Consider the following 70,169-nt stretch of genomic DNA (forward strand, 5'->3'; position numbering starts at 1 on the left):
GTGCCCTGGCAGCAAGGAAGGCCAACAGCACCATGGTTTGCATGCACAGGAGCATGACCAGTAGATCAAAGGAAGCGAACATCCTCCTTTACTCATCACTTGTTAGACCTCCATCTAGATGCTGTGTCTACACTTGGCCCCCCAATACAGGAGAATACTGACAAACTTGAGCAAGTTGAGTGGAGGACCCCCAGAGTGCTCAGGGGCTGGAGCCCCTCCCCTGTGAGGACAGCATGAGGGAGCTGGACTTGCCCAGCCTGGAGAAGAGAGGGCTTGGGGAGGACTTGAGAGTAACCTCTCAATACCTACGGGGAGGTCACGAGGCAGATGGAACCGTGCTCTTCTCAGTGCTGCACGGTGTGAGGGTGAGAGACAACACGCATAAGCTGAAACAAAAGATATTCTGACTGGATAGGACAAGAAACTTTTTAAAAGGAGGATAGACAGACAGAAGCAACTGAGAGAAGTGTTGCAGTCTCTGTTCCTGGAGCTTTTCAAGACTCAGCAGGATAAACACCTGAGTGACCTGATCTGACCTCATAGCTCACCCAGCCTTGACCTAGAGGTTAGGCCTGAGACCTCCTGAGGTCCCTTCCAACATGAATTTTCCTGTGATCTTATCATCCTAAGTCTCAGTTCATTTTTCCAACTCAGTTTCCCTCTTCAAGAGACTGACTGAAATACTGCAGCAGATTGACAGAGGACAGCATGGTCGTTGATACTAAGATAGTTTGCAGCACCTCAGCACTGAGTCAGTTAATCTTATCCAATGGAAGGAGAAGAGACCTTCTGCTTTAGCAGAGATGAGAAAGGAAGTTCAGTGGCTGGGAAATCAGAGGCAGTAAACTGGGATACTAGCAGAGGTCTGAAATTGCTGGACATGGCAAGAGTTGCACTATCTCAGCTTATTAGCGGGTCATATCTCTATAGGTTGCATTTGTCTCATGTCATCTCGACCGCCTATAAACACACATACAGACACATTCTTTTCATCAGTCTTTATTAGATGACTTAGAGAAATATACATATACGTATTTGCTAATGGACTCTTCCCTTCCTTTCCGTTTTAACTTCACAGAACACATACTCCTTGAGGGATTCCAGGCACTCAGCACATATCTTCCCCCATTGTCTCCTTGGTAGTTTACAAGTGCACCACACATAGTCCTAAGACCCTGGCACAGCAATGTTCTGAGCTCTGGAGATGGCCAAAGCTTTTCTGAGCACTCTTCTCAGGGCCTCCCTGACCTCCCGGTTCCGCAGACTGTAAATGAGGAGATTGACAAGGGGCGTGAGGACGGTGTAGAAAAAGGAGAACACTTTGTTGAGCTGCCTTAGCTGTGGGGTTCTGGGCAGCATGTAGACAATGATGAGGGTGCCATAGAAAACAGTGATGACAGTGAGGTGAGAGGAGCAGGTGGAGAAGGCCTTCTGCCTGCCCACACTGGATGGGATATTCCGAATGACAGCTATGATGCATGCATAGGAGGCCACTGTGAACAGGAATGGGAAGACTATATCCAGGAGAGAGAGTGTGAAAGCTAACAGTCTGACCACACTGGTGTCACTGCAGGCGAGCTCCAGCAATAGGATAAAATCACAGAAGAAATGATCAATTTCTTTGGGACCACAGAACTTTAAATGAGATAGAAAAGAAGTGACTACTGTAGAGATAAGGAATCCTACTAGCCAAGATGCTGCTGCCAGCTTTAGTGAGACCTTCCAGGTCATGAGGCTTGCATAGAGCAGGGGCTGGCATATGGCCAAGTACCGATCGTAGGACATGACTGCCAGCAGGTAGCACTCACTAACTGCAAAAGAGCAAAAGAAATGTAGTTGTGCAATGCCGCCCCGAGCAGAGATGGTCCCGTCCCCAGTCAGGAAGCTGGCCAGTAGCCGAGGCAGGATGGTGGAGCTGTAGCAGGTCTCCAGGGAGGAGAGATTGCCCAGAAAGAAGTACATGGATGTGTGCAGATGCTGGTCTGTCACCACCAGCACAATGATGAGGATGTTCCCAACTACAGTCACCAAGTAGATCATGAGCAAGAGGAGGAAGAGTGGTGTCTGGAGTGAGGGGACATTCCCCATTCCCAGCAGGAGGAACTCCCATGATGATGTTCCATTGTCCCTTTCCACTTTTTCCATATGGCACTGTTTGTCTTCTGCTCTTTCCAGCAAGGGGATCTATGAGAAAGCAGAGGCATTCTGCATTTATTTTTAAGAAGAGTTGGGAAGAACACTGCTGACACCAAAAAAACTAAACCCATATTCTTTTGCTCCCTTCACATTCGCTTCATGGTTTCCCTTCCACTGTGAAAGGAGATTAAGGAGTCCTTCCACAGTGATGAGGATATTCCCAACCATGTCACCAAACAGATGATGAGTGAGAGAAAGATGAAAGGTGTCTGGTATGTGGGGACATTCCTTGTTTCCAGCAGGATGAACTCCATCACTGATGCCTGATTGTCCCATTCCCCTTTCTCCAGGCAGTATTGTTTATCTGCCGTTTTCCCACATACAAAAAAGAAAGAACGCGCTTCTGTCTACATGGTTGAAAGGATTTGTGAATATCACTCTTCTCTTCACATTGGATCTGTGGGTGCACAGAGAAATGATTCCTTCCAGATGGCCCCTCTGCCTATCCCAGAGAGCCCCTTCTGACCACAGAGGCAAACAGCCCCATGGAGGTGCCTCTTTCTCTCTATGCAGTAAGACCACATTGTGCATTTGCTCACATGGAAACAGCCTTGTACCATACGCTCAACCATAGTCTGAGGAAGTACCAGTTTAGTCATGAAGAAGACAGATCCTTCTGCTCTTGGGAAAGAGAAAACACACATTGCACTCACTGAGAAAGCCCTTTGAAAAGCCTTGTTGTGTGAGGCATGCCACAGCAGAGACCTTGCTCCCTCCAAAGGGAAGAGTGGGCACTGCACAGGGTGAGCAGTCTCATCTCTCTGAAACAGTCACTTTAGGAGGAAAGGATTTTCCTCCTCCTTGCTCCAACTCCCCAACTGTCTGGTTACTTCTACTGACAAATCTGGGTGAGGAGTTACTGCCTTATATGACCAATGGACATTGTTCATGAGGATGCTTAAAACCACATTGTATTTATCACTGTAGAGGAAAAAGCGACAAAGATGTGAAAAAAATGAGCCCAAAGACATTGTGAAAAATCTTGAGTGAAGCAGGAAACGTGAGAGAGTATTTGTGCAGGGATGAAGGGAGAAGGGCAGGGAGGATCACAAGCTTGACATCTTTGCCTCCACAGTGATGGTTCCTGAGGGCTGTGGGGCTGCCTCCTGGCACATCCCAGCCCAAAAGCTGGACCTCAGCATGGCCAGTTGTGCTCATAGGGCTCCCTGCTCAGTGCTGCTAGGCACCAGGAAGGGGGTCCCCAGGGTGCTGGGATGAGGGGAGAAAGGTGCAGGGTCAGGGGTAGGTGTAATATCAGGACACGCCTGAGTGCACAGCTGGGGAAAGTCCATGCCTGAGACACACAGCCCTCTGCCTGGTGCCCTTCCAGGGGTTCTCACAGAAATAACTATAGAGAAAATCATGTCTCTGCCATTCCCTTCCTCTCTCTTTAGACCTTTCAGTGAGTTTGGAAATGGGCAAGCAGATGCCTGGACTGTCAAGAGAACTCTGGGGATGGATGAGCTTCCCACACTCTCACCCATCTCCTAGGCTTTCCCTGAGGCTGTAATGATGGATACTAGTAAGAGAGGTTTCCAGAATCAGCACAAAATGACTAAGGTCCCTGGCCCTCCCCACTGCCTAAGTGAGAGTCAAATGTGAGAAAGCTGAGGGACACAGATCAAATCCTGTAAGACTATGAGAAAGGGAGAGGAAAAGCCCTTAACAGTTGGTGAAGGGAAAGACAAGCAGTTGTAGCCCTGAACAGCCTACCCAGACTTTATCTCCATCCCATCCAAGGTGGATGAGTGCCCCAGGGTCGGATCCAGCACACCAGCAGCCCAGCTGTAAGTCAGCACCCTCAACCCCTCCCAGGATCTCTGCTCTATGGTGCCAAGGACTCGGCAGGGTCTCAGGAAGGAGGGAGCTGCGGGGAAGACATGCAGGAAAGGACAAGAGTGAGACTCTGGTCTCACTCACAAACTTTAACTGTTAAAACCCAGCAGTAACAGAAACAACACCGTGACCTGCCTCAGGATATCCAGTGCCAGCCTGCAGTCCTCAGAATGAAGGGGTGACCTCTGCACTGATGGTGCCTGGAAATGAAGATCGAGGTTGGGATTTCACCCTCTGCATCTCCCCCACCAGGTCTTTGCCTTCCCTGGACTCTGCAAACCACTGCCCAGGGCTCAGGCTTTGCCCTGATTGTTCCATCTTCTCCCAGCAGCTCCTGCAGCGAGTCCCCAGCAGGACCTAAATGCGTCTGCTCTCCAATGTGTCCAGGGGTTGATAGCACTAATCAGTCTCTGAAGACTGATCCTCAGGGGTTCTCCCCAGGGACTGCAGAGAGTGAGCAATGCATAAGTGGCTCTCAAGGGAGAATGAAACTCCAGACTCTGGAAACTTTTTATAAAGAACTCTGGCAAGGCCTGTCCTTACCCATAACTCCTGATCATTTCAATTCTCATTCATGCTGCTTTGAAAAGGAAACTGATGCCAGACACTCACCAGGACTATGCCAAATTCATGAAGCAAAGTCATCAGAGGTCCTATGAATGGGATTCTCCTCACTTCCCTCCAGACAACTGTCTGTCCACTGACTCGCTCACATTCAGAGAGCCCTGATGGCTTGGTCTGGTCCCTGCAGCCTCCTACAATGATCCATGGGGAGGAAGAAGAGGCTGACCCCCCCACCCCCAGCACTTCTTCCAGCCATGGAGACTTGCCCTGGGGAATAAGATGTTTCCCCTTGAGTGCCAGGCTCTGTCCCATGAGGGGAGATGTTCCTTAAACCTTTCCCTGAAGCCCAGGGGCCTGGCGCATTGGGGGCTGAAGGGAGTAGAGTTACTGGTATGTCCTCCTGGTGTCTGTTCATCTCTTTTACCTTGTAGGTGCCCAGGGTCTCCTTTGCCCCTGTTGTGCTACAAGTAGCTGCCACCGGGCATGATTCCTCTTGGCGCTGCTGGATGTGCATGTCATGAGATGGAGTCTCCTCAGCCTCTTCACTATCTGGAAACACAGGAGAGGGCATCTCAGTGGACACAGACATGGCTGCTGTAGCTTCTAAGGGCAAGATATCTGAATTTGCGGGAAAGGACTGATTTTTTATGACAGTCACTGCCATTTCAGTGTAAGTGCCAACACAGAGGTGTGCATGTTGGAGCTTGATGCGAGTGCTCCTCAGCCCCTCGGGAGTGCTGTTGTGTGGGAGGCCTTTCCCTGTGCACAGGAAGGCAGTGCAGCTCAGCTCTTGTGTTGTGTTTCTGGCCTCCCTTTGCTTTTTGGAAAAGCTGAAAGTCATCTCGAAACTCCATGTCACATCTCCACACTTGCTCAGTCTTTCTCCAATGTCCAGGATCATCAGAAAGAGCCGCAGACACAAATATTACAAGATCAAAAGGACAGTTCATGTTGGGAAGAACACATGGAAGTTTCTACTTCCACCTCCTGATCAAAGTAGGGACATGTTGACAATACTCCACATTGCTCAGAGGTTTATCCATTGGGTTTTGAAAACTTGCAAGGATGGAGATCTCGCATCCTGCACATTCAGACAACCTGTTTTAATGCTTGGCTATCCTGATGGCAAAAGGTATTTTCCTTCTGTGCAATCTGAACCACTCTTTGTTCAACTTCTCCCCTCTCTTTTCCACCCACAGAGTACTTCTCTCATTTGAAGTTGTGCCCCTGAAGAAAGGGCTGAGACCCCAGGGTACAAGGCCAGGGCTCCCAGCATCACAGAAGGGATGTCACAGGCTGCTGAATGGGCAACCCAAAAAAGTAAAAAAAAAGAAAAAAGAAAAAGAAAAAGAAAAAAAATCCTTTCTTTTTCAGTGACTTGGAAAGTCCTACCTCTGACAGTATTCAAGGAACATGAAGTCTCCCTTCTGCAAGAGTCACCCCGGGACTGTAAAGAGATGAGAAGGAGCAGGAAGGCTGGTTGTGGAGACATCCTCAGTATCCAGCAGCTGCAGAGCTGGGAGATGCTCCCCTCACCAATTTTTGAGTCAGCCAAAATGCAGGTTGTGAGGCACAGCACTGCCTTACAGGCTCTGCAGCAGAGCCAGGACAGCAGCACTGCAGTGTGTAGGCATGTCCTGAGAAGTCCAGGGTCAGAACTGTGGGAGACCCAGGGAGTCAGGGTTGTACAGCCCCCTCAGGAGGGCCTGGGTGTGCATAGTGGGATGCAAGGTGCCAGGTTTGTACAGCCTCCAAGAGAGCTATGGTCTCAGGGTTAGTAGAGTGCCAGGGACTGTACCCAGGGGAGAAGCGCTGCCTTGAAGTCATGCTGAGAAGTCCAAGGATCAGGTGAGCCCCATACTCAGCCAGAAGGAAAGGTGGGCAAAATTCATGGAAAATGGGAAAACTTCCCAAGGTTTACTACCTGGCCTCATCCAGGGCTTTGGAGACTGTCAAAGACCAGCCTCCCAGATAAAGTTCTCTGGATGATGCATCTTAAGGGCACATTTGTTTGTTTGGGGGGCATACCATCTCTAACTTAAGTACTGCACACCAAGAAACCTTGCTGAGGACTTTTAAAAACAAAGCACCTGCTTTGGTGCCTCTAGGAGGAAGGCTACATCCTCTCCCATATTATCCTACATCCTATTTCTATAAAAAGAGTGACCCATTGTAGTTACCAGTTTTGAGGCCCACCAAAGCATCTCAGCCCATGGCCAGGCTCTGTGCTGTTTCATCCCACATTGATCCTGTATTTGAGAAGTCCCAACCAGTAATTCATCCCCAAACCTCAGCTACCCACACAGCTCTACCCAGTGCAGGGACCTGTCAGTGCAGGGGGTGCCCATGTGACCTCTCCAGTGCCCCATTTGAAATATTTCACAGTTTTGTCACTGTCCAGAGATGTTCCTGAAGGATTTATGAACAAGTTCACCCCAAATAACTGGGGTGAGGGGAGGTGACTACTTTCCAGGGTGTGAGTGGAAGGATCTATTCTTGCTCTGGCTATACCATCTGCATAGTGATGACCTAGTGAGCCCCCAGATGACATGAGCTGAGGTCACAGCAAGATATACTGCATTACAAGGAGGTCTCCCTGGTACCATGGCAGAGCTCTCACTTCCCTAAAGTACCTGGACACCTCTAGGCATTCCTCACACACTTTCCACCAGTGCCTTTAGGAGCTGCTCCACGTCAAGGAGTGGGGATGGGAGACAGCGGGGCCTCACTGGGAAGATTCACTCACAGGCAGAGGCACAGGGACCTCTTGAAGATGAGTTTTGGGTGATGAGACTGGAAGAGCTTACTTTTTCACTGGATGAAAAGATGAGCTGGGGGCAAGGGGGCAAGCAAGATGGAGGGCTTCTGGGCCAAGACCATTAGCCCAGACTGCATTTCCTTGCTCCCAGTACTCCTGGGGCTGTTCACCAAGTGTAAGAGCATTGGGAGCCCCTTCCTGAGGTGTCACACAAAGACTGAAAATTTCTAAAGTGGTTGTGGGTCCTGGGCTGTGAGGATGGCTGGACAGGGTGGTGACTCCCACAAGAGCCTTGCCCAAGGGTCCTGTCTGGCTCCAGGGACAGTGTGGCAGCCAGAACTGCTGGGTCATGCGGCTGAGGCAGCCCTGAGCCCCAGCTCTATCCACTAATGTCAGGGAGCAATCCAGGATCAGCTTTCCCTGGGCACAGGTCTCCCTTTGGGATCTGATTCTGGCAGGAAAGGAGACCTCGGTATAGGAGGCTGGGGTCTCCCACAACTCCCATGAGGCTCTCAACAGCGTGCTAGAAATGCTCATATAGGAAATGGATGCATCATCTTGCAATAAACCCAAGGGGTCTATTGATTTAGAAGAATCTCTGTTCCTTCCTCCTGGGTCCTCTTCTGCTTCCAACTTGGCAGAGTATGTTTTGGGTTCAGAGATGCTGTACTCAGATGGCCACAGCCGATTTTCCTGCAAAAAGGGGACAAACCTCTGCACTCAAAAGACAGACTCTTTGGGGGAACAGCTTGGAAACTGGTGGGGGTGTCATCCCCACTCCACAAGTCCCTGCTGACCTCAGGTATTTTTCTTTGAGCTATGGTGGCCAGTGCAGGGGGGAGTCCACCTCCCTCAACCCCATGCCAGCCCCACATCTCTGCTGCCGCACACCAGTAGGCCCCGAGCTGCTCTCCTTTGGCTGCCCCATGCTCTTGAGGCTCCTCAGCCCTGCGGAGCAAAGCAAAAGCTCTCATGAAGAAAAGTAAGCGACCAGAAACAGAAAAAAAAGAAGGCTTGGTTCACACCTCACAGCAAGCAGAAATATGCCCAGGGCCCAGCTTGGCCCCGCAGAGAGCAGCCCCTGCCTGGTCATGGCCCAGCCCTGCCAGGTACAGTGTGAGGGCTGCTGTGGGGAAGGGGCCAGGTCAGGAGGGAGAGGACACGGCCCTGCCCTGGGGGCAGCAGCATGGCCCCGCTCCCGGCACGGCCCCAGGGCGCAGGGCAGCGAGGAGCCCCGCGAAGCCCCTGCGGCAGAGCCGAGCCCTGCTGGGCAGTGGCCGGACCCCGGGGCCCCACACTGCTCAGGCACCCGGTGCTGGGCTGCCCCAAGGCCCTGTCGCGCCCCACGCTGCCAATCACAAGATGGCGCCATCCCACGGGGGGAGGGGAGGGGAGGGGCGGGGCTGCAGTGCCCCTGGGCTGCAAAGGCAGGGGGCGGGGCTGGATCTGACTGACGGCTCTGCCAGCCAATCAGAGCACAGCCTGTGGCTCAGCCCTGTGGGAGGAGCCGGATGCCTGCGCTGTGGGGTGGCTTCTCCCTCTGCCTGGGCTGTGAGGCCCTGCTGCCCTCAGCCCCATGGTCGCTGCTCCCATGCGATGCTCCTGTCAGGAAATGCTCCCCAGAATCACTTGCAGGCCTTTCCCCAGCTCCTGTGACAGGCACATGGCTGTGGTGGTGACTGTGATCTCTTCCTGAGGCCCTGATGGGCCACCGTCAGCCTCACGGCTGTAAGCGCAGACCTGGAGTCTGACTTGGGGCTTCTTCCTCAGGATAGGCTTGCACCCCTCCAGCAGTCTCTGAGGGAGTCCAGCCAGAATTTTTATGCTGCTAAATGAATTAAGAATAGGTGTGAGCAGTGAGATTGGTAATCTCTGATTTCCAGTGCCTGTGTGCTGCAGAAAACTCTGCCCCATCCAAACTCCAGGGGGCTTCTGAGAATTTTCTCCAAGATCCGGACTATATCTCTGTTCCTTGATTCCTGGAGGTGGGAAGTGAGCAGGGCCCCAGGGCTGTGCCTGGCTGCTCAGGGGAAGACCCTGTTGCAAGGCCCCGGAGGACTAGAAACAAATGGAAAGGCTGGAGAGTTGGCCTGGGTGTGTTGTGGGACTCTTGAGGGGTCCCTAGCTGCTGCCATGGCTGGTTTTGAGCCCTGTGTGTCCTTGATGTATAGCTGCACGTTGGCAGGCAACCCTCTGTGAGGTGAGGAGCAGGCATATGGTGTATCAGAGTGGTGGGGTACCTTGTGGTGGGCACAGACAATACCCCGGTGTCTTGGTGCTCATCACAGGAGGAGGTGTCTGGAGAGAGCAGTGTTGTGTGTAGGGAGTGCTGCCAAGCTGGGGAGATGAGGAGCAATTTGAGGTGTTAGGGGACTGGGCTCACAGGGCCCAGGCTGCCCTGATGGTGTGAGCCAGGTATGCAGGCAGCCTACTGCCTTCTGTGCAATGAGGTTTAGGCCTTGGGTTTCCTCAGCTCTTGCCAGGACGTGCAGGCAGGTGCTGCCTAAAGGCCAGGGAGTGTTTCTACTGGCTCTGAGGTGTGAACCAAGCCTGCTTTATTCCTTCCTGATCCTTGTTTGCTTTTCTTCATGAGAGCTTTCACTTGCAGCAGTGTTTGCTGAAGGATAGGGGACCATGAGCATTTTTTGTTGCTGGCTGGATGTTAGTTGCTGGAACTGCTTCTGAGGAGTGAAGGCTTTGTGGTGAGATGGTCTTTGTACATGGGTAATTATGTTCCTAGGAGATGAATTGAAAGGTGCTGCTTCCTTCCTGTTCCCTATCTCCCTAGACAAGGAGTCCATTTGAGCAGGCAAGCCAAAGAAGAGTGCCCTGTAAGGCCTGCACAGCCCTGGCTTCACTTCCTCCCAGTTGCAGTACCTGTGAATTCTCCCACAATCCTGCTGTAGTGTGCCCTGTTTGTGCTGCATCAGAGACACAAGAGAGCAGCCCACGTGCAGGCAGGAGTGTGCTAGGAGTGGTGTCGTTAGGTGCTGCCACTGCTGACATGGGCAAGGCACTGTTTTCCCCCTGAGCCTTGAGTGGATGTGAGGAGCCTCACTTAGCTCTAGATGCATTGCTGCAAGTAGCTGGAGCCAAGGGAGTGGTGGTGATCACAGCTATCCTCATTTATGTCCATCATTTGGGCAGGCATTGTAGACACTCTGTACTTGAATTCAAGTCCTTTGGTGTTTTCTTCCTGAGCGCTTTTAGAATTGCTCCTCCTTTTTTGAGGGGAAAGTCCCAAAGCTTTTGCTTGCTTTTTCCATGTGTCATGTGCACTGCTAAAACTTGCTGGCTTGGCTTAAGGCTTTGCTTGGGAAAGAAATCCCAGCCTTTGGTTAGACAGGGGAATGCAAATACTTGAGGGGAATGGAAGTTTTTGTCCATTTTCCTTGTTGGAAACATGCTTATGTAAGGGTGATGCACTGGCCTTGTGTATGTTGGTCTCTGTGGCACCATGTGTTCATTTGTTAGACCCTGAGCAAGCTCGGTGAGAGGGCAAGTGGTGCCAAATATTTTCAGCCTCCTCCAATGAAGCCCCAAAGAGCCTGTCAGTAGGGAGGCCCCATGTGAGGCAAAAGCGAGAGGGAAGAGCTGGCCTACTGAGCCCCTGTGAGAGCGCTGCATGTCTGCCTCATTGAGGTGGGAAGTCAACAGGCGCAGAGCTCTGCCTGGCTGTTGAGAGGAAGTGCCTGCTGCAAGTCCTTGGAGGACTAGCAGCAAATGGAATGTGAGAGCATTGACATTATCTGTTACCAGTTTGGGGGTCCCTGGTGGATCATTTGGCTTCTGCTAGTTGTGGTCCTGTCCCTTGTAGGTCCCTGCTGCAGAGGTGTGTGTTGGATACCAACCTTCTGTGAGGCATGTGGAGGAGGGGCAGGATGGGACAGTGTGGTGGGTGCCCTGTGGTGGGGACAGGGGCCCCAGTGTGTTAGTGCTGCATGTGGGAGGAGGTGTCTGGAGAGAGCAGTGCTATGGGAGCCCTGCAGGCAGAGAGAAGGGAGCACTGCAAAGTGAGGACCTGACTTCACTCCCAGGGTCCAGTGTGCTATCACAGTGTCCTTCTCAGGGATGTGGTGTGGGGACTGTTGGTGCCCATGTTCCCTCCATGGAGCATCCCTGTACGACCTAGGGATGCTCATGGTTTTCTGGTTCCTTAATGATTTTCTGTTGAATGTGGACCATAACTGCATCTTCCCACCCCAAGCAGTAAGTCATTCCAGTCCTTCAGAGAGAGATGGGGAATTACTCAAAGAATGCAGAGCTATTTCTCCTCTTTATGCCTGCCTAGACCCTTTGGGACAATGGAGATACCATCTCACAGGAAGTCAGACCTCTCAGGGTGTTGGGTGGCTCTAACTTGCTCAGCAGTGGGGTTGGCAGCTCCATACCCACTGTTCCTGTAGGAATACAGTCTCAGACTAACACATGTACAGACCCTGCAATTGCAGGGACCTGTGGAGGTAGAGGTCCAACACTGGGCTCAGGGGGCCAGAGGGTAAGAATACTCCATTCCTTGTCCCATCAAGTTCTGGATATCTCCAAGGATGGAGATCTGTGGGCCCCTGTGCCAGCGTTTGCCCCCCCCCACCACTACCCCCGCTTTGTGAAAGAGATTTTTAATATCGAAGCAGCATTTTCTGTGCTCCAAGATGTGCCTATTGCCTCTCATGCTGTTTCCGTGTACCTCCAAGCAGTCTGGTTCCCTCTTCCCTGTGCTCTCCATAAACTATCTGTACACAGCAGCTAGATCCCCCTTCATAGAATCAGTAAGGTTGGAAGGGACCTCTGGAGATCATCTAGTCTAACCCCCCTGCTCAAGCAAGGTCACCTAGAGTATGTTAGACAGGGTTGCATCCAGGTGGGCCTTGACTATCTCCAGAGAAGGAGACTCCAAACCTCTCTGGGCAACCTGTTCCAGTGCTCTTTCACTCTCACAGTGAAGAAATCCCCCCGTTAAGTTCAGGCAGAACTTCCTGTGGTTCAATTTCTGCCCATTGCCTCTTGTCCTGTCACATGGGACAACTGAAGAGGGTTTGTCCCCTCCCCTTGACAGCTGGAAGTAGCCTTGTCCCCTTGATAGCTGGAAGTAGCCTCACGATCACAGGCCCTGGTTCTCATGGGAGACTTCAACCACCCTGACATCTGATGGAAGGACTACACAGCAAGGCACAAAGAGTCCAGGAGGCTCCTGCAATGCATTGATGATAACTTCTTGTCACAAATGGTGGAGGAGCCTACAAGGAAGGGTGTCCTGCTGGACCTTGTCCTTACCAACAAAGAAGGACTGGTTAGAGGTGTGAAGGTTGGGGGCAGCCTTGGCTGCAGTGACCATGAGATGGTAGAGTTCAGGATCCTGCAGGAAAGAACAAAGGCAACAAGCAGGATTGCAACCCTGGACTTCAGGAGAGCAGACTTCGGGCTCTTCAGAGACCTGCTTGGAAGAATCTCATGGATTAAGACCCTAGAAGGAAGGGGGGTCCAGGAGAGCTGGCTAGTATTCAAACATTACTTCCTCCAAGCTCCAGAACGGTGCATCCCTATGAGTAAGAAGTGCAGCAAAGGGGGCAGGAGACCTGCATGGGTGAGCAAGGAGCTCTTGGTCAAATTCAGACAGAAGAACGAAGTACACAGAATGTAGAAGAGGGGACAGGCTACTTGGGAGAATTACAGGAATGCTGTCAGAGTATGTAGAGATGTGGCGAGAAAGGCTAAGGCCCAGCTGGAGTTGAGTCTTACAAGGGATGTTAAGGACAACAGGGAGGACTTCCTCAAATATATCAGTAGCAAGAAGAGGACTAGGGAAAATGTGGGCCCACTACTGAATGGGGTGAGGGCCCTGGTGACAAAGGCTACAGAGAAGGCAGAATTACTGAATGCCTTCTTGGCTTCAGCCTTCACTGCTAAGGGCAGCCCTCAAGAATCCTGCAGCCTGGATGTGAGGGAGAAATTCCAGAGAAGAGAAGACTTTCCTTTGATTGAGGGGAAGAGGTAGAGACCTTCTGGGCATGCTAGACATCCACAAATCCATGGGTCCTGATGGGATGCACCCATGGTTCTGAGGAAGCTGGCAGATGTTGTTACTAGGCCACTCTTCATCATCTTTGAAAGGTCCTGGAGAACTGGAGATGTGCCTGAGGACTGGAAGAATGCCAATGTCACTCCAGTCTTCAAGAAGGGCAAGAAGGAGGTCCCAGGCAACTAGAGGACCGTCAGCCTCACCTCCATCCCTGGAAAGCTGATGGAACAGCTCATTCTGGATGTCATCTCCAAGCATATGGAGGAAAAGAAGGTGATCAGGAGTAGTTGTCATGGATTCACCAAGGGGAAATTGTGCTTAACCAATCTGATAACCTTCTATGATGGAATGACTGACTGGGTAGATGAGGGGAGAGCAGTGGAAGTTGTGTACCTTGACTTCAGCAAGGCTTTTGACATTGTCTCCCATAACATCCTCCTAGATAAGGTCAGGAAATGTGGGTTAGACGAGTGGACAGTGAGGTGGATTGAGAAGTGGCTGAAAGGCAGAGCTCAGAGGGTTGTCATCAGTGGTGTGGAGTATAGCTGAAGGCCTGTGGCTAGTGGCATCCCCAAGGGCTCAGTGCTGTCCTATGCTGTTCAACTTCTTCATCAGTGACCTGAATGAAGGGACAGAGTGCCTCCTCAGCAAGTTTGCCGATGATACCAAGCTGAGAGGAGTAGCTGATACAGCAGAGGGCTGTGCTGCCATTCAGAGAGACCTGGACAGGCTGGAGAGCTGCGCAGAAAGGAACCTCCTGAGGTTCAACAAGGGCAAGAGCAGAATTCTGCAGCTAGGGAGGAATAACCCTAGGCACCAGTAGAGGCTGGGGGCTGACCTTCTGGAGAGCAGCTCTGCAGAGGAAGACCTGGGAGTGCTGGTGGATGACACACTAACCATGAGCCAGCAATGTGCCTTGGTGGCCAAGGTGACCAATGGTCTCCTGGGGTGTATTAGGAAAAGTGTTGCCAGCAGGTCGAGGGAGGTGATCCTGCTCCTCTGCATAGCCTCATCTCTAGTACTGTGTCCAGTTCTGGGCTCCTCATTACAAGAGAGACATAGAGCTACTGGAGAGAGTCCAGCATAGGGCTATGAAGATGTAGATCCCCCTTGGCCTTCTCTTGCCTGGGCTGGACAAACCCAGCTCTCCCAGCTCCTCCTTATCTGCCCCATGCTTCAGACCCTGACCATTTTAATGTCCCTGGGCTGGACTGCCTGCTGTGTGAGTGCCTTTCAGGAACTGGGGTGCTCAGACAGGAACCGGTATCCAAAAAGGAGTCTCAGTTGCATCAAAAAACAGGACTCAGGTCTCTTCAAGGGCCCAGCTGTCTATGTTCTGATGATTTCTGGTCAATACAGAGGGGAGACATTTGCTCCGGGCTGCTGTGGCCATGTAAGGCCAGCAGAACTGATATTAACCCTCCAATTCTTTCTTTCTGGGTTGCTCCACTCATGTAGGCTCCCAGTGCAGTTCTAGTGCCTGCATGGATGGAGGGAGGATGCCAGGGTGTGTCCCTGTAGCTTCCAACATCGTGACTGTCTGTGAAAAGAGCTGTGAGGGAGTGAGGCTGTTGTCCCAAAATCTGAGTTCTATTACCCGGTGTGCAAGCAACCAATAGACACACAGGGTCGAGATATTTGTTTATTTCATTTCTGCGCAGAGATGGGGGCTAGGTGGTAAATCCACAAAGCTAGCACACCTTCTCCCCCTCTCAGTCTTGATTTATACACACTTTTCAGGGAGTATTTTATACAAATCTTTCTATTGGTTACAATTTCATTACCTCAGGTAATTGCTCTGCGCTTGCGCTTTCACATTCTTGTTAATTAGCATAGGAAGCAAAGAAGAGGCAGTAACACCATTATCATGTCATTTCCATCTCATTATTCATTTAGAGGTGTGAAATTTAATATGTTAATAAGCCTTAATGAACCTAAGGTCACTTGTGGGTTATTCTGCTGTTTTTGTCTTACCTACCTCTCGCAATCTTCAAAGCGCTGTGGTTTCATCAAGGTTATTTAGCCAGAGCTGGTTATCCTTTGCAGTACTGTTTTTCTCTCCCCCTTGTCCTTGAGTCTTGTTAACTATTTGCAAGGTTTTTTCTCACAGTATTTCTCTAAGAAGGTGATGCTACATAATGCTACTGGCTTCCACAGGTGACAGGGTGTGAGTTTACCTCCTGATACCTGTTCTCCTTCCGCTTCCTCATGCCACAAATACTATTACTCCCAGCTTGCTCAGCAAATGCTATTGTGGCCCTTCCTTTTGTAGAGGGCCTACAAGATGGCCTATAAAATGAGTAGAAGATGCTTATCATAAACTGCAGTGTCTTTTGAATACCTGTATCTAAGTGCATGAAAGCCTCCTGTGCTTGAACTGAAGACGTCTCACAGTGCTTGGGCTTCTCACTCCACAAGGAATGAAGATGTGCCCAGTGCCAGGCAGCTGGTGGCACCAAGCCATCAGCCAGTGGACCAAAAACCCAGGTGCAGAGCCAGGTCTCCTGCTCCAGAGCCTGTGCTCCCAGGGCAGCTGGCATTTCAGCAGATCTCCAGTCTGGGGCTGTCTCCTTGCTGGAGCCTCGTTTCAAAGCCTCTGCACCATATCTTTGTTCACAGAGCCTGCATGTCCAACTGATGAAAGGAAAGGGATAGAGGTTTCTTTGGGCTCAGGAGACCTGCAGGAATCTCAAGCGTTTCTGAGTTGTGTCTGTAACTTCTACATAACAAAAGAAATCTCCTAACCCTTGTCCCCAGGTGGAGGTTCATGGCATGATGGAGTCCTGGGATGAGGCATCAGCTTGCTGTGCCCACAGGGAGCAGCATCCTTCCCTCCAAAAGCAGTAGCATTGCCCAAGGAGCCAGTTGTGGCCCTGGACTTGTGCTCAGGTTTTTCCACACACCCTGTGAGCCCAGAGTGCCTTGGCCACCTTCTGGTGTCACCACAGGAGCTTCCCTGTGTGTCAGGGCTGAGGAGCCAGGGGAAGGCAGCAAGCAGAGCAGTGCCTGGGGAGTGTGCAAGTGGCGAGTGTCCTGCATCCTGAGGGGAAAGACTCTGAAGATTTGTCATGCCTGTGGCTTTGGTGTGGTGAATCCAAAGAGCCGTGCAGACAGGCAGACTCATGGCTGTTTCTCATGAGATGACTCATAGCTATCTCCAGAGAAGAAGATTCCACAACCTCTCTGGGCAACCTGTTCCAGTGCTCTGTCACTCGCACAGTGAAGAAATTCATCCTCATATTCAGGTGGAACTTCCTGTGGTTCAGTTTTTGCCCATTGCCTCTAGTCCTGTCACATGGGACAACTGAAAAGAGTTTGTCCCCATCCCCTTGACACCCTCCCTTCAGGTACTTATACACATTGATAAGATCTCCCCTCAGTCTTCTCTTCTGCAGGCTAAATAGGCCCAGCCCTCGCAGCCTTTCCTCATAGGGCAGATACTCCAGCTCTCTGATCATCTTCGTAGCCCTATGCTGGACTCTCTCCAGGCTAGCAGCAGGCACATGGCTTCGAGGCTGAATGTGAGGGCAATGGTGCCTTGGTATGTGATAGGCTAACTGCAAGGACATTGCTGCCATTGATGCTTGTTAGGTCAATGGTGATTCAGTAGCTGATAGGGCAACTGCAGGGATATGGCTTCAGGGATTAATATGAGGCCCCTTTTCAATCCATAGGTGGTAGACCAGCGTCAGGCATGTTTTTGCTGATTGTCTTGGTTTCTTCCCTTTTCCTACCTGTGATCCTTCCCCAAACACTCCATAGTAAGTCTTGCACAATCCCAGCATCCCAGAATGACTCTCATACACCCATAGGCAGTAACTCCCCTCCTCAGTCTGCAAGGCCCTCCTGGGAGGCTCTCCCATTGGGTGTGTGAGACTCATCTGGGTGAGTCTCACACACAAATATGTTGGCCCTGGCTCTGAATGAATGTTTGTCCCCGGTAATTTTTGATCATTTCTCTGAAAACAGGGTGATTCATGTCCTAGAAATGCCAGTTCTTCATCTTTCTGTCTCATGGGAGTGTGAAGAGTTAGGTCAGATTAAAATGCTATGTGGGTTACATGTGTAATCCCACCTGACCATGACAAATGTCCTGAGGACATTAACTCCGTAGTGCATTTCCTTGCTCTGATCATAACTGATCGGGGCCATAGCATCCGTAAGTCTAACTTACTAAGACCTTTTTCAGCCTCTGTATGCCTCCTCTCGCCCCTGTGAAAGGATGTGTCAAACACTCAAGAGCCAAGATCTAAAATTAATTAAAGTGATGGAAGTGCAAGCCAGGCAGACAATAGCACTATTTCAAAGTTTAAAGAACAACAGACATTTTGAGCAATAATTGTACGCTGAGATTAAAGACATCATGGAGGATTTTATTGTACATCATCTGAAGGATGCCTAGGGACTCTGTACATCTGGAAGGTGTTTTGGATAGACTCTAGTGTGCTGCCATCACAGTATAGTGATCCTCCAGAGGAGGAGGTTAGTGTCACATCATGCCACATCTCTGATTGAGGTCTAGGCTCACTTTGTCATCATCAGAGAGACTACAGGAGAATCTGGAAGATGGTCCATCTCCTTCTGAGGGAGACACAGAAATAAGCCCAGTGAATCAGTCTGGCTCCTTTTACTGCCAGTGGTCAACAAGTCAGTTTAGAAAAGATGTGACCTTAGATCCTTGTTCCACCTTGTTTGCCACTTCTTATCTATTACAAAGTCTTGGTTGGCCCTCTCCAAAGCTATGCTTGTACTTTCTTCATGGCTCATCAATTAATGCCTGGGGAATGCTAGTGTTGGCATTATCTCTGTTACTCCTTGTCTATCATGTTTGTGTCTATGTATTTTGTTTTTTTTTTTCTTTTTTAAGTGCTTTCTTTACTTATCATCCCTTTTGCAATGGAAAGGTCTGTGACCAGTTAATCTTCATGAAGCAGATGCTCTCACATTGTGCATATCCTTACCTCAGCCAGACAAGCGTACTGACCAGCAGCTTGTTGACATGGAACTGCTCCCTTTCTTTGCCTCTCCCTTCCATTTCCCCATTCTTCCTCTTCTTGATTCCCCTGAATCTCCTCCTTTCCCTGTTTTTGGCCTTCTGCCTGGACATTCCAACATAAGCTTTCTACACTCCCATAATTCTCATAAAACATCCCAGACCAAATTCTCCAATATCCCCAGAAGAGTCTTCCCTTTCCCATGAGACCCTGGATAATTATGTGTCCTTGTGATCAGTTAATGGAGTAGTAGTACTTGATCCTCTGCAGGTCTGTACTGGGAAGGTTTGCTCAGTGCCCATCCACCAGTGACCTGAGAGCTCTGGTATCTGTTATCTGCTGTACCAAGGTACTCTAGAGGGCCGGCTGCTGTTCATAGGAACCTCAATACAGTACAGATCTGGGCTGACAAGAGCTTCCTAAATTCAGGTAAGGAGAGGACAGAGTCTTGAGGGGTGGCATAATCCCAGTAGCCCTACATAAAATGTGAGCACAGGCCTGACTGGTGAGAGATCAGCTTTGCAGAAGAGGACCTGTGGCTCTTGGTGATAAAGCTGAAGAGGATTCAGGAGTGTTTCCTGCTGGCAAACACCATCAAGAAGGATGTGACTCCAAAGGTCCCATACCAAAGATAGATAAAGGAGTTGAGATGTTTGGGGAACCTGGCCGCCAAGCCCACCACTGTCCTAGGCTCTGGAGGACTGGGAAAAGCTTTGCAATGGGAACAAGGGCTGGGGAGTGAAGCCTGATCCTCCAACAGTGAAGGAGCTAGGAGGCAGGATGACAGTGCCATCTCCCTACAAAAGGTGATGGGCGGGAAGCAGAGCTTCAGCTGGAGACAGAGAAGAACAGCTGGAGTGGGGTTTTGCTGTTCCCTCAGTGGACAGAGAAGGGGAGTGTGTGGGAGAGGGAGACCCAGATGTTCCTTGCATCATATAATCAGGCCTAGCTAGTTGCCCTTGCTTTTCCATCCATTGAAGATTCTTTGTGCAACCTTACCTGAGTAGGGGCCCAAATCTGAAGTTCTCCTCACACCTTTAAATTGCTGTCAGGCAAGAGTTTCTGTGTGGATACAATCACATTTATACTGACAACATTCTCTGTGGCATGCTTAGGTTGCAGCTTCCCTGGCCAATGTTTTCCAGACTATAGTGAGGTGACAGGTCCGAGGTAGAGATGAGGAGTTAGGTCAGCAGGATGAGGACAGGGTCAGGTCAGGACCTGTGAGGTATAAGACCAGGCACAGCCATGTCCACAGCATAACTCAGGCCAGGTCCAAGGAGAAGGGCAGCAGGATGAGGTCCTGCAATGAGGCCTGGTCACTCTCTGTCTCCCCTGTTCTCCTACCTGGCAGATCTTCCTTCCTGTCTACCTGCAGCCCCTCCATGCCTACCCCACTGTGCAGCACAACATGAGAGCCCTGGCCCTGCAGCCCCTCTGGTGGTTTCTGCTGCCCTGTGGACAGAGCTGCCTGCCATGAGCTGGGGCACAGAGGAATGAGGTTCTCCTTCTCATTTCCTATTCCTGTGAATACTGCCCTGCTTTTCTGCTGGGACATCTCTGCTCCCCAGAGAACCTTTCCCCTGGTCAGTACATCCCTGCAGTGCCCCAGGGTGGCGGAGGCTGGTGGACCAGCACTGGTCACTGAGACAGGAGCTCTGAATCCTGCCCTCAAGCCCTAACACATCACTCTGAGCTGGTCCCCCATATCCTATGGGGTTCACAAGGAGAATGCCAGACCCCTTAGCAGTGCGTTCCCATGAGTGTATTTTTGATTCTGTGTTCTGAAGAAAAGCCAGACTGCAGGTACACCACAGAGGAGATCCCCTTTTATTATGGAAATTTTACTGTGGAAGCCAGGTATGCCATGAGGGTCCTCAGGGCCTGCTCCTATCTGAGCTCACAGAAATGTACATGGAAGCATCATGTTACAAGAGGACTTAGGCCATTTACACACATAAGAACACAGCAGAATAGTGTGGAAATGCAAAAAGCCCTGAAAAGAAAAAGTCCTGCTGCTTTTGGTGGATGTTTCTCCAAGAAAGTTGTAACCCCCCTGCAAGGATTGCAGCAAGGAAATGTCTGCTGTTGCAGTGGAGCAGTCCAATGGAGCAGAAGATATGTTTCACTGACTTCCTGTAGAACCTCCTCCTCTCCACTCCTGCTCTGCTTTGAGTATCGGAGCTCTGTAGTGGAAAGGGACGAGCCCATGGTGACACATGGCTCCCATCCTCACAGGAGAGCGGTGTAAGATCGCATTCTAACTGTGGCCAGGGGAGCTGAGCTCTCTTAATGGACACAAGACCCATGATCTCACCCTGCCTGTACACATCTGAGCCTGACTCTGTGCCCCTTGAGATCCCTTGGTGTCAGTGCCAAAAGAGACACTGCAAAGGGAAACTCCCCTCATTGCACTGGGGGCATGCAAGGGAGCTCAGGCTTGCAAGCTGTGAAGCTCCTCCATCTCTGCTGATGAAGGAGGAAGCCTGGCTTTGTGCTTCAACACAGTGTCTTGGTCCAGTTCAAATTAGACATTTCTGGGGAGATGGAGCATGAACTGAATTTTTTCTTTATTTTTTAACATGGATGCAGAAGAGACAAGAAAGAAATGCACAACACATAATAGCCTTGATTTCAGCTAACTTAGTGAGTGAATGCATGTGAGATAATTATTGGTGCTGACCTTGTACCCATCGGATCATTTTCTTCAGTGCATCCTTGAGCTCCCTGTTCTTCAAGCTGTAGATGAGGGGGTTCAGAGTTGGAGGGACCACTGCGTACAGAACAGCCAGCACAAGATCCAGAGCTGGTGATGAGATCGAAGGGGGCTTCAAGTAAACAAACAGGCCAGAGCTGATGAACAAGGAGACCACAGCCAAGTGCGGAAGGCACATGGAAAAGGCTTTGTGCCGGCCCTGCTCAGAGGGGATCCTCAGCACAGCACTGAAGATCTGCACGTAGGACAGCACAATGAAAACAAAACACCCTAAGGCTAAACACAGACTAACCACAAGAAGCCCAGCTTCCCTGAGGTAGGAATCTGAGCAGGAGAGCTTGAGGATGTGGGGAATCTCACAGAAGAACTGGTCCACTGTGTTGCCTTGGCAGAGAGGTAATGAAAATGTGTTGACAGTGTGCAGGAGAGCATTGAGAAAACCACTGGCCCAGGCAGCTGCTGCCATTTTGACAGGGGTTCTGCTGCACATGAGGGTCCCGTAGAGCAGGGGTCTGCAGATGGCAATGTAGCGGTCATAGGCCATGACTGTGAGGAGAGAATACTCTGCTGAAAACAAGAAAAAGAAGAAAAAGACCTGAGCAGCACATCCTGAGTAGGAAATGGCCCTGGTGTCCCACAGAGAGTTGGTCATGGATGTTGGGACAGTGGTGGAGATGGAGCCAAGGTCGAGGAGGGAGAGGTTGAGGAGGAAGAAGTACATGGGGGTGTGGAGGTGGCGGTCACAGGCTATGGCAGTGATGATGAGACCGTTGCCCAAGAGGGCAGCCAGGTAGATGCTGAGGAAGAACAAGAAGTGCAAGAGCTGCAGCTCCCGTGTGTTTGCAAATGCCAGGAGGAGGAACTCATTCAGGGAGCTGCTGTTGGACATTGGCTCCCACTGGGCACGGGGGTCTGGCCAAGGAGGGACAGAAGTTAGGAGAGACAGGGAGAAGTTAGGAGAGACTTTTAAAGGAAAATACATAAATTAACAAAATACTTCATTTCTTATTAAAAATCCCTCATTGTTCTTTATTGGGATGCCCTTTGTGCAGTTCCCTTGCTGGAGCTCTGATTTGTGCTGGTTGACTGTGTCATGAGGAGCTTGGGCTTCCTCCCTTGGGCTCCAGAAGAGTCTGTCCTGCTCTACAGGTAGGGGTACAAGGGCACAGAGGTGACTCGCTCTGACACTCACAGTTTCTGTCCAGTGAAATCCACTCATCTTGTGGAAGGGCGTTTTGGCATATTTGCTCCCAATTCTATAGACTAAGTGTTACAGAACTGAGTTTTGGGAGTTTTTTTAATAATATTTATTTACTCTGAGATGCCCCTGTCACCCCTTGGGAGTGCTCTTTAAGAGCAGAAATCCTTGGCATTTCTACTGTGAGTCCCCAGAGGAAAGCATCCAGTGGCACTTGGTACAGAGTAGGGCATCTTGTCTGTCTGTTAGTCTCATTCCCAGCCCTCCTGTGCTCCTGCCCATTTGAGCTGGAGGGTGATGTTAGTCTAAAAAGCAACCAGCCCCTGCTGAGAGCAGAGGAGTCCTGTTTCAAAGTGCAGGTATCCAGACTTCCCTCCCTTTCTCCAGGCACCTGAGGGAGCTCTCCATACTCCCCTTCTAGCCAAGGATGCACTGGACTCTTTTCAGATGTCCGTACAGCCTCCCACCACCATCTCCATACTCCCAGTATTTCTGAACCTTCTTCATTTGTCTCTCAGATATCACAGCAGTGCTATGAGACAGCACTGCCTTTCTGGAGGACAGCTCATAGCCTGGCAGGACACCACGGGGAAACAGTCAAAGGACTGTTAGTACTGGAGATGAGCTCTCCTTAAGGGAGAGTTAGCAGGCAGCTGGGGCAACTTCATTTCCATGCAGAACCCTCTGTTCCTGACTTGCAGCATCAATGTTTGAACTGCAGATGAAAACTCCCAACCCCAGAAAGCAGAAAAGCAAGAAGAGGAGCAGCATGGAGGGGAAACAAGGAGCAAAAGCATGGTTGTCAGGGGAGAAGCTCTTCTGAGTGGGAGAAGAGACATTGGAGGTTTGTTCAAAGGAAAGTGTATCAGAGGGACCGAATATGACTTGCCCAAGTCCATCCTCCTGTGATGATTCTGTTTGCAGTTCCCTCCCATTCTCTGCCCATCTCCGCTGCCTGCGGCTGTTCCTGCTGCTTGGAGCTTCCTATGTCCCAACATATTTTCCCTGTCAGTGCACACAGACACAGACCCTGTCTCACCCTGTGTGTGCTCAGTTCTGCCCTACAGAAACCACCCAGGACTGGGCACTGTCCAAGGACATCTCTGTGCAAGCAGGTCCTAAGGAGTAGGTCACAAAAGCCCTGATAAGTCCATAGAGGTACAGCTGGTGCTGATGCAGTGGAGATGAAGGGGTTTGATGATCTTTCTCACAGACCTGTTGATCTCTGAGATTGAAGACTTGTGAATCCCAGTTCCTTGCCAAAAGAGCAAACACTTTCCCTTTTTCTTCCTGTCAAAATTAGGAAACTGAAAGCCATGGAAGGAAACCTCCTTCTCTTTTCTGTAGCCTTTTCTTTTCCTTCCTCTGCAGTGCAGGGACACTGCTGTGAATCACAGCACTGGGCACATCTGGGTGCATATCCCAGCTTCACAGCCCTGCAGCCATCCTTGGGAGAAAGTAGCAGTGTGCCCTGTGCTGTGGCAGTGTGGCAGGGGATGTCTGCTCTGAAGCATCTTGCCCTCCTCTACAAAGCACAGTGATCCTTAAAAAAATCTATGAGTCATGGGATGCAATAGTTTTAGAAGACACCTCCAGGAGCCTCAGCAGCATTGCCCTGCAGCCAGAGACTTACTGTGTCAAGGGCTGTGAAGATTTCCCCCATAATGAGCTCTCCTCTGTCCTCACTCTCCACATAGCCATTCACTTCTCTCTGTCATGTCTCATCTCATGTCAGCAGCAGCAGGCAGTGCCCACAGCCCTGCTGCTCTTTGCAGAGGATCTAATGCTGCACAGAGCTGTGCTGCCAGGTTGCCATGAGCTCCCTCCATCCTCGGAGCCTGGCCTGACTCAGGAGCAGAGGTCCAGCTGAAGGCATGACTTCCTCTGTCCCTTGTGCTCCCTCCCCCTGGGAAATGTTCACGGAGATAAAGCAAAATAATCACCTTTGGTCCCTCTCTAAACAACACAGAGAGACCAGTTACATCTTTCTCAGTTGTTACATCAGAGGATGGTTATCTACAAGAGGTGGAAATGTCACACCCCAGATATCCATATTCCCATGTCTTAAGTAGGCAGGACACCTAGAAGCAAACAAGAAGGGAACCCTTTGACATGAGCATTGCCATGCTTCAGATTCTCATTCAGATGACACAGTCTGGGCATTTCATGCCCATTTAGAAGGCCCTGGGCTGGAGTAGAATCCAGCTCCCTACTGTAAAGTCCATAAACACATAGGAGGTGGGATTCCCCTTGCCCAAGCTGAAGCAGTACACAACAGAGATGTCTGCATGAGTGCATGTTGCCTAAGCTCTATTATAATCACTGGAGATGGAGGGTGGGAGTCAGCTGCTCACATGCAAACACCTGGTGACACTGGAAGAGTCAGAGGTGGTCCCAGGCATGTGCCACTGTCTGTTTGCTCTGGTGGAGCAATTGTGAGACCCACTTCCTTATGGAGCCTCAGCTAGGGGCCATGAGGGGAATTTCCTTGACCATCTCAAATGACAGTAGATGACTTCTACAACTAGTGTTCCACTCACTCTGAAGCTCAGACACATGATGATCCCAATGTTACAAACACAACAGCTCACGTAATTCAGTGCAGACACCTGATTTAATGACATAGAAATAGGCTGGCAGGACCATGTCGGATGCCTGGGGTGCTCAGCAAAACTACATGTCTCTAGTAGTTACAGTATGAGACCTACAGGAGAATTATGCTCCTTGGGAGATTTTGCTGGCAAGTGGCCCAGGGCATCTTGGGTTTCCCACCTGTGCTCAAACAACTGAATCCCACAACTGCCTTTAGGTACAGTCTCTACTGTCTACATCGAAGCGCGCTCCTCAAATGGGAGGCACATCACACCAAGGTCTCCACTTGAGTCTCTGTACTTTCAGATCAGGGCTCAGGGACTTATACAGTGGCACCTTGTCCTGCCTGGAGATTGGTTCAAGTCTGTCACAGGCACCAAGGTGCCATAGAGTCAGCTCAGGCAGCCAATCCCTCCCCGGCCAGTACTGTGCAGCCCAGCTCTGTTTCTCCCTGGCCTTGGGCACTGTAGGGTCTCTTAGTGGGAACATACTTTCACCATTACATTGCCACCTGCTATCCATGCCATGATGTCACCCCCTGCAATCAAAGCCTTTCCATACATATGGTCCTTGGTGACATGTTTCCTGGGACAAATCTTCAGTCAGCTCTGTACAGATGCTCTGTAGCCCAGATATAGACAAGCATATGCAGCCTGGGGTGCAGCCAGGAGCAAATGGAGCTGCAGACGGTGTCACAGGAGTGCCACATGGTTAGAATCCCTGAGATGTGGTGGGATGAACTGCATGACTGGAGTCCCTCACAGGCAGGGTGCAAGTTCTTCAGGAGAGTCCACCAGGGAAGATGAGAGGGATGCCCTATGTGAGATGGGATAGCTTGGATGTACAGAGCTCTTCCATGGGATGGACAAGGGAGGCATCTCTGAAGGGTAGAAGAGCCCAGAAAGGCTGACAGTAATTAAGTACCTATGAAGCACAAGAATGCTCCATATGATCACTTTTTAAAGTCAGTGGACATCTCTGGAGTCAAGCTTGGCTAAAGAGGGAGCTCACACCTGATTTCCAGGGCAAAGGCTAAACACACTGCTCTCCCAGAGACCTTCCTGGAACCTCACGCCAGGAGCAGGAGGGGATGCCAGGCCTTGGCAATGTCCAAAAATAGCCTCCAAACAGAATCACTGAATCACAGAGTGGCTGAGGTTGGAAGGGATCTCTGGAGATCACCTAGTCCAACCTCCCTGCTCAAGCAGGGTCACCTAAAGCATGTTAGATAGGGTTGCATCCAGGCAGGTTTTGACTATCTCCAGAGAAGGAGACTTCACAACCTCTCTGGGCAATCTGTTCCACTGCTCTGTCACTCTCACAGTGAAGAAAATCCTCCTCACATTCAAGTGGAACTACCTGTGGTTCAGTTTATGCCCATTGCCTCTTGTCCTGTCACATGGGACAACTGAAAAGAGTTTGTCCCCGTCCCCTTGACACCCTCTCTTCAGGTACTTATAGGCATTGATAATATCCCCCCTCAGTCTTCTCTTCCTCAGGGTAAACAGGGCCAGCTCTCGCAGCCGTTTCTCACAGGCAGGTGCTCCAGCCCCCTGATGATCTTTGTAGCCCTACGCTGGACTCTCTGCAGTAGCTCCATGTCTCTCTTGTACTGGGGAGCCCAGAACTGGACACAGTACTCGAGATGTGGCCTCCCCAGGGCGGAGTAGAGTGGCAGGATCACCTCCCTAGACCTGCTGGCAACACTCTTCCCAATATACCTCAGGAGACCATTGGCCTTCCTGGCCACAAGGGTACGTTGCTGGCTCATGATCAGTGAGTCATCCACCAGCACTCCGAGGTCTTTCTCTGCAGAGCTGCTCTCCAGCAGATCAGCCTCCAGCTTGTACTGGTGCCTGGAATCATTCCTCCCTAGGTGCAAGACTCTGCACTTGACCTTGTTGAACCTCAGGAGGTTCCTCTACACCCAGCTCTCCAGCCTGTCCAGGTCTCTCTGAATGGCAGCACAGCCCTCTGGTGTATCAACCACTCCTCTCAGCTTGATGTCATCAGCAAACATGCTGAGGAGGCACTTCATTGCCTCATCCAGGTCATTGATGAAGAAGTTGAACAGGATGGGGCCCAGTACTGATCTCTTGGGAACTCCACTAGACATGGGCCTCCAACTGGACTCTGTTCCACAGATGACAACCCAAATGAGGCATTGGAGAGGTCAGTTCTGTGCCCCTGCTCTGACAGATCTCAGCACTGGGCAGACCTGTTCAGGAATGTGGTATGTGGGGGCTGTTTTTTTTTTTTTTTTTGGGGGGGGGGGTGGGTACATTTTGCAAAATCATTTGGGATGGAACAGCACAGAGCCTGGCCTTGAGCTGAGATGCTTTGGTGAGCCTCAAAACTGGTTTCTACTGTGGGCTGCTCTTTTTGTAGAAGTAGAATGTAGGACAATATGGGACAGGACCTAGCCTTCCCCCTTGAGGTACCAAAGCAGGCTCTTTGTTATTACAAGTCTGCAGCAAGGTTTCTCAGTCTACAGTGCTTAAGATATTGCTGATATTCCAGAAAGGAGTAGAGGTGCCCTTAACAGCAGTCATCTGGAGGGCATTATCTGGGACCCTGGTCCCTCCCCTGCTCGATACCCAGCATACACTCCAGGTAGCAAATGTGGAGTTTTCCCCTTTCTCGTTATTTTTGCCCAGCTTTCCTTCTCACTGAGCCTGGGGAAAGCCATTTCACATCTCTGGGGCCTCTGTTGCTCCTTGGGCTTTCCAGCATCACCTTGGGCAGTGCTACACCTTTGGGTACAGCTCCCCAGCACCCTGGCTCTCCTCGAGGGCTGTACAATCCTGTCCAGCCTGGATCTCCCATAGTTTTGACCCTGGGCTTCTCAGGTGCCACAAAGCAGAGATGCATTTCACTTGTAAGAGAGATGCAGCAATAAGTTTTACTGATATAAGACAGTGATTTAACCAACTTTAATGGTAAATAAGACAGGTTTTACAGGATTCAATATTTATTGTAGAGAGGAGAGGGACAGACGAAATCATCAAGAAAACCCTTGGTTCAGAGTGGAACCCCTTTGCTTTCCAAACTCCTCTGCAGAGCAATCTGGGTGTGACCGGACCCAGTGTTAGTCTCAGACTTGGTCAGTGGTTTATATCCAAAGGATTACAAGCACAATCAGAGATACAACTGAGCAAAGTTTGCAAAGTTTCAGCATGCTATTAGCCACTTAACAAGGATCTGTCATGGATAAGGAACCTCTTGACCTCGAGAAGTAACCTTGAGAGGCGTCCCAACTCAAAGGGAGAGTCACCACTCTGCAGCCAGCTGCCATGCAGGAGAGTTCAATGGGCTCTAGGTTGCAGCACTATTTATGGGCATGGAGTTTGACTCATGTTCAAATAATATTTTGTGTATAGATGTGCAGTTTTAGCTGACCTCATGCTGAGTAGAAGAAAGTATGCCCCTTTTTGCTGATCTTATGCCCATTTCTGGCCTCAGCAGTTGCAACCATTAACACCTGACAAAACTTGGGCTTTGCTTGTATGGACTAAGTGTAGAGACTACATAGGCAAAAAAGTAATCATTCTGGGGTGTAGTAACTGGTATGTAATGGGTGTTTTGTTGAAGTACAGCTAATGTAAGGCCAAGAGGTGAATCAGGGAGGCCACTCAGGAGCTCACTTGACCATGGGGGAAGGCAGAGGGAGGTACAGGCAGCAACAAGCACATGCTCAGGTGGTGAGGTTGCTGGTGTCTGTGAGAGGTAAGATCACTAGTTTCACATCAATTCTTCATCAGCAGTTGAAGGGCCTAGAGGAAGTTCTAGTGAGGTCATTTCTGTCTTAGAGGCTTCCAGGCCAGTGACAGAGACCTGGCTGTGCAGGTTACAGTGAGGTCTCGTTTTTCTGATTCCCAGATAGACCAGCAGCAGGCAGTTGGGGGGTGGGCGTTGAGTGTGAGAACTCTTTTGTGAGAGTCCCTGTTTGGGCAGCAGTGGTTCATGGCTGGGGAAGTTATTTTGAGGAAGCTTCTGCCTCTGAAGGCCATAGGCCAGCAACAGGTATGTGGTGAGGGGTATGTGCACTTGTGGGGTCACCTCTCTCTGAGCAGCTGACAGGTCAGGAGAAGAGGCATGGCTGGGATGGTGGTGGTGAGGTGACTCCTGGGTTTGTTGTGTGAGCCCAGAGGAGGGATTGACCCCTGCAGATCTCTACAGCAATCAAAAAGGCAACCAGTTAATCAAGCAGAAGTGGATGTTCCACATCGTCTGACACAAATGCTGTTCCACTCAGTCATCCTCAGTTAGTACTGCTACATTTAGAATTTGGATGATGTTCTCTGGTGAACATGGACATGAGGTTTGATTTTCCACTTGTTGCTAAGTAGAAGCTTGTAGCCTACTACCAGTCAGCTAGGGAGTCCAGCTAGACTTTTCAGGCTGCTAAATTAATCTAGTCCTGGTATAGGCAGTGGTGTTAGTAATCTCTTATTCCCAGTGTATGTATGCTTTAGCAATTCTCCCTGTCAAAAGAGCAGGGAGCTTGTGAGATGTTCCTGCAAAGTCTGAATGCTCTGACTGTCTTTCATGTGTCCACCTGCTTTCATGACACTGAGGATGGAGGCAGGATGCCAGGGTGTGTTCCTGTATCTGTCATAATCTTTGCCAACATTGTGAGCCTCCTGTGAAAGCAGCTGCAAGTGAATGAGATCAGTTGTATGGAGTCAAAGAATTCTATAAATGTGCCTGGCTTCCATGGATGACTTGGGGTGTGGGTTCACTTCCTGGTACCTCTGCTGTGATGCATATTCTGCATCCCAGAAAAGTTGTCACTGGCAGCCTGCTCGGAAAATATTGTTGCTTCCCTTCCTTTTCCTAGAAGGTTGTGATGCCCTATAGGACGAGTGGAAAAGCCTTATAATAAATGGCAGCATCTGTTGAGTGCCTCTGTGTGAGTGCCCCAAGCCTCTGTAGCTTGAATCGAGGAAATCCCAGAACTCTTGGGTTCCTGGCTTGTACTGCAGAGCCTGTGCAGCCTGAAGAGCTGGCCTTTCAGCAGACCTCTAGCCTGGGGCTGTCTCCTTGCTTGGCCCTCATCTCAAAGTCTCTGCACCCTTTTTCCCTTCATGGGGGCTCCATGTCCAAGTAAGGAAAGGAAAGGAACTTTGGGGCTCAGGAGGTGCTCAGAACTCTCAAATATTTCTACATTGTGTCTGTAACTTTTTTATTACTAAGCATAATCCCCATCCCTCCATCCCTAGGTGGAGGTTCCTGAGGGGATGGAGGTGGAAAGTAGCAGCCTGCTCGGCCTGAAGACAGCAGGATGCTGCCCTCTGAGAAGAGCCGCATTGCCCAAGGACCCAGCTCTGTGCCTGATCTTGTGCTGATCATTTGCACATGCCTTGTGAGCTGGGGTGCCTTGGCCACCTTTGGTGTTAGTGCAAGAGCTTCCCTATGTTTAGGCTCCCCTTCCTTCTGGGTTTTAGAGCCAAATGAAGGTTGCAAGCAGAGCCATGCCACAGGAGTGTGCAAGTGGCAAGTGTCCTGCTTGCATCTCTTCTTGCTGGTCCTTGGTTGTATCTAGCAGACCAGGCAGCTCTGTGGGGCAGAGACACTGTGTTTGTAGACTAGCTGGCACAGCAGAGCTCTGGCATGAGGTTGATGGCTGTTGAAGTGCTGAGTTGATCTGACAGTGTCAGAAAACCTTTCCAGTGAAGCTGCTCCTTGGGCTTATCTCTCTACCTTGGCCCTAGACATGGAAGTGGCATCCTGCTGTCCTTGTGTAGGTGCTCCGGGGCAAAGGCTTACAGCTCAGACTTGATGGTAATAAAGGAAAGGCGAGACCAATTGTTTCTTTTTGTGGTTTGTCCCCAGGGTGACAGAGTGGAGATGTCCCATGTCCTGGAGAGAGTCTTGGCAGGAGATTTAAGCTGTTTGCAGAAGACTGTTATGTTTGGAGTGATAACAGCATAATCGAGGGACCTGTGAGTGGCCCAGGTGAGCTTCTGCTCTGTGAAGGTTTGCACTTTTGAGGTCACTTGTGACTTAGTTCCAGAAAGACCATCAGCAGGCACATTGAGGCATTTTGCGGTTATGAGGAGAGTGGTGCCTCTGAACGTGGTAGGCCAACAGCATGCCCCTAGCTTTGGTGAAGATGGTGAAGTCCCTTGTGTCTCAGTACCTCATAAATGGGGAGCAGGACCATTGCAGCTATTTGTGCTTTTGTGGTGAGTTGTGCATCAGTATGCGACTGTTTGTGCTTGGTTAGGTCAATTGTGCCTGAGTCCCCAACATGCCAGGAGCAGCTCCATGGCTTCATGGCTGACTGCAAGGTCATAGAATCGGTAAGGTCGGAAGGGACCTCTGGAGAACACTTAGTCCAACCCACCTGCTCAAGCAGGGTCACCTACAGCATGTAAGACAGGGTTGAATCCAGGCAGGTTTTGACTATCTCCAGAGAAGGAGACTTCACAACCTCTCTGGGCAATCTGTTCCACTGCTCTGTCACTCTCACAGTGAAGAAAATCCTCCTCACATTCAAGTGGAACTACCTGTGGTTCAGTTTATGCCCATTGCCTCTTGTCCTGTCACATGGGACAACTGAAAAGAGTTTGTCCCCGTCCCCTTGACACCCTCTCTTCAGGTACTTATAGGCATTGATAATATCCCCCCTCAGTCTTCTCTTCCTCAGGGTAAACAGGGCCAGCTCTCACAGCCATTCCTCATAGGGCAGATGCTCCAGCCCTCTGATCATCTTCGTAGCCCTCTGCTGGACTCTCTGCAGTAGCTCCATGTCTCTCTTGTACAGTACTCGAGAGTAGCCCAGCAACTCACTAGGGCTGAGTAGAACTGCAGGATCACCTCCCTTGACCTGCTGGCAACACTCTTCCCAATGCACCCTAGGAGACCATTGGCCACCAGGGCACATTGCTGGCTCATAGTCAACTTGTTGGCTGCCTAACCTTCAGGTCTCCAACTAGTCCTTTTTTTTTTTTCTTTGGTTAGGATAAGCTCCAGCATGACAGCCAGCCTTCCTTGTAGGCTCCTCCACCACCTGTGTTAAGAAGTTATCATTGATGCACTGCAGGAGCCTCCTGGACTGTTTGTGCCTAGCTGTGTTGTCCCTCCAGCAAATATCGGGGTGGTTGAAGTCCCCCATGAAAACCAGGGCCTGCAATTATGAGGTTATTTCTAGCTGTCTGTTGAAGGCCTCATTGACTTCCTCTTCCTAGTCAAGTGACCTGTAGCAGACACCCACAACAGTGTCCTCATGTTAGCCTGGTCTTTAAACCTCACCCATTAGCTCTTGACTGCCTACTCTTCCACCCCTAGACAGAGCTCAATTCATTCCAGTTGCTCCCTCACATAAAGAGCAACCCCACCACCTCGCTTTCCTGGCCTGTCTTTCCTAAAAAGCACATAGCCATCCATGGCAGCATTCCAGTCATGTGAGTTATCCCACCATGTCTCTATGATAGCAATGAGATCATGGCCCTGAGACTGCACACAGATCTCCAGTTCCTCCTGCTTATTCCCCATGCTGCATGCATTGGTGTACAGGCATTTCAGAGAGGTAGTCATGCCTGCAGGTTTCCCAGGATGGGTGTAGGGGGTCCCCCATAGCCATGTCCTACTCGCACATCCTCAGCTGCATGCACCTGTTGGAGACAACGTAACCTGTGCTGTGTTTTATTGGTTACCCTCTCTAGAAGGAAAACTGGCATCACACCCTCCCCATCAGGGAATTGAACCCCGGTCTCCTGCATGACAGGTGGGGATACTCACCACTATACTAACAAGGAGCTGCTTATTTTCCCCAGGTGAAGAGACAAAAATGGTTTCAGTATAGAATTGTTAATATAGGCCTCTTCGAAAGAGTGCCAAGGCTTTCAATTCAAGTAACAGTATCTCAAACATGGAGATCTTGGAGCCTCTACTTGAAGGCCTTCTTGCATTTCCTTCAGATTTTATCATGAAATTTTCACTAATGTTGTCCCACTACCAAAAGGGAAAGGGGGCAATGAGGAAGGCAAAAAGCTGAGGGCAAAAGACTTGGGGACTGAGACATCCTGAAGGGCCAAAAAATCTAGAGGCAAACTGGGAAAAAATGGCAGAGCGTGGGAAAAAACGGTGCAAGAACAAAAAATGTAGAAAAAGGGCAGGGAGAAATACAGGGTGGGGGGAAGCCACGGGGGGGGGGGAAGGAAGAAAAAAGGAAAATGACAAAAATGGGGAAAAAAGAGTAAACCAAAAAAACAGAGAAAAACAAAACAAATTAGGATAAAGGGGAAAAATAAGGGGAGGGAAAAAAACAAGAATACATCGAGAAAACATCAATAAAATATTGACAAATAAAAGAGAGAGAGAGAGAGAGAGAGAAACACCCCCCAAAAAACCCCAAATCCCCCCAAAAAAGGAAAAAAAATGTAAGAAATGTAAAAAAAAAAAAGAGAGAGAGAGAGAGAAAAGCATGAGGGGAAAAAAAAAGAAAAAATGAAGGGGAAATGAGCAAGAGAAAAAGCACCAGGGGTGTGAAAACACCCCAGGGCAGGGGAGCCTGGTCTCACTCTGGAGCAGAGGTCCAGCTGAAGACATGCCGTTCTCTATTGCTTGTGTTCCCCTCCTCCTGGGAAATGTTCACTGAGGTAAAACAAAATAATTATCTTTGGTCCCTCTCTAAAGAATCAGAGAGACCAGTTACAACATTGTTACTTCTTTCATCAGAGGATGGTTATCTACAAGATGTGGAAAAATCACATCCTGCAAATCCATATTCCCATGTCCTAACTAGACAGGACACCTAGAAGTAGACAAGAAGCAGCAGATAGGAAGGGAGCTCATTTATCCATGGTTCAGATTTTCATACAGATGAGACAATCTGGGCATTGCAAGTGCATCTAGAAGCCCCTAGGTTCGACAAAAAGTTGACCATGAGCCAGCAATGTGCTCTTGTGGCCAGGAAGGCCAAAGGTATCCTGGGGTGCATTAGGAATAGTGTTACCAGCAGGTTGAGGGTGATGCTCCTGCCCCTCTACTCAGACTTGGTGAGGCCACATCTGGAGTACTGTGTCCAGTTCTGGGCTTCTCAGTACAAAAGTGACATGGAACTACTGGAGAGAGTCCAGAATAGGGCCAAAGATGATCAGAGGGCTGGAGCATCTGCCCTGTGAGGAACGGCTGCGAGAGCTGGGCCTGTTCAGCCTGGAGAAGAGAAGCCTGAGAGGGGATCTTATCAATGTCTACAAATACATTAAGGGAGGGTGTAAAGAGGATGGGACTGGACGCATTTCTGTGGTGCCAAGCAACAGGACAAGCAGCAATGGGCACAAACCCAGACAGAGGAAGGAAAATGAGGAAAAAGATCTTTATTGTGGGGGTGGCAGAGCACTGGGACAGGTTGCCCAGAGACACTGTGGTGTCTCTTCTGGAGATACTCAGAAGCTGCCTGGAGGGGATCTTGTCTAATGTGGCCAAGCCTTGTTTGAGCTCGGAGGTTGGACTAGATGATCTCCAAAGGTCCCTTCCAACCTCAACCATTCTGTGACTCTGTGATTTTGTAAGTGCTGCCCATGGGTTGTGCCTAGATCTGCCCAGCTTCAGCTCTATCCTGTTTAGGTATCTCCCGCAGCAGCTGAAAAGCTCTTTGCATCACTGCTATCAAGCTGAAGGGAAGAGGGGGGAATCGAGAGGACATACTCAGGGCCAGATGAAGAGCCCTGCTCAGCTCCACAGCCCACAGTGCTGAGTGGATCTCTGTTGAACGGACTTGCCCCTTGCACATGGAGTACAGCCAGGCTGCACTGAGGAAAGGACACAATTAATTCAAGGGCTTGCATTCATCCTGGAGAAATGCAATGAAAGCCTCCAAGCAGGGGTGAGCGGTGGTGTGTGAAGTTCTAAAGCAGAAACTCTCATCCTGTGCAAGAGGGAAATGATTTATAACACTTCAAGATGTTTCCCTCTCATGAGAAAAGAGAGGAAAAAAAAACAGTTTATTCCACCTCAGCATGGTAACAAGTCCCAGAAACCCTACTGTGCCCCAGGTGGAAATGCTGATTCCTGACACTCTCTGTTTCCAATATACTTTGATTGTGTCATGAGGAACGAGAGACTGTGACAAGACCTCCTCCTGCTCAGAGTGAAGATGTTTGGAAAAACGTCAACGGCAGATTCAAACAAAACCAGGGGAAGGGATTTCTCAAAGGCCCCGATGCCTAATGGCAGATACCAAAAGCATGGAGGCAGGGAGGGGGGGAGCTCCAGTGTGTAACTGCCCCACATATCTGGGAGGGACAGCTTCCAGTGAGTGAATGTCCCACAGTCAGGGGTAGAAGGCTGTAACTGCTGGTTATCACCTTGGTATGAAAAAGGGCCTCCTTTCTGCTGGCATTTCAGGGCTGCTACCTCCAGAGTCTTCTGCTGCTATCTCACGATCACTGCAGGCAAGGCTGCTCCTGACCATCATATCCATAACCAGTTGTAGCTTCTTTATCACAGTCAGGTCCAGTAGAGCGCTCTGCCCCATGGCAGCTGAGTTTCAGCTACAGACACCTGATCAGGAAGAGGCAGCAGATGAGGCCTTCTTCACACAACTGGAAGGAGCTTCCTTTTTGCAAGCCCTGGTGCTCACTGAGCCTGATACTGGCTGGAGGGACAACACTGCAAGGCACAAGACATCCAGGAGGTTTCTGGAGTGCATTAACAACAGCCTCCTGACACAGGTGATGGAGGAGCTGACAAGGAAAGGAGCTCTGCTGGCCATAAAGGTCACAGGTGTGAGCTTCATCTCCTCAAGAGATAAGCCAGAGGAGCCACATCCAGACCCTGGTGATCCATGAGCAGTACTGCAGGTGTCCAGATGTCAGGAAATGGAGCAGAAATGGCCAGCTCCACCCTTAAATGTGACAGAAAAGCTTCATCTCCTGCCCAACAGCACCTCTAAGCTGGTGGAGGAGGTGGCCTTGGATGGTATTTATAAATCCTGGCCTCACTGAGGCACTCCTCAGGTGCAGATAGTCCCTCCAACACCAGAATCCATTGCTTTGGATCCTCACCATCTCTAGCAGCCTCCCCAGCCTGCTACCTGAGCCTGGCACAAGCACAAAAAGTCATGGGAGAGGAAAACTGCTGCCATTTTGCAGCATGTGTGTGTGAACAGGCAGTGTGGGAGCACAAAGCTGTGTGCTTGTGGGGCAAATGCAGGTCTCCTGGGAAAGGTACCAGGACATGGCGCATGCAGAAGATCCCAGTGTTCCCTCTGTTTCACAGACACACTGGGGAGGCTGCTCCAGAGTCATCATCTCAGGCTGGCCCCATGTATCACCTCTTTCCGTTGCTGTCTGCTTCCCGAGCTGTGGGGTGGTCCATGGCCAGCTCCGTTGTCCTGCAGGTCTCTGTATCCCAATGGAAGGGAAAAGGCCAGCCTCATATGGCCTCCCTTCAGCACCACATTCATGGGCTTCAGTGCAGCTGTGCCTGTGGTGAAGGTAAGTGGGCAGACCCAGGCACATGCAACTGCAAAGACCAAGGGTGGAAAAGGCAGCGTGGGGCTAGAGAAGGCCCTCCCCCTCCTACCCATGGGGAAGAGAGCTCCCAGGTGATGCTGGACTTTGCTTTGGCCAATGGGAGGGGAGCACAGAGTAGGGTGGAAGAGGCAGATGGAGCCTCTGGGAATGTGTGAGGGAGTTTTCCAAAGCCCAGGGGTAAGCAAGGGATATTTGGATCTTCCTCCTGATGCTCTCCCAGCCTGGCTCATTCTGTTCTGTCCTACGTGCTCTCCTCCCCTTGCCAGTCATGTTGGAGTAGAGGCTGAGGAGCAAGAATTCATGGAATCACAGAGGAGTTTTGGTGGGAGGGGATCTGTGGAGGTCTCCAGTCCAACCTCCCACACAAAGCACGGCTAGTTGGACCTCTCCAGCCTTGTCTGGTCTTTGCTAGACTGGACCTGACCCCTGTTACCATTCCCAAACCTGCTCTGCTCTTCTTGTCCATACACTGCAGGGCACCACCCCTCGTCGGTGGGTCCCTGCCCTCCCTGCCTTCCTGGCACTCTTAGCTCCAGGCTTCCCTTCCCCCATGGAATAGCCACATTCTTGCTATACTGCAAAATATCCTCTTTGTAGCAGAAACCAAGTCACAAGACTCCTTTCACTGCCCACCCCCAGGCACATGCTGTCCGTGGAGATCCCTTAAGTTCTTCTGGGGGCTCAGATTCCCCTCCACAAGGATGGGCATCTGTCATCAGCACTGTCACCTATGGGACAGCCTTGGGCAGAAAATTGAGTGACCATTCACCAGCTCCACCGGTACTGGTAACTGACAGATGAACCCTGGATCAAGCTCTCAGTCCCTAAGAAATCACACAGAGACTCTGAGCTTGTCCCCTGGATCCCAGGGAGTTGAGCAGCAGGCAGTGTTCTCTGCGTATGTTTTGGACTCCATCTTCTGAAGGAAGGCCAGACTTCAGGCACATCATATGGGACATCCCCTTTTATTACAGTAATGTTATTGTGGAGGCCAGGCCTGGCATAACAGTGCCCAGTGCTTTCTTGAGCTCACAGGAATGCACAGGGAAGCATAAATCTACCGCCATCATGTTACAAGACTCTGGAGGCAATATACACACATTGGACCACAGCAGGACAGTGTGGAAATGAGGAGAAAAGCTCTGAAAAGAAGTCTGGACACTGTGGAAATGAGGAGAAAAGCTCTGAAAAGTCCTACTGTTGTTGGTGACCACTTCTCCAAGAAAGCTACAGCCCCCACACAAAGGCTGTAGCAAGGAAATGGCAGCTGTGCTAGTGAAGGAACAATCCTGAGAACCAAGAGGGTCTTTCCCCACAGGCTGCATCCAGACTCTCCTCTCTTCCACTCCTGCTTTGCTTGGAGTGTTGGATCTCTGTAGAGGGAAGGATCAGCCCATGGTGACAGTGCCCCTTTCCTTTCTTTACCTGGACAAGGAGGCTCTGTGAAGGCAGAAAGGGTGCAGAGGCTTTGAAACGAGGCTCCAGCAATGAGACAGCCTCAGACTAGAGCTCTGCTGAAATGCCAGCTGCCCTGGGAGGTGCAGGCTCTGGAGTCCAGGCTCTGCAACTGGGTTCATGGGGCACTGGCTGATGGCTTTGTGCCATTGGCCAGCTGGCACTGGGCACATCTTTACCCTTTCAAACTGAGAAGCTCAAGTACTGTGAGACTTCTTCAGTTCAGGCAGAGGAGGCTTTCAGGCACTTAGACAAAGGCATTCAAGAGATGCTGCAGTTTATGACAAGGATCTTCAACTTATCTTGAAGGCCACCAAATACCCTCTTGGAATGAAGAAGGCACAGTAGCATTCGCTGAGCAGGCTGACAGGAACAGCATTTGTGGCATGAGGAACTGGAAGGAGAGCAGAGGTACCAGGAGGTGAACTCACACTCTGTCACCCACGGAAGCCAGGTGCACTGAGGGGAGCCTTCGCACCCATATGTAGCCTTGCCTCACTCACTTGCAGCTGCTTTCACAGAGGGTCACAATGCTGGCAATGGAGTTGAGAGCTACAGGGACACACCCTGGTATCCTCCCTCCATCCATGCGGGCACTAGAACTGCACTGGGAGCCTACATGAGTGGAGAAACCTAGAAAGAAAGAATTGGAGGGTTATTATCAGTTCTGCTGGTTTTTCATAGTCATAAAAGTGAATGATAAATGTCTTCCCTCGGTTCTGAACTGCAATCATCAGAGGACAGACAACTGGGCCCCTGGAGAGAGTCAATTCATGTTTTTTTGACACAACTGAGACCCTTATCTGGACACTGGGACCTGTTTGAGCTTCCCAGTTCCTGAAAGGCATTGACACACAGGACAAAATCTAGTCTAGGAACATTAAGGTGGTCAGGGTCTGGAACACAGGGCAGATAAAGAGGGGCTGAGAGTTCAGCCCAGGCAAGAGAAGGCCAAGGAGGGAACGTACCTGCTGTGCACAGACACGGGAAAAGACTCTTCTTGGAGGTACACAGTAACAGCATTAGTGGCAACAGGGAAATCTGGAGCATGGAAAATTGGTTGCATATGAAAAATGCACCTCTTGCACCATGAGGGGGCCAAACACTGGTGCCAACGCCCAGAGAGGTAGCGGAATCTCCATCCCTGGAGATATTCAGAACTTGACTGGACAAGGACTGGAGCATCCTCACCTCCTGGGCCATGCCTTGACAAGGCTGTTGGACCCCAACCTCCACAGGTCTCAACCATTGCAGGCTCAGTACATCTGCTCTTTTGAGACTGTGTTCCCCAGGGACAAGTGGTTTTGGAGCTGCCACTTCCACTGCTGGCCAAGGACAGGCATCTCAGAGCCACCCATCATCCTGAGAGGCTTGACATTCTGTGAGATGGCATCTCCACTGACTGTAAGGCTCTGGACAGGCACAAAGTGGAGAAATGGCTCTGACTCCTTTGAGTAACTCCCCATCTTTCTGAGGGACTGGAATAGCTTACTCTCTGCTGTGGGAAGATGAATGAGGGTCCAGATTCAACAGAAAGCCATTAAGGAACCAGCAAACAGCAAGCATCCCTGTGTTGTACAGGGATGCTCCACGCAGGGAACATGGGCACCAACAGTCCCCATATCACATCACCAAGAAGGACGCCATAATGGCATGCTGAACCCTGGGAGTGAAGTCAGGTCCTCACCTTGCAGTGCTCCCATCTCCCCAGCCTGGCAGGGCTCCCATAGCACTGCTCTCTCCAGACACCTCCTCCTGCATGCAGCACTAACACACTGGGGCCCCTGTCCACACCACAGGGCACCCACTACACTGTGACATGCTGCCTCACAACATGCCTCACAGAGGGTTGGCAGCCAATACACACCTCTGCAGCAGGGACAAACAAGGGACAGGACCACATATGGCAGCAGCCAGGTGACCCACCCAGCCCACAAAGCCAACGCTCAGTGCCTTCCATTTGCTTCTGGTCCTCCAAGGCCTTGCAACAGGCACTTCATCTCAACAGCCATGCACTGTTGACTTCCCACCTTGACAAAGCAGACACACAGTGCTGTCTCAGGGGCTCATCAGGCCAGCTCTAGCCTCTTGTTTCTGCCTCGCATGCCCTCAAAGCACTCACCCATGAGGCCACCCTACTGACAGGCCCTTTGGAGCATCAGTGGAGAAGGCTGAAAATCTTTCACACCACTTGCCCTCTCATGGGTCTTGCTCAGAAATAACTATATGGTGGCACATGGACGAGCACACAGAAGGCCAGTGCATCACCCTTACACAAACAGGCTTCCAATGAGGAAAACGGACCAAGGCTTCCACTGCTCTCAAGCATCTGCATTCCCCTGTCTCAGCAAGGGATGGGATTTCTCTCCCAAGAAAAGCCTTAAGCCAGTCCAGGAGGTTTCAGCATTGTGCACGGCACAAGGAAAAGCCAGTGAAGGTTTGGCCTTCAGTACACCATGTGGCATGGTGCAGAGAGAGCCTCAAAGTACCAGCAAAGTCACCCACTGAAGGAGCCGGGGGTGTGGGAGAGCCAAGCTTGTCTGTCCGCATTTTTGCTTCAAGGAGCTCTCCTCTAAACCAGCACAAGGGGGCAGGCTGGAGGAAGGACCACTTCTTTTTCCTCTCTTACACAGCAATTGACCTACAGGACCCAAGGACTTAAAGCACACAAGGTCCTCGATGACTGCCCAAAAGTCAGCAGCCTCCTAAGAGGATGGGTGTGCTCAACACCATTCCCTTGGCCCCAGCTACTTACAGGAATGCATCTAGAGCTAAGTGGGGCTCCTCACATCCACTCAAGGCTCAGGAGAAAAACAGCGCCTTGCCCATGTCAGCAGTGGCAGCACCTAATGACACCACTCCTAGCACACTCATGTCTGCACAAGGGCTGCTCTCTTGTGTCCTTGCTGCAGCACAGACAGGTCACACTACAGCAGGAAATTAGAGATACTGCTACTGGGAGGAAGCAAGACCAGAGGCATGCTGTCATTTCAGGGCACTCCTGCTTGGCTTGCTTACTCAGAGGGACTCCTTATATAGGGAGATCTGGCACAGGAAGGGAAAAGCTCCGTTCAGTTCATCTCCCAGGAACTTACCTGCCCCTGTACAAAGACCACCTCTCCACAAAGCCTTCACTCTTCCAGAGAGCTTCCAGCACACTATCGCCAAGGCAGCAATGAGCAATGCTTACAGCCCTCTCCTCCCTCAGCAAACACCGCTGCAGGTGAAAGCTCTCATGAAGAAAAGCAAGCAAGCAGAAAAGGAACAAAGCAGGCTTGGTTCACACTTCAGAGCAAGCAGAAACACTCCCTGGGCTTTAGGCAGCATCCTGCCTGCACATCCTGGCATGAGCTGAGGAAACTCAAGGCCTGAACCTCAGCACACAGAAGACAGCAGGGTACCAGCAACTCTGGCTCACACCACCAGGGCAGTTTGGGCCCTGTGAGCCAAGTCACCTCACAGTACTCCTCATCTCCTCAGACTAAGGCACTCCCCACACACAGAGCACTGCTCTTTCCAGACACCTCCTCCTCTGATCAGCACCAGGACACTGGGGTATCATCTGTGCCCACCACAAGGTACCCCACCACTGTTAAACACCACACGCCTCCTCCTCACCACACAGAGGGTTGCCTGCCAACATGCAGTTATACATCAGGGATACACAGGGCACACAACCAGCTTTGGCAGCAGCTAGGGGACCCTCAGGACACACCAACCATCAGAGATACCATCCAGATCTTGGAGAAAAATCTCAGAAGCCCCCTGGAGTTTTGATGGGGCAGAGTTTTCTGCAGCACAAAGACACTGGAAATCAGAGATTACCAATGTCACTGCTCGTACTTGCTCTTAATTCATTTAGCAGCGTAAAAGTTCTGGCTGGACTCCCTCAGAGACTGCTGGAGGGGTGCAAGCCTGTCCTGAGGAAGAAGCCCCAAGTCAGACTCCAGGTCTGCGCTTACAGCCGTGAGGCTGACGCTGGCCGATCAGGGACTCTGGAAGAGATCACAGTCACCACCACAGCCACATGCCCGTCCCAGGAGCTGGGGAAAGGCCTGCAAGTGGTATTTCCTGACAGGAGCATTGCACGGGAGCAGCGACCATGGGGCTGAGGGCAGCAGGGCTCACGGCCCAGGCAGAGGGAGAAGCCACCCCACAGCGCAGGGGTCTGGCTCCTTCCGCAGGGCTGAGCCACAGGCTGCGCTCCAATTGGCTGTCAGAGCCATCAGTCAGAGCCAGACCCCTGCCCTTGCAGCCCTGGGGTGCTGCCATGGCAATGCTGTGCCCCCCACCCCATTCTGACCCCGCGGCAGCCCCTCCCCTCCCCTCTCCCCACGGGACGGCGCCATCTTGTGGGTGGCAGCATGGGGCGCAGCAGGGCCTCGGGGCAGCCCAGTGCCGGGTGCCTGGGCAGTGCGGGTCCGGGGCCCAGCCGCTGCCCCGCAGGGCTGAGCTCTGCTGCAGGGGCCCCGCGGGGCTTCTTGCTGCCCTGCGGCCTGGGGCCGTGCTGGGCATGGGGGGCAGCCCTGGGGCCTGTGCTGGTGCCAGCCCTGGTGCCAGCGTGGGGGGCCTGGGCATGGCTGGGACGCTGGAGCCTGCAGGCAGTGTGCTGCTGCCCCCAGGGCAGGGCAGTGCCTCTGGCCCCTCCTGCCCTGGCCCCCTTCCCGTGGCAGCCTTGGGGCTTGGCAGCCCTTGTGATGCACCCGGGCTGGGCTGCGATTAGACAGGGGCTGCTCTCTGTGGGGCCAGGCTGGGCCACAGGGAGGTATCTCCACAGGGCTGAGGAACCCCAGGAGATGCCTTGGAGCTCAGGCCAGCCCCATTCCCAGGACACAGCAGTCCTGGCTGCTGCATTCTCCCCTGAACCAGGCAGGACCCTCAGGCAGGGCTCCTGTGGCAGCGCCTACACTGTCCACTCACCCCACAGATCCAGTCTTACTGCCATTTTTGCAGTTAACAGTCTCTGTGTAGCACCTTGTAAAGGCGTTCCCCAATCCCTTAACCTTGGTTGAGAGCCACAGGAGACTTGGGAAAAAGAACTGGAATCTTAGTTGATAGTGTCAGTGCAGGAGGCCTCCATCTGTCTTGCTCCCTTGCCCTCAGCTCACCTCTCTATGCAGGGAGGAAGGATGCTCTTCCTGTCTTGTCACCCAAAATTCCTCTCCAACACATCCCTGCTCCTCTGCCTGTTAGCAAGTGGTCCCAACATGTTCCCACTGCCTCCTGTCCTGCTGCTTGTCATGAAGCAGCTCTGAAGGGCAGCAGTGGGGAGCATGAGAACAGTGCCCAGCAGCACCTGGGCCTTGCAGGGAAGTGAGGACACCACTGTGTCACCAGGGAGACCTCCTGTGACGTGTCACATCCCACTGTGACCTCAGCTCACATCATCTGGGGGCTCAGTAGGTCATTCCCATGAAGATGGCACAGCAAGGGAGAGAGCAGAGAGATTTCCCTTCACATCCTGGAAAGTAGTCACCTCCCCTCACCCCAGTTAAGTTCCAAATATTTCTAATAAACCCTTCAGGAGCATCTCCAGATGGTGCCAAAGGATGTGAAACATTTAAAATGAGGGACTAGAGAGGTCCTGTCTGTGCCCCTGCATCAACAGGTCTCTGCACTGGGCAGACCTCTGCAGGAAGCTGGGGTTTTGGGGTTGGATTGGAGGTTGGCATCTTTCAAAGACAGGATCAAAGTCATATGGCATCCACATGACAGCACAAAGTGTGACCAGGCACTGACATGCTTTTAGTGAGCTTGCAAACTGTTTTCCCCTGTGGGTCGCTTTGGTGAGTTTCAAAACTGGTAACTACTATGGGTCACTCTCTTTGTAGAAGTAGGATGTAGGACAGTATGGGACAGGATGTAGTCTTCCTCCCTGAAGCACCAAAACAGATTCTTTTTTTTTTTAATGCTCAGCAAGATTTCGTAGTCTGCAGTGTTTGAGATGGAGATGATATGCCAGAAAAGAGCAAACGTACCCTTAATACACATCATCCAGAGGGTTTTACCTGGGATGCTGCTCCTTGCCAGTCTCCAAAGCCACAGGGCAGACCAGATAGTAAATATGAAGAAGTGTTCCCCTTCCCCATGAATTTAGCCCAGTTTTCCTTCTGGTTGAGCCTGGGGAAAGCAGTTCTCATCTCTGGAGCTCTGTTGGTCCTTGGGCTTTTCCACGTCACCTTGGGGCAATGCTTCTCCCCTGGGTACAGGGCCTGGCTCCCTGCATACCCCCAGCACCCTGCCTATCTTGTGAGACTGTACAGCCCTGGCTCCCTGAATCCCCCATTTTTTTGACCCTGGGCTTCTGAGGAATGCCCACACAGGGCGGTGCTGCTGTCCAGGCTCTGGTGCAGAGCCTGTAAGGCAGTGCTGTTCCTCTGGACCTGCCTTTTGGCTCATTCAGGTGTTTGTGAGGTGACCAGCTCCCAGTTCTGCAGCTGCTGGAGTTTGAGAATGTCCCTACACCCAGCCTTCCTGATTGTCCTAGCTTTGCACTGTCCTGGGGCGACTCTTGCAGAAGGGAGGCTCCATCCCTCTTGAATACTGTCAGAGAAGGGGCTTCCAAGTCACTGCAAAAGGAAGGACTCCTTTACTTCTTTGGGTTGCTTATTCTGCCCTTGGCACTGCCTAGCCGGCGCTGTGAGCCCCAGCCCTGCACCTTTAACGCTTTACCTTGTCTATTGTATGTCTGCTCAAAGTCTTCTCTGGGCACCTGCGGCATGGGAAGTGTTACTTTAGAGAGCTCACTTGAAGATGCTTCACATTGTTGAGCTGAAGACCTGATGGAGGCTAGTCTAGGACATGGCCATGCCCCTGTATCCTCTCCTGCTGCTGCTATGAGGGTCCAGGAAGGTATGTGGGGAGAGCAGTGGGTTTTGTGTGGGTGGGATGGGTTTCCCACTGCATGCTTGAGTCCTGCAGGAGTGGCTCAGAGCACCCAGGAAAATCCCTCTTCTCTACAGTCTCACATCAGGGCTTTTCCAGACGTTTGTATAGAAACACAGCCTGGTCCAAGATGCCCAAGAACCGCACAGCCCACAGCATGGCCTGGGACTTCTAGGAGCTGTTTTACTCTCTCTTTTTTTTCCACATATTCCAATTAAATTGACATTTTCTGTCATCACTTTACAGCACCTTAGCTGGACATTTTCAGTTTTCTTTTTTACCAGTTTTCCTCCTTCTCTTACACTTGGATCATAAAGATACTGAGTTGCTGATTTGCCCTTCAGAGAGATGAAGGCTTATTCTATCTTTCAGTAATCTGTCTCTTTAGCCAAGCCTTTAATTCTGTTTGTATCTACGGTTTCCTGTCTGTCCAAAAGATTTCTAGAGAGGCTATCTCTTGTAGAAGGTGGACCTAATTGAAGGTAACTTAGTATAGTGTTGAGGAGTGTAATTATTTTTAAAGAAACTATGTCATATTTTGTTTTATGTTTTTTGTTTTCTTTTTACAATTTTGAAAATAAATAAAATAAAGTCCCTGTCAATTTGCAGCTCGTTTTCTAGGTAAAGCAGGAGGGAATTAATTGGTACTTATGAGCTGTAACAGTCAGTTGCAGGCTACAGTGGAATAAGGTTAGCTTTTACCAAGAGTGATGTCAGTCCCAGGTGGCTGAGGAGAGCACTGGCTGTGTTGGGGACATGGGGAGGAAGATGGTCCTCACAGGGTCTGACCTCCAGGACACTGCTTTTCCTACATGTCCTGACTGCCCTAGGAGACACTGGATGGATCTCAACAGGAGACTGTTGCTGTCACTTCTTCTGAAAGCTGTAAATCTAATCCTAAAAGAAACCTTTTAAGTAGGAATTCTTGTATATTATTGAAGTCTCCATCTTTCAGCTACACTCTTGACACCTCTCCAATTAGACTACAGAACATAAAGAAAATTATAGGGAGAGAGATGCTTCATCAGGGCATGTTGCATTTTAATGAGCCCCACAGTACATGTGGTGCTGAGTCCACCAGCCTCAGCTCCTGAGAGGAGACTGAAGAAAGTATTCCAGCAGTTGAAGTCAGAAGTGAAGCCCAAGTTTTGTCAAGTGTTAATGGGTCCCACTGAGGACCCTTATCTACAAAGACTCCCCAGGGGCTAATTAGAGCAGAAAATTGTAGTCACAGATTACAGGCAGGCAAAGGAAATGTGCAGACAGCTCTGATTCCCAACCCGTGATATGTTTTATCAAGCAAAATGCCCAAGCACAGGCACTGGACACCGAATCCCTGGGAAAGGAGATCCTTTCCCTCTTGCATTACCCATGGCTCTTCCTTGGGGCAGCGTGTGGGTGGTGGTGTGCAATACCAAGTGCAGGACAACCACATGACTCCTCCTGGGCTCCCTGGGGTGCCAGGAGGCAACGAGGCCCCGGTGTCTCCTGGTCGAGCTCAGTGGCAAAGAGAACAGCCATAGTCTAGGAGACACAGACGTCAGTTCTGTCAGCGCCCTTCAGCCTTGCCAGGGCCCTTGGCCATTTCCAACTCAGGCCATTCTTGTGCTGTCCCACTCCTGTGCCTGTGTCCCTACAGACTGTAGACTCCCAGTCTGCTTCTTCACTTTGATTTCTCTCCATATTCTCCCCTCCCTTACTGATGTCTCTCTGTCCTTGCTGGCTGTTCCTTGAAACACAGAACCATAGGCTGATCACAGACTTCCTCTGGGTGACCTTTTGCACCACAGCACTACCCTTGGAGTGATATTTCTTCAGCCTACTGTCCAGTCTGGGCTCCTCAAGCTGCAGTTTGTGGCTCGTTTCCCTTCCCATGCTGCTTCCCACTACCCAGAAAAGCTCCTGAGAGCCCCAAAATGGGGCACACTCCTGCTGAGTTGAGGAGGATAATAACTCCCCTTGTCTGGGTGGCCATACTCATCCTAATGCATCCCCATAGGCTTTTGGCCTTCTTCTCAGGGAGGGAGCATGTACCAATGGCTCCTAGGGCATCCCTCGTAACACTCAGGCCTTCTCCTGGATGAAACCACTCCTCAGCAGGTCAGGTCCCAAACTGTTCTGGTGCACAGGGTTTTTCTTTCCTAAGTGCAGGACTTGCCACTTCTCTTTGTAAGACTTGATGAGGTTTCTGCTGGCTGAATCCTTCAGTTTCTCAAATTCCTCACAGACAGAAGCTATCCTGTGGCACTGTTAACATGTATATGTCGATAGCTCCCCCTGACCTGTGGTCCCTCCAGCAAGAGAACAAAATGGGCAATGCATTCCAGTGCTTGAACATCCTCTCAGCAGACAGGTTTTATACTTCTCTTCATCCTATTTCTCTCTGGCTTTAGCCGATAGCAGTTGTCTCTTTTTATCCTGCCACACACCATTATGCAGAACCTATCTTTATCTTCTTGATGACCTCCTCATAAAGGGAAGTTGTTGTTCTGGGAGGCCCAAAACCAGATGCAATATTGCACATTCTGTCCAAAAAGTTCCAAGGAGAAGGAGATAATCATTTCCCTTGACCTCCTGACCATGCTCCTATGTATACAGCCCAGGCTGCTGTTGGCCTTGTCTGCTGCCTGCGTACATGGCTATCTCATATTTTGCCTTCTGTCTGCCAAAATCCTCAGCTCCTTTTCTGCAGAGCTGCTGCATGGACACTCAGTCCTCAGCCTGTATCTCTGCAGGATTTTGGTCTGTCCCAGGTGCAGGAACATGACCTTTGCCCTTGCTGAATTTCAGGAGGTTCCTGGCAGCCCTTTCCTCTTCCTTGGCTAGAGCCCTCTCAGTGGCAGCCCTCAAGTATAAAACTGCTCCCCATTCAGGTTGGGGTCATCTACAAATGTAGTAAAAGTTACCCTCTCCATTCCATTCATGAACGTGTAAATGAGGACAGATTCCAGGAAGGAGCCTGTGGTACTCCATTACTCTTCAGCTCTTCAGGAAGAATAGTGTCCTTTCACCAGTATCTTCTGAACCTCATCATCCAATGATGTGGTCATTTGGTTGTCTACCCATTTAGACCATGAAGACCTAATCGGTGTGTAAGTCTACTGTGGGAGAAAGTGTCAGAAGCCTTCCTAAGCTCGAGTTAACTCATGTTCACTGCTCTCTGATGGTTCACCAATACAGTTCTTTTTAAGATTTTTAAGGCCATGTAGTTGGTGAGGCATGATTTACCCTTGGTAAACCTATACAGACTGTTCCCAGGCACCTTCTTCTCCTTCATGGGCCCAGAAGGTGCAGCCCATCCAATGCCATAGTCTTGTGTTCTTGCAAAGAATTGCTGACTCAACTATCAAGCACTCCGGGCCCTTCAGAGGTGCCTCCATTGGGACTCCTCTGCCAGTCCCCCCAGTAGGCCCGAGTCTGCTCTTCTGACAGCCAGAGCCTGGAGTCTGCTTCTCCTCTTTACAAGCCTGACACTGATTATCACATCCCTGATCAGTTCTTCCCTGGTGGCAGGTTCCAAGGCCAGGAAAATGGCACCCTTGTTGGTATATCTGGCTTAGCTGTGCTAGGAAGCAGTCCTCCACACCCTCCAGAATCCCCCTGGATAGTTTGAACTATGCTGGATTGTCACCCCAGTGAGAGTCAGGGAGATTAAAGTCTCCCCATGAGAATCAGGCTCTGAGATGCATCGGCTTCCTCAGGGTGCTTCAAAATGTGGCAGTTCTGTCACAGTTTGTGCATCTCTACTTCCTGCAGCTTGTATGCCAGGCTTTGTGCATTTGTGTATATTTGGAATGTGGAACCTCAGTCGTGGCACCAGGGTTGAGCACAGACTTGTCGCTGTGAAATGTGGTCCCAAGAGCCAAGGACACTGTATATGCAAAGGCCCTTCTTCAGAGCAGAGACGTCCTGGCTGAGACAGCAACTGAGGATGCAATGCTGACATAAGACTCCCACTAAGAGAGTAAACATTACCGTACCCAAGGCCAGAGAAAGACAGAGCTGGGCCATGCAGTCATGGCAGAAGAAGTGTTTTGTATCCGAGGTGACTCTGCAGTATCTTGGGGCCTGTGACAGAAGTGACCCGGAACCCCAGGAAAGACCAGGTGCCACTGAGAAAGTCACTGGGCCTGAACGGCCTGCAATCTAGGCACACTGTGGCTGCATCATTAGCACAGTCCCTGTTCATGTCAGTGGGAATCAGAAAAAGTTTGGAGACAGGAGAACAACTGGGCTTTGAGAGTGTAGGCATAAGTGTGCAGACCATTGTGTGATGTGCCTTCCATCTTGGCAGTATGCTTGGCTGTAGATGGGATCTACTTTGCCTGAAGACAGTGATGGGAATAGGTAGGAAATCCGTGATGTCCTGTTGTATTTGACAGCAACCACTGCAGAAGGGCATGATGTTCCTGGAGGTCCTGTGCTGTACTTGCTGGAAATATGGTGGTTGTGCTGCACACCCCATGCATCTGACATGGCCTTGCAGCCTCTTGTCATTGCATTAAATCAAGTGTGAGCACTGAATCACAGGAGCTGTTTGCAGTGTTGGGATCTCTATGTGTCCCGGCTTCAGAGTGAGCGGCGCTCTTGCAGTTGTCGGCATCAAGTGTCATTGCAGATGGCCAAGGAGATTCTCCACTTGCCCCTCAGCTGATGCTCTGGAAGGATTTTTTCTCATAGTTACTCCATCAGAGCAGGCAGACAGACACCAGCACATATCTTCGACGACCTCTGTCTCTTCCAATGCCACCAGGTGTTTCTGTGTGAACAACTTTCTCCCACCCTATTTCACCTTTGATTAAAATAGGAACTTTGACAAGGAGCTCCCATGCAGACACTCATTTTGTTTACCCCAAAATGTGGGCAAGGGGAATCCCACATCCTATGAGTTTGTGGCATGCATGGAAAGGAATGGAATTCCACTCTATCCCAGGGTCTTCTCAATGGGCATGAGAAGTATTGATGAACTCCTCCAAATCAGTCCCTGAAGCACAGGCAAATGAACTCTCTTCTTATCTCTGTGTCTAGATGTCCTGTCTTCTTATGAGATGGGAGCAGGGCGTTCCAGAGTGGGATGTTTCCAACTCTCTTAGATAACCATCCTCTACTGAGACCAACTGTAATACTGGACTCAGTCTCTCCCCGCTGTTTACAGGGGGACCATTAGTGGTTATTTTAATCTCCTTCAGTGGAGATTTCCCAAAGGTGACCCTACCCTTGTGAGATGTTAATCCTGAAACCCTGGGAACATCTCAAGGGTGCACAGGGGACAGAGACAATCATGTTTTCAGCTGAGATTCTTCTCCTGAGTGCTGCCTGGCTCCTGCAACCATGGTAGTCTATGGCAACCTGTCAGGTGCTGCAGAGAGACGGCTCTCTCCAGGAACAGCTCCTCTTAAAAGAGCAGCATGATTCAGGACCAGGATGAGATGAGATGATTGAGAAGTTAAAGATAATTGGGAATGGGAGGATGGCTGAGAGCTCTGTGCAGAGAGGAACCTTCACAGCCCGTGATACAGTAAGTCTCTGGCTGCAGGGCAACAGTGCTGTGGTTCCTGGTGGGTTCTTCTGCAGCTGGCACCTTCCACAGCGGAAAGGGTTCTCAGAGTGGCTCTTCCAGCTCCTCCTGTTTGGAGCAGGTGGTTCTTTAGGACTAGGGTTCATTGCTATGTGGTGAGAGTGACAGGACATCACCAAACGCTGCAGGGGTGTGAAGCCAGGGAGTGCACCCATGTCTGCCCAGGGCTGTAATTAAGGACAGTGTCCCTGTACCCCAGGGTGTTGTGTGCCTGGGGCAGTGACTCTGCTGCCTGTGAGGGTCAGCACTCAGCCTGTGCAGGGAGCTCCCCACAGCACTGTGGGGGGAAAGTTCTTGCTGGAAGGAGTGATCCCCAGCAGGACAAATTCATTCTCCTGTTTAGATGGTGCTGTGTGAGTCAGGGCTGCTCTCAGCTCCAGCTCTCCCCCAGGATAGTTCCAGGGGACCTTTCCTAGAGGCCAGTCAGGGCAGGGACACAGGTTACCTTGAAGACTGAGGGCTATCCTGAGTCAGTGCTTTCATTCTCCTGCTGTTTGCAGAGTGCTGATAGGGCAGAGAGAAACAGCTCCCAGGAGGAAAAGCTCCGAGCAGTGAAGATATGATCAATGAAGGAGCGGAAACTAGAACGATAAATGCTGTGGGAGGGGAAATTTGGGGACCTCTCTGTCATTCCCTTCAATGTAGAAATTATCCTCTAACCAAACCCTGCTGGGTCTCCTCTCCCACCCAGCAGACCCTGTACCCTCAAGGCCAGGGTGTCCAGGGCATGAGCCTCCTCCTCAACAGCCTGAGCTCCAGTGGAGGAGAGAGGAATCTCATCTGCAACATGCCCATTTCCTACTATGTGGCTGAGAGCAACTTTCCTGTGATGTTGCTTTCTGGGAGGTGGTGTGCACAGGTGGGTGAGGGGAGGACTTTCCTGAGCACCTGTCTGTCTCTCACTTCTTGCTTTCCCTGAGGCAGGAGTGATAGAGTACTACACTGCATTTCCTCATCTCTCCATGCTGGTCTGGTTTTCCTCTTTGCTCTCTGGGAGGGCGTTCAGTGGCAGATAAGGCAGTAACATCCCACCCCCACTACATTACCTAAAGAAACATTGCAGGCAATAAACTGATGTGAAGGCAGGGTCCTTCTCAGTTGGAAAGACGTGTTTAGGAAGGATCGGGTCAGCCCCTGCCTTCACTGCACTGTTTCTTTCCCTTGTCAGAGTGGAAGTTGATATGATTGATCCAGATATAGACACCCCAGATCAAGAGGGCACAGCTTGGACAGATGAACCGCTCAGAAGGACTGTCTCTTTCAGACACAGCTGCCATGAGTACTGTGTTTGTCTCTCCTAAGGATAAAAAGAGAATATTCCCCCTGAGTTGCCAGACAAAATCCCCTTTCCTCAGCTCAGAGCATCTATTACCAGATATCCGACCAAATACACAGGGAAGTCTGACACCTCCATTTACAAACCTCAGTGGCTGATTTCTCTGGAGCTCATGGGCATAGGCCCCTGCACTGCAGGGCACCCTCAGCACAAGCTGGAGGTCAGGAAAGGAGCTGAACAAGGTAAAGGAGAGAGGTAATGTGGCGGGTTCTATGAGGAGTGGAGTAGATTTTGCTCAGTGAAGCCTGTTCTAACTTGTCAATGCCTTTTCCTCCTTGGACAGTGCCCTAAACCAAGACATAGCCAATGTCCAACAGCAGCTCCCTCAATGAGTTCCTCCTTCTGGGATTTGCAGACACAAGGGAGCTGCAGCTCTTGCACTTCTCGCTCTTCCTGGGCACCTATCTCGCTGCCCTCCTGGGCAACGGACTCATCATCACAGCTGTAGCCTGCAACCACCGACTCCACACCCCCATGTACTTCTTCCTCCTCAACCTCTCCCTCCTCGACCTTGGCATCATCTCCACCACTGTCCCCAAATCCATGGCCAATTCCCTGAGGGACACCAGGGCCATTTCCTATTGGGGATGTGCTTCCCAAATATTTTTATTTGCCTTTTTCTTTTCAGCTGAGTATTCTTTCCTCACTGTCATGGCTTATGACCGCTTTGTGGCCATCTGCAGACCCCTGCACTATGAGACCCTCATGGGGAGCAGAACTCCTGTCAAAATGGCAGCAGCTGCCTGGGGCAGTTGTTTTTTCAATGCTCTCCTGCACACTGCCAACACATTCTCAATACCCCTCTGCCAAGGCAACACAGTGGACCAGTTCTTCTGTGAGATTCCCCAGATCCTCAAGCTCTCCTGCTCAAACTCCTACCTCAGGGAAGCTGGGCTTCTTGGGGTTAGTGCCTGTTTAGGCTTTGGATGTTTTGTTTTCATTGTGCTGTCCTATGTGCAGATCTTCAGTGCTGTGCTGAGGATCCCCTCTGAGCCGGGCCGGCACAAAGCCTTTTCCATGTGTCTCCCTCACCTGGCTGTGGTCTCCCTGTGTTTCAGCACCTCATTTTTTGCCTACCTAAATCCCCGCTCTGTCTCCTCCTCATCTCTGGATCTGGTGGTGGCTGTTCTGTATGTGGTGGTGCCTCCAGCAGTGAACCCCCTCATCTATAGCATGAGGAATAAGGAGCTCAAGGACAAAGTGAGGAAACTGATTCAGCTGGTGCTAGCTCAGAAGCAATGAACCGTCCATCTCAGCTCACAGGCAATTTCTAGTTTATCTCAGGCATCCCTTGTGTTTTGGGAGTTCTGTCTGTCATAGTCCTGTTTGTACAGAAATGTTTGAATTCCTCTGACTTCTCCAGAATTGCAGACCTTTTCTGTCTGACTCAGAAGCCTTCAGTGAATTTGTCTATCATTGTTTCATAGTTTACTTCCCAAGTAGCATCTCAGTAATAAAAGGAGATCTCCTGAGCACAGTGCCTGAATGTTGGGATTTATTCCAAAGCTTGAGCCAAGAATGCACTCAGGGAATTTCACTCAAAAAGGCCCTGTGGCCAGGCCTGGGTTTTCCAGTGGTCAAGGGCTGTCAGCTCTTTTGTGTGATGTGTGAGGGAATGAGGGTTAGGTTCAAATGTCACCTGTGGGTGCCCAGTGTCCCTGGAGAGAATGAGTGGTCAGAGGTGTGTGCTGGGGACTGTCCCACATATTAGAGGGCTGGTGACAGATGCCCATCCTTCTGGAAGGGAGTATGGAGCCACCCAGAGAGCACAGGGAATCTCCAGGGGCTCCAGGGCACTCCAGGGAATATCCCAGGCAGTGTAGGCCTGGGATAGGTAGTGAGCAGAGACTCCTAAAACCAAGTGGAGTCAGACATAGATAAAAGGCCAAACCAAGGGATGCACCAAATTAGGGCTCTGCAGACTGAGGAGGGGGAATGGGTGGGGTCTATGACACATCCAAGTCATTGGAAACGCCCCGTGATTGCTCCAAGCATCTTTCACAGACACAGACACTCCCTGGGGAGGGAGGTTGTCAGGTGCAATGATGCCGGTCCAACTGGGTTTCTCCTGACAAGCACAGCCAGCACAGAGTGCATTCATGGCCCCATAGGCCACTCGCTCTGCAGAGCAGCTCTGCCAGCCTGGGGCCCTGTGATGAGCCCAGGGGAAGAGTACAGGAACAGCTGGCCAGGCTGACTTGGACACACTGACCTTGGGAAATGCTCTCTGCTGAGCAGGGATCCCTCTGGAGAAGACCAAAGGAGCAATCATGTGCTTGTGGGAAGGAATAAATGAAAGCCTGTTTTCCGCCAATACGGGGCGGGCTGCCCTGTCTCCGGAGGGGCTTCATGGCGAGGACTGTGTGCTGTCCTGGGGAGAGGGGCTGGCCAAATGGGCTACAGGCAGCCATGGTTCAGGATGTCCAGGTCACGAGAGCAGTGGATAGATGGGGTAACTTGCCTCCATTTCCTTATGCCATTGCTGGTCCCCAGCCATAGGGTCGATGGGAAGGCTGACACCCCTCTCTGCCTGCCCAGAGCTGCTGAGCCCTTCAGAGCAGCTGGGGCTGTGGTGTGAGTGCCCAAAGCTCTGCAGATCCCTGTGGTGGGCACTGCTGTGGGGCCACTGGCAGCCTTGGCCACTACTATGCATGAATGAGCAGTGTGGGAGCACAAAGCCATGTGCTAGCAGTGCAAATGTAGGTCTCCTGAGAAAGGCATGAGGACATGGAGGGTGCAGGAGAGAAAAGCCGAGGCTGTTCACTGTGTTTCATGGACACACTGGGGAAGCTGCCCCAGGGCCACCATCCCAGAGCAGCCACTCACGTCACTCCTTCCCAGCACTGGCTGCTCACCCCAGCTGTAGGGTGTTCCATGGCCAGCTCCATCCTCCTGCAGGTCTCTCTACCTCAATGGAGAGAAAAAGACCAGCCTTGCAGGGCTTCTCTTCTGGAACCGAAAGGCTACCTTTCCATTTTTATCCAGCTAAGACTCTGTGTGCAGTGTTAGCTGGGAAGAGGTCCAAATATAAAGCCCTCCTTACACCTTTAAATAGGCTGTCAGGCAAGAGTTACTGTGGATATACGATCGTCTTTTGTATTGAAAATCTTTTCTGGGTGCTGCTCAGGTCCCTGTATCCCTTTCTAAGGCTTTATTGACTGTAGTAAGGTATCAAGTCCAAGGTAGAGATGGGCATCAGGTCAGCAGGACGGACACAGGAACAGTTCTGGATGTGAGAGCTCCAGGGCCAGGCACAGCCATGTCTGCAGAGTAACTCAGGCAAGGCTGCAGCTTGTGGTGTTTCACTGAGGGTGCAGGAATCACTCTCCAGTGACCCTTTCTGGGGCATCCTGGGTCCCCACTGCCTCTCCAGGGATTGCAGAGCTCTTGTTTCCCCATACAGACCTGGATTTATGCTCTACCTTCTGGTTACTCCACTATGGACTGTCCCTTAGTTTATGAGGCTCCACTCACTGCCCACCTCCATGCACACACAGCCCCACGAGATCCCCTGAGCTCTCCTGGGGCTCGGATTCCCCTCCAGAAGGATGAACATCTCTCAGTGGCATAGTCACATGTGGGAAAGCCCTGGGCAGGCAATTCAGAGATCATTCCCCATCTCCACTGGCACTAGTCACCAGTAGATAAATGCTGGATCCAGCCTCAGTCCCTAACAGATCCCACAGGGACTCTGAGCTCCTTCCCTACATCCCATGGAGCTCACAAGCAGAAGAGCAGGCCCTTTTATGATAAAATTTCTTTGGGCATATTTTTGTCTCCACGCTCTGAAGAAAGGCCAGACTTCAGACACGTCACAGAGGAGATCCCATTTTACTATGGAAATGTTATTGTGGAGGCCAGGTCTGGCATAAGGGTGTCCAGTGCCTGGTTCTGCCTGCGCTCACAGGAATGCACACGGAAGCACAAATCAACCACCCCAACATTACAAGAGCACTGAGGCCATATACACACATCAGAGCACAGAGGACAGTGTGGAATTGAGGAGAAAAGCCCTGAAAAGTCATGCTGCTGTTGGTGGACATGTCTCCAAGAAAGGTGCAAATGTCCTGCAAAGGCAGCAGCAAGAAAATGCCTGCTGTGGCAGTGGTGGGATGGTCCTGAGCAACAGAGGGTCTGTCCCCACAGGCTACATCCAGACTCCACTCCTGCTCTGCTTGGAGTGTTGGAGCTCTGTAGAGGGAAGGGACCAGCCGACACTGTCAGCTGCCTGCCTGCTTTGCAGGAGAGGGCCGTGAGATCACACCCTGACTGCGGTTGTGGTCGTGGGAGCTGAGCTGTCTTGACAGACACAGGACACTTGGTCTCACCCTGTTGGTACTCATCTGAGCCTGACTCTGTGCCCCTGAGCTCCCTTGGTGTTGGTGCCAAAAGAGACCCTGCAAAGGGAAACTTCTCATTGCTCTGGGGGCATACAAGGGGGCTCAACATAGGGGGCTCTGAGCTTCCCCCATCTCTGCTGAGGAAGGGGGAACCTGGATTCCTGCTTCACCATGGTCTCTGGGTCATATTCAAATGAGAGTGGCTGGAAATTTTTTTTTCTTTTTATGATACAAGAATGTATCAGAGAAAAGTAAGAAAAAAAGAGAAATGAGCAAAGTGTTGTGATGCCAGATGCCATGGGAATGATGAGTAGATGAACATGGGATGGTTATTAGTGATGACATTGGACCCATTGGATCAGTTTCGTCATGGCCTGTTTCACCTCCTTGTTCCTCATGCTGTAAATGAGGGTGTTCACTGCTGGAGGCACTACCACATACAGAACAGCCACCACCAGATCCAGAGATGGGGAGAAGAGGGAAGGGGGCTTCAGGCAGGCAAACGTGCCAGTACTGACAAACAGGGAGACCATGGCCAGGTGAGGGAGGCACATGGAAAAGGCTTTGTGCTGGCCCTGCTCAGAGGGGATCCTCAGCACAGCAGTGAGTATCTGCACGTAGGACAGCACAATGAAAACAAAACACCCAAAGAATAAACAGGAACTAACCACAGTAACCCCAACTTCCCTGAGGTAGGAGTGTGAGCAGGAGAGCTTGAGGACCTGGGGAATCTCACAGAAGAACTGGTCCGCTGTATTACTTTGGCAGAGGGGTATGGAAAATGTGTTGGCAGTGTGTAGGAAAGCATAGAGAAAACCACTGGCCCAGGCAGCTGCTGCCATTTTGACACAGACTCTGCTGCCCATGAGGGTCCCGTAGTGCAGGGGTCTGCAGATGGCCACAAAGCGGTCATAAACCATGATTATGAGGAGAGAATACTCTCCTCCTAAGAAGAAAACAAATAAAGAGACTTGAGTAGCACATCCTGAGCATGAAACAACTCTGGTGTCCCACAGGAAACTGGCCATAGACTTGGGGACAGTGGTGGAGATGGTGCCAAGGTTGAGGAGGAAGAAGTACATGGGGGTGTGGAGTCAGTGGTCGCAGGCTACAGCTGTGATGATGAGTCCGTTGCCCAGGAGGGCAGCGAGATAGGTGCCCAGGAAGAGCGAGAAGTGCAAGAGCTGCAGCTCCTGTGTGTCTGCAAAAGCCAGGAGAAGGAACTCATTGAGAGAGCTTCCGTTGGACATTATTTCCCCCAAGGCACAAGAGGATTCTCTGAGGAAGAAGAGACATTGACAAGTTGGGGTAGACTTCTCTGGACAATACTTCCTGATAAAATACTTCCTAAAACACAGACATTACCTTTCCCCCCTGCTCCCAGCTGCACTGCCATTTACGTCCATGGCTTGAGCTCTGGTTTGTGCTGGCTGAGTTTGCTGTGAGGTGCAGGGGTCTCTGCCCGTGGGCACCAGAGGAGTTCTTATCTACAGCACTGCATATATGGGAACTGGGGGCACTAAACTGTTAATATTATATTCTCAGTTCCAGTCAGATTTAATCTACTCATAATGTTGAAAGGATTTGCAACATCTTCACTCCCACTTCTAAATTGTATGGGTTAATTAACACTTTTAAGGCTTTTGGGGTCTTCTTTAGCTGACCCTGTCACACCTGATGGGGGCTTCCTGGAGGTAGAAATCCCCAGCATTGTGGCCGCACTCAGAGTTACCAGCTGTGATTCCTGAGAGGCAGAAGGATTCTCTCTGGCTTTAGTGCAGAAGGAGCAGAACTGGCCTGTCTATCTGCCTTGTTCCCAGCTGCCTTGTGCTCCCACCACAGAGGTGGAAGACAGTTGCACTCATGTTACCCAAAAAACAATCATCACTGTGGAGAGCAGTGGAATCCACTTCCAAAGAGCACATCAGCACACTTTTGGAGTGTGTGTGAGGCAGGTCTCAGCCCTCCCCTTCCAGGCAGGAACACACTGGGCTTCTTCCAGCTGCCCACATCTAGCCTCCCAGCAGCATTTCTGTGGCCTCAGCATCTAGGTGGCTTCTCCTTGGGGCACCTAGATAACACATAGCTGCAATGGGAGAGCTGTGCCCTTCTGGAGGGCAGCTTGCAGCCCAGCCAGACACCCCATGAAAATGGCTGAAAATCCTGAGGATGGGGTGTCCTGACGAGAGAGTCGTCTCATTTCCAGCCCCAACACCACACTGCCCAGAGCCCCACAGGTTAGAGGGGAACTTGGACACCTCACTGCCAAGGACACATCTGGATGGCAGGATCGTCAAGGTCAGTGTCTTAACTGCATCAGAAATGCCCCCTGCCCAGAGAGTCCAAGGGGAAGGACCAGGGCGGCATGGGCAGATGGGAAACATGGAGCAATGTCATGATATTTGTGCTGAGGGAGGCAGGGACAGGGAAGGGCAGAGGGGCACTCAGGATGTCTCCTCTCTTGGATGTCCAGCTGCTGAGGAAATGACCGCACAGCCTTAAGAGCAGAGCGCTGTGCTGGCTGAGAGAAGAGAGGAGGCGTTGGAATTGACAGTTTCCTCTCATACTTTGAACATTATTCTGCTGCCTGGAGTCATCCCTGCAGGGAGGTGCTTCCCTGTCCCTACATCTCTCCCCATCAATACTCATGAACTCCATCCCACTGACTGGGTGCTCAGCTCTGCCCTGCAGAAACCTCCCGGGAGCAGGACACTGCCCACGAGCAGTGCAATAGCAGGTGCTAAGGAGCAGGTGAGACAAACCTTACTGAGGCTGAAAGGTGATGCTGGTTCTGTCTGTAGGCTGAGCAGTGGATGAACGCATTTGCTGAGTCCCCCCCAGAGTTGTTTTTCTTGCAGAGCACTGTACTAACCCTTGCGGGCAGCAGAGTCACTGCCTTGGGAACACAGTACCCCAGGGTGCAGGGACACTGCTCTGAATCACAGCCTGGAGTAGACCTGGGTGCACATCCCAGCTTCACATCCCTACAGTGTCCTGGGGAGAAGGTAGCAGGATATCCTCTTCCTTGTAAAAGTGTGGCAGAGAATCCTTTCTCTGCAGTGTCTCCTCCTCTACAAAGTAGAAACCAGGAGACCAATCCTTAAAAATCCAGTTGTGGGTTTGAATGGATTTAGAAGACTCCTCCAGGAACCTCCATAGCATTGCCCTGCAGACGGAGACTTACTGTGTCAAGCGCTGTGAAGATTTCTCCCACAAAGAGCTCTCCTCTGTCCTCCCACTCCACACTACATTTTCACGTCTCTCTGTCATATCTCATCTCAAGTCTGCAGCAGCAGGCAGTGCCCACAGCCCTGCTGCTCATTGCAGAGGAGCTGCTCCTGCACACAGCTGTCTCTGGACAGTGCTGCCAGGTTGCCATGAGCACCCTCCATCCCAGGAGCCTGGCCCACTCAGGAGCAGAGGCCTAGCCAAAGGTGTGACTCTCTGTCCGTTGTGCTCCTGGGAAATATTCACTGCAATAAACTAAAATAATCATTGATACTCTCTAAGCACTGAAGAAAGACTGAATCCAGTACTGCAATTTGTCTTATCAGAGGATGATTATATATGGAAGGTGGAAAGGTCCCACTCAGGAAGCCCCTATTCCATCTCTTAACTAGGCAGGAAACCTATATGGGGACAAGAATAGAGTTTGCTTTTGCATTGTTCAGGTAGTGATTCAGATGAGTCAGATTGGGCTTCTCAGGCTAGTTTAGAAGGCCTTGTATGCATGCAAGGTTGTGCTCTGTGCTCCCGTGACATTGGAAGAGTCTGAGGTGGTCTTAGGCATGTGCCAGTGTCTGCTTGCTGTGATGGAGCAAGTGTGAGACCTACGTCCTTCTAGAGCATGAGTTGGGGGCCAGGTAGGGAATTTCTTTGGCCCCCGAGATCCTAGATGCCCACTGCTAGCAGAGCTCCACTCACTAGGAAACTGAGACATAGTCAGATGTAGACACTGTGGAGAGTTGATGTCATCCAGTGCAGACACTTGATTCAGTAACAGAGACACGTGAGCCTGATGGTTCAGGCTGCAGGAACAAAAGGGGGAAAAGAGGCAGCCCCATCCCTTGAGTGTCCTGGGTGGACGCAAGAGCCATGGACTGCGCTATGTGATAAGTGGGAAACATGTATGGGTGCTTCTCCGGAGCCATGGACCGGGACAAGCCCCATGGAAGCGTTAAAGTATTGGGAAAAATTTGTAGAACTCCCCCCACACACACACATCAAGGACAAGGAGTGATTAAAGCATGCAGGGTGAATGGGGGGAGCCTTCCTGTTTTCCTATAAGGTACTGGAGGGACAAGATCATGAATTTCAGCTCATGCTGAAAAGGTAGGACAGCTAGAACAGCAGGTGTAAGAGCAGGAAACTGCAAATCTCCTGCAGCAACAAGCTTTGTTAACCATAACAAATCTGAAACCGAATAGGGATTAGACCAAGCCTCAGGTCCAGACTGTTGTCTACTATGACATGATCCACGTCCCTTTGTCTGGTGCACTATTTGGTGGCCAAAAACAAATTCACAACAGATTCAGGCATTGGTGGACACTGGGGCGGAGGTCACTATTATACACAGCAATCCTGACAAACACAAAGGGACACAGACCCCCGTCTGGAGTCTGGGTGACCAATCAATTATGAGAAAAAATGACTTACTAAGAATGAAAATTGGTTATTGGCTACCTTGTGAATACCGCATCATGATTGCTGCGTTAGACAAATATATAATAGGGATGGACATCTCACGAGGCCAAACGTTAGAAATAGATAGGTCCCTCTGGGCATTTGGTACTGCACAGTGGTTGCACATCTGTGCTGTCCAAGTAGGAAAGGTTATGGAAGAAGCACAAATTCCAATTGCTACCACTGTTGTTTATCAATGACAGTATCGAATTCCAGGGGATGATGAAGCAATTCAAGCCACAATTAATGACTTGCTACAGGCAGGAGTAGTGCAATACACCCATTCCCCATTCAATAGTCCTATTTGGCCAGTAAAGAAACCAGATGACAGTTGGAGAATGACAGTGGACTATCGAGGGAATGCGGTCATACCACTGATAACTGCTGCTGTTCCCGAAGTGGCTGCCTTAATACAGCAGATCCAACAGCATGCTGGCACATGGTATGCAGTCACAGATGTAGCCAATGCTTTCTTCACCATCCCCATTCCAAGGGAAACTCAGGAGCAGTTTGTTTTTACCTGGAATGGTAATCAGTATACTTTTACCAGATTGCCTCAAGGCTACAAACATAATCCTACCTATTGTCACCAAGCCATTCACCACACACTCATAAAAATAGATGTACTTGCCCAGGTACAACTGTTGCAATACATTGATGATATACTAATACAGGGGTTAACACACGAAGAAGTGCAAGCAGTCCTGGACATGACTGTTTCATGCTTACGGGAAGCTGGATGGGAAGTCAATCCAAAGAAAATACAAGGCCCAGTCCAGAGTGTCAAATATTTAGGACATGAAACAATCAGCCAAGGGGTACAAGGAGAACCAGGAAAACCCATGAATTTAGTCAATTATCAAATTGGCAAATGGGGCAAACCTTATGAAGAATTATCTAACACACAGCAACAACAGACGTGGTTCACTGATGGTAGTTGTACCAGAAAGGGACGGTGGCGTGCTGTAGTATTTAACCCTGCAAGTGATACTCGGCTGGTCGCAGAAGGGCAGGAAGGTAGTAGTCTGTTAGCTGAACTGGTGGCCACATGGCAAGCTATTGATGCTATGCCCATAAATCACATTTGTTACTTATACACCTACTCATGGGCAGTGGCACAAGGTCTAGTCAACTGGCTAGGTAAGTGGCAGCAAGACCAATGGTTTATTGGCACCAAAGAAGTGTGGGGAAAGTAGCATTGGGAAAGTATATGGCAGTTATTACAAGAACAAGATGTTCGGGTGTTTCACGTGGATGCCCACAGTAAAGAGTCCACAGAAACAGCAAAATGGAGAGCACATGTAGACCAATTGGCTCGTGTTCACCACCTCGCCATCACAGCCCCAGAGGAAGAAGTGCTAGCAAAGTGGGCTCATGATAAAGCTGGCCACACTGGGCGAGATGCTACCGTCACATGGGGAAAAGCGCAGGGTCTGCTATTGAGCCAAACGTTAGTGCAGCAAGTCATTGACCAGTGCTCCGTTTGCCAGATGCTGAAGGAACGGAAAGTGTTATCTCAACCATTGGGACAGATCAAGCAAGGGAGCACGGAGGGGGAAGTTTGGCAACTTGATTATATCGGTCCATTGAAGGAACATCGACGACAGTGATATGCCTGTGTAGCAATAGAAACCTATTCCGGGCTGGCTGTCGTCATTCCTAGCTGCTATAATAATGCTTTTACAACTATTCGGTGTTTGAATACCATTGAGTTGTACTATGGCACCCCTATTGAAATACAATCAGATAATCGCTCACATTTCAGAAATAAAGCAGTGCAGCAGTGGGCAGCAGAGTGGGGAATTACGTGGACATGGCACCTCCCTTATCACCCCAGGGAGCTGGTTTGGTAGAATGGATAAATGGGCTGCTAAAGGAACAGCTCCAGAGATTAGGAGGAGGCTCCTTTCAGGGTTGGGTAGACCACCTTCCAGAGGCTGTTCGTATCTTCCCAGTCTCGGTACCACCTGCTCCATGGGTTAATGTGTATTATGTCCACAGTGTAACACGAAGGCAGCCACCATCAACTTGGTTTGCAGGAGCTCGCGTCTGGTACCAACTCCCTTTACAGCCAGTGCCATTTCTGACTGAAATACTTGCAGCTGATGATTTGCATGCAGTAACCATTGTCGTTCAGGGTGAGCAACAGTGGAAGCGAGTACCAGCTGAGCACCTTATGCAAAGAGAGTAGTCAGGGACAGAAGTATGTTGTCTTCCCCTCCCCCCTCTTATTTTCCCAGGTATGCCTGGACTGTACCTCAGCCACAACAGAATGTCTGGGTGACTCTAGCCAATGTCACAGGACAAGATCACCTGTGCTTAAGTACTGCTACTCCACAGAACCCATTCTCTACCTGCTTGGTTGGCGCACCATTGATGGCAGAAGAATTAGTCCTGTGTAACACCACATTCGGCAGCGGCCAGTCTCTTTGTATACAGTGGAACAGCTCCTGGGATGGCTGGCTATCACGAGCAGGCATATCGCCTGCATTACCACTGCAAGAACTGCAGTTGTTAGGGTCTTTGTCCAATACTTATTGTACTATATTTAATAATACCGAGAAAAAACAGTCTGCAGCCTGGTGGGTGAGCAGTACCAAGGTGACTTACCAAAATGCCACTGCTTGGTGTAACATCACTACTACCAAGTGGACAATGTCCTTTAAAGTCGCAAGTGCTTGAGCATTAGCTACACTACATAAACTTGGCTGCTGGTTAAGTAAATTTAGTAACGCTACCAGCAGTGCTTTAGCAGGCTTGCGGACTGATACAGATTCCATAAGACAAGCTACATTGCAGAATCGTGCTGCCATTGATTTTCTATTGCTAGTCCATGGCCATGGCTGTCAAGATGTTAAAGGTATGTGTTGTATGAATTTAAGTGATCATTCACAATCCATTCATGCGAAGATTCAAGAACCACAACACTTAACAAAGCAACTGCAGGTTAATGATGAGTGGAATCCTTTTGGGACGTGGACATGGGGATGGCCTTGGCTACAGATATTATTGCTTTTTTGCTGCTTACTATTTGTAATTTTTCTTTGTATTTCCTGTTGTATCCCTTGTATGCTACCTTTATTACGCTCTATTATGGTCTCCTTTTTACAACACCACGTTGTTCGTGTGGTGGAATATAGATGTGTTCCAACAACGGACCACATGGTGGCATGTATCCGTACTATGTGATATTTCATGGGAATGGTCCGTGCTGTAACTTTTTGTATCTGTGCTACCTGATACTTGGTAAGAATAGTCTAGTGTTGTAACTTTTTAGTGCCTAGAACAATACCGCTGTGTTAAGCAGGATACAAATAAATAACTAACAAGGTCTTGGAAATCTGTGAGAAAGGACAGTGGTTGGTTAAATACAGATTCTGTGGCTTCCAGCCACAGAATCACCATGAGAAGCAGTCAACATGAAGGTCAGAAGTTGAAGAGTAATGAAATAGCAACCCCCAAAGGCAAAGATGGCGCTCGAAATAAGTCTGCACGTGTGAGCAGTATCATAGCCCGGTTATGCAGCCGGGGCGGAGTTGGGCTAGACTCCCTGCACTTGCTGGCCCCAGGTGCCGAGACTCCCTCCTACTGCAAATAATCATAAATACTGGAGTTTTTCCAAAGGAGAGGGAGGCTGCTACACAACAGAGGACCACGTTGCCTCCTCGGGGACGCCCGAGAAGATTGTGCCTGCCAACTCTCTCTCTCACCATGCAGACAGTTGGGACAAGCATTGAGGCGGTCCTTCTCGAGACTGCCATCGGGTCGGTCTGTTTGTAAGTATCTACTAATAACTGCTTGCTACTGAAGAGTGTTTGTGTATGTGTGTGAGAGAGAGAGAGAGAGCTTGTGCTGGCTTGCCAAACAGGATGTTTGGCCCCCAGGAATCTAACTAGAACAAGTCCTCTTGAGTAGGCAAGCCCAGGCAAGAGTGCCCACCAAGGCCTGCACACCCCTGGTCTCTCTTCCTCCTACCTGTGGTCTCTGCAAGTTCTTTGACTGTCCTGCTGTAATGTGCCTTGTCTGTGCTGCAGCAGGGACACAAGAGAGCAGCCCACATGCAGGCATGAGTGTGCTAGGAGCGGTGTCATTAGGTGCTGCCACTGCTGACAGGGGCAAGGTGCTGGTTTGCTCTTGAGTGTTGGGTGGATGTGAGGAGCCTCACTTAGCTCTAGATGTGTTGCTGCAAGCAGCTGGAGCCAAGGCCGTGCTGGTGAGCACGGCCATCGTCTAAGGAGCCTGCTGGTCTTTTAGGCCAGCATTGTGGATACTCTGTGCTTGAAGCCCTTGACCCTTGGCCTTTCCACATGAACACCTGTTGAGTTTCTCCTCCATTTTGGAGGGGAGAATCCTACTGCTTTTATATTCTGGCCCCCTATGTTATTTTGATCAACTCATTCCTACTGAGTCCCTGGTAGGGTATTCTCCCTGCAGCGCTGAGATGTCAAGATGCAAATGAGGGGAGCCCTGAGAGTCAGTTGCTTGTTAAGAGAAGAGAGAGACACGGTCCTTCCTCCAGTGTGTTCCCTAGTGCTGGTTTACAGGCGAGCTCCTTGCTCCACAGATGAGGAGTAACAAGCTTTGCTCTGCCATAGAACAAGCTCCTTCTGTGAGTTACTTTATTGGTTCTCTCAGACTCTCCCTGTGCCCTGCCATGTGAGACTTTGGAGGCAGGGCTTTAATGGCCTTTTCAGTTCAGGCACCTGACAGTTGTTCAGCTGTCCAACTCAGCTGACATTTTGTAATCTTTTCACTGTGAGAGTGACAGAGCACTGGAACAGGTTGCCCAGAGAGATTGTGGAGTCTCCTTCTCTGGAGATATTCAAAGCCCACCTGGATGCAACCCTGTCTAACATGCTCTAGGTGACCCTGCTTGACCAGGGAGATTGGATTAGATGATCTCCAGAGGTCCTTCCAACCTTACTGATTCTGTGAATATGTGCCTGAGCTGGCTGAGGCCTGCAGGTTCTGCAGGATCAAGCACTTGCTTGATCAGCCCTTCCAGAGCCTGAGTATGCGGACTCTTCTTTGCAAGTGAATCCCTTATGAGCTGAAATCCCAAGTGTGGATCTGAGGCTAACTTGGACAAAGGTCCCCTCTTGGCAGTGAGATGTGGATAAAAACAAGTGAGAGTCAGGTTCTTCCAGAGATGTCCAGGGCTGTCCCAGCAGGCCTTGCACAGTTTAACTCACCTACCGATCATCCAGCTGTACATTGGCGCATGCAGAATGACTCCTTCTTGGTATCACGCTATAAAAAACCCTTTGGCTGCTAATAATACATCCTGGGCTACTCTGGGAACATCGAGCTGCCGAAGGAAGCCTCCAAAAATGTCCATGGTGTCTCTGGGCCACAGGGGCAACATGCTGGCATCAGGGGAGACCTAGACAAGGAGCCGTGAACTGTTTGGTGGCAGGTGTGTCCCAGAGGGCTAGGTCTAAGCAGGGTGGTCATGAGCCCTGCCTACCTGATTGATGGGCATGGGCCTGTAGGGTGCAGCAGAGGTGCCCTCGCAATCAGTACACAAATGAGTGCCTGTCTCCTGCATCATCCCCTCCTCTCCCCAAGGTGGTCACTGCTGCTGGGTGGCCTCTGTGAGGTGCTGGGTGACGGTAGTGCAGTCAATAAAAAGGAAAGAGAATATTCATCAGAATTGATAAAGAATGTTCGAAGTTCTGAAAAATGAAGATATTTTATCTGAGTTCTTTCATAGAGCTCTTTCTTGAATGGATTTCAACCAATTATGAGAACTTTACATTCAGGTCCTTACAGACACATAGGGAGGCCATTGCTGCTTGAGATGCCCTGTGTAGCTCTGTTCCCATGTGGTGCTGGGAAATACGACCCAGGAAAAAAGAGAACCTTTTTGGAGCATTAGCTGGTCACCAGGAGAAGCCCCTCATGACCTCTCAGTGGGACAACCTTTCTCTTTCCATTGCCTAGAAAGGGAAGTCCAGACAGCTGGGTTAGGCAGAGACATCTGCACTGATGGGGTCTGGTGGTGGGTGAAATAATTCCCATCCTTGTTGTCACCTCAAATGGAGCTGCATTTCATGACCATGCAGGGAATGAAAATGGAGAGTGGCCAGATGTTTAGGACATCAGTGAAACACAGGTAGGTTTAGATTGGTGCAAATTAGGCCATTGATAAATAGAACATTTTACTGAAGTTGATCAGCCTGCTTCCCTCTACCAGCTGTGAGAGTGTGACAGCTCATGGTGAGTGATTCATTGTGTGCAGAGTAAGGAGTACCAAGGAAGATGCTGGTCAGTGAGTGGTTTGATGAGTAATGGACTAGGGTGACACACAAAAAATATCATTTTTAAAGAGTAGGCTCTTTTATAAAAGAAATCTTTAGAAATTGTCAATAGAAATGAAAGAAGAATGAAATCAGATACATATTCCAAAAAAATGTTTTATTGTACTTTTCAGTATTTCAAACTTCTTTGTGTTCTTATTGCCCTTTTATTTGTTCCTTTTTTTTTTTTTTTTTTTTTTTTGATACACAGGCCTTTTGTGGAGACCCTTTCCTTTCCTTTCCTTTCCTTTCCTTTCCTTTCCTTTCCTTTCCTTTCCTTTCCTTTCCTTTCCTTTCCTTTCCTTTCCTTTCCTTTCCTTTCCTTTCCTTTCCTTTCCTTTCCTTTCCTTTCCTTTCCTTTCCTTTCCCTTTTTTAAAAACGGAAAGTGATTTTTAGAATTGGGGATTGGATGCAGACACAAGAACATGGACAGCTTGTGCCATGTCAAGGGGCCCTGATCCTTTCTGCCTAGCCTCCATCTGCAGCTCTGAGAGGCTCTTGTCTCCTGCAGGTCTCCTGCAAGAGCCGCTAGGGCTAGTCAGGTACCTCAGAGACACCAAGACACCAGGTCTCTCCAAGTGCCACTGGGTGCTTGTGGTTGGACACCTGAGCTCTGCCTGGAAATGTGAGGAACTGCTTTCAACATTTCAGAAATATGAGCACACTTTCGTCAGCTCAAGAGTTAGCTAATTTTAATTTTAATTAATTAAATTTCCTATGATGAAAGAGTGCAAATCTTCAGGAAGAGTATGAATCTCAGGAGAAGAAATATCCATCTGCCCTTGACCTTGTCCTTCCCTTGTTCTGTCTCTTCAGCTGTGGATGTAGTCTCAGTAGTCTCTCACATTTTTCCACGTCCTAATTAAAATGATCATTTCTAAAGGCATCTTGGCATCAGACTCTCTGGGCACATGCATTTGTCATAGTTTTTCCCAGTTTTCCTCTTCCCCTTGCTCTTTATCCATTCTGATGCCTCTCAACTCTCCAGTTGCTGGTGTGAGCTTCTGGGATTCTGAAGTTTGTATCATCTTCAGGAATCTCTTTGTTTCTTTAGCCAACTCCTTTGCTCTGTTTCTTGTCTAACCTTTCCTATCTATCTGTTGGAAACATTTCTAGGAAGGTTCATGGCAGACATGTCTTGTGGGCAGTGGACATCTCTGGAGGCAGCTTCGGCTTGCCATGCAGTTCAGTCTTTTAACTTTCATTAAACTCAAGTTTAATCTCAAGTTTTATTTTTGTTTGTTTGCTATTAAGAAAAATCCTTCTGTGTCTATTTCCCTGATGAGGGAAATGGCAAAGCTGGTGAGCTGGGGAGGAAATTGGTCCATACCTGTCTCCTATCAAAAATACTGCTTTTCCTACATACCCAGACTTCATTAGGACACACTTGTAATCCATATCAGTTGGAGAATGTGGGTATGACATATTCTGAAAACTGAAGCATACCAAAAGCCTAAGAAGCAGACATCTTTCTTTTTCAGGTGCTCATTGATATCTACCTAATTTCAGTACATTTCTGAATTTTTGCCAATTAACCTCACAAGAACTGAAGAACTGAAGAAAATTATGGAAAGCGGCATGGCTCGTTTGAGTCTTTTGCATTTTAATGATGACCTGCTGGGTCAATTTAATTCTGAGCCCATGAACTTCAGATACTGAAAGGAGGCTGAACAAACCTCTCAAGAAGCTAAACTCAGAAGTAAATCCCAGTTTCTTGGAGCATTAACAGGTCCCACTGAGGGCCGTTACCAACAAAGCCTCCCCGGGGGCTGATTAGAGCAGAAAGGCGGTGGCACTGATAGAAGGTAGGCAAAGGCAATGTGAGAGTGGCTCTGATACCAAGTCCACCTTAATGTGTGTTGTCAAGCGGTGTGAGCAGTACTGACACCCAGCCCCTGGGTAGGGTGATCCTTTCCCTCACATGTTGCTCGGATCTCTTCCTAGGGGCAGTGTGAGGGTCGCACTGTGCAATGTGAGGTCAGGACAACATTACAGCACCTCCTGGGCTCCCTGGGGACAAGAAGGCAACAAGACCAAGTGTCATAAGGAAACATCATCTTCTTGTAGGCCTCATGGCAGACACATCAGCCAATGTGGAGGGAACAAAGACCTTCTGGAGACTTTCAGCCTCTGTCCTTACTGGCTGCTCCTTGAAACACAAAGCCAGGGGCTAATCACATAGTATATCTGCATGTCCTGTTGCACCACAGCACTACCCTAAGAGTGACATTTTTTTTCCAGAAGTCCAGTCTGAACATCTCAATATGCAATCTGTGGCTCTTTCCTCTTCTCATGTTCTTTCCCACTACCAAGAAAAGCTCCCTCATCTCTGAAACTACCCTTCCAGCAGTCACAGGTGAATGCTATATTGATCTTAGCCACTGCTTCACCAGGCTAAAGAAGCCCAGGTCCCTCAACCTCTCCATACAGGCCTTGTGCTTCAGACTGGACAACAAGTTGACTACGAGCCAGCAATGTGCCCTTGAGGCAGGGAAGCCAAAGGTATCCTGGGCTGTATTAGGAAGAGCATTACTGATCCTGCCCCTTGACTCAGCCCTGCTGAGGCCTCATCTTGAGTACTGCATCCAGTTCTGGGCTCCCCAGTACAAGAGAGACATGGAGCTACTGGAGAGAGTCCAACGTAGGGCTACAAAGACGATCAGAGGACTGGAGCATCCTTGCTATGAGGAAAGGCTGCAAGAGCTGGGCCTGTTTAGCTTGGAGAAGGGAAGGCTGAGGGGGCGTCCTATCAATGTGTATATGTACCTGAAGTGAGGGTGTCAAGGGGATGGGGACAAACTCTTTTCAGTTGTCCCATGTGACAAGACTAGAGACAATGGGCAAAAATCGAACCACAGAAAGTTCTGCCTGTATATGAGGAGGATTGTCTTTCCTGTGAGAGTCATAGAGCACTGGAAGAGGTTGCCCAGAGAGGTTGTGGTGTCTCCTTCTCCGGAGACATTCAAAACCCGCCTCGATGCAATCCTGTCTAACATGCTGTAGGTGACCCTGCTTGAGCAGGGAGGTTGGACCAGATGATCTCCAGAGGTCCCTTCCAACCTCAACCATTCTGTGATTCTGCGTGATCCCCAGCTCCATCTGGACAGACCTTCTGAACCCTCTCCAAGTGCTCCCCATTGCTATAGTGCTGGGCATTCCACACTGGGACAGAGTGTTCTAGACAGGGCCACTCCAGTGCTGAGACGAGATGGCAAAGAACTGCCCTTCTCTGT

The 70,169-nt window shown here is 50.3% G+C and overlaps 4 protein-coding genes across 4 annotated transcripts; 1 reads left to right on the forward strand and 3 right to left on the reverse strand.

Annotated features, from left to right (window-relative positions):
• Nucleotides 1-1,167: 1,167 nt before the first annotated feature.
• On the reverse strand, nt 1,168-2,145 carry LOC134154888 (olfactory receptor 10A6-like). The gene has a single exon (XM_062601518.1). The coding sequence runs from the start codon at nt 2,143-2,145 to the stop codon at nt 1,168-1,170; it is 978 nt and encodes a 325-aa protein (XP_062457502.1).
• Nucleotides 2,146-4,431: 2,286 nt separating this feature from the next.
• On the reverse strand, nt 4,432-21,990 carry LOC134154890 (olfactory receptor 14C36-like). Its single transcript, XM_062601519.1, has 3 exons — nt 21,051-21,990; nt 5,021-5,145; nt 4,432-4,476 (listed from the first exon to the last, which is right to left on the reverse strand). Exons 1-3 carry the CDS (start codon nt 21,970-21,972, stop codon nt 4,432-4,434), a joined length of 1,092 nt encoding a protein of 363 aa, XP_062457503.1. The 5' UTR covers nt 21,973-21,990.
• Nucleotides 21,991-51,919: 29,929 nt separating this feature from the next.
• Nucleotides 51,920-52,855, forward strand: LOC134154891 (olfactory receptor 14A16-like). The gene has a single exon (XM_062601520.1). The coding sequence runs from the start codon at nt 51,920-51,922 to the stop codon at nt 52,853-52,855; it is 936 nt and encodes a 311-aa protein (XP_062457504.1).
• Nucleotides 52,856-56,285: 3,430 nt separating this feature from the next.
• Nucleotides 56,286-56,873, reverse strand: LOC134154892 (olfactory receptor 14A16-like). The gene has a single exon (XM_062601521.1). It carries the CDS (start codon nt 56,871-56,873, stop codon nt 56,286-56,288), a length of 588 nt encoding a protein of 195 aa, XP_062457505.1.
• Nucleotides 56,874-70,169: the final 13,296 nt, after the last annotated feature.

The sequence above is a fragment of the Rhea pennata genome, unplaced genomic scaffold (assembly GCF_028389875.1).
Source record: "Rhea pennata isolate bPtePen1 unplaced genomic scaffold, bPtePen1.pri scaffold_51, whole genome shotgun sequence".
NCBI classification, from domain to species: Eukaryota; Metazoa; Chordata; class Aves; order Rheiformes; family Rheidae; genus Rhea; species Rhea pennata.

Excerpts from the sequence above, each read along its gene's own strand:
- LOC134154888 (XM_062601518.1), bottom strand. The coding sequence starts at position 2,145 with ATGGAAAAAGTGGAAAGGGACAATGGAACATCATCATGGGAGTTCCTC.
- LOC134154890 (XM_062601519.1), bottom strand. The coding sequence starts at position 21,972 with ATGTCCAACAGCAGCTCCCTGAATGAGTTCCTCCTCCTGGCATTTGCA. Across the intron at positions 5,146-21,050 it reads AATGATCCGATGGGTACAAG|ATAGTGAAGAGGCTGAGGAG; the intron begins GTCAGCACCAAT and ends CTGTGTTTCCAG. Across the intron at positions 4,477-5,020 it reads AGACCCTGGGCACCTACAAG|TCCCTGGGGAGAACCCCTGA; the intron begins GTAAAAGAGATG and ends CACTCTCTGCAG.
- LOC134154891 (XM_062601520.1), top strand. The coding sequence starts at position 51,920 with ATGTCCAACAGCAGCTCCCTCAATGAGTTCCTCCTTCTGGGATTTGCA.
- LOC134154892 (XM_062601521.1), bottom strand. The coding sequence starts at position 56,873 with ATGGTTTATGACCGCTTTGTGGCCATCTGCAGACCCCTGCACTACGGG.